This window comes from Zingiber officinale, chromosome 8A, assembly GCF_018446385.1.
Source record: "Zingiber officinale cultivar Zhangliang chromosome 8A, Zo_v1.1, whole genome shotgun sequence".
Classification (NCBI taxonomy): Eukaryota; Viridiplantae; Streptophyta; class Magnoliopsida; order Zingiberales; family Zingiberaceae; genus Zingiber; species Zingiber officinale.
The window spans coordinates 128,440,267-128,512,355 of NC_056000.1; the positions used below are offsets into that span (position 1 = coordinate 128,440,267).

The following is a 72,089-nucleotide window of genomic DNA, read 5'->3' on the forward strand; positions in this document are numbered from 1 at the left end:
GTCACACATCTACACTCGAGGATCAAAGAACTCATCATCGGACTCACGAATCTCGGAGAAAAGGTAACGCACCAAGGTTCATTAAGGTACACTTTAAATACATTTCCTAGGACACCCGAGTGGACATCTATAGTCAACTTATTTTATATATCTAAGACCTCGAAGTTAGTTCATTAGAAAATCTATTTTATACTTTTGAACTTCACGAATCAAGATGTGTACGCTTACAAAATAAAGACGAAAAGACAACCCACAACATAGCTCTAAAGGCCAACTAGGAAGGTGAACCAGATCCAGACTCCGAAGAATCAATCGACGAAGATGAAGTAACATTATTGGTAAGAAAATTTAGTAACTTCATTAGATCTAATAAATTTAATAAGTCGCAGGCGAAAAGCACTTTCAGAGCAAAAGGAAGGTTCGGTGCTACAACTGCCAAGAAGAAGGGTACATCAAGGACAACTGCCCTAAACTAAAGAAGAAGGAGAAAGGCAAGGGCAATAGACCACAATCCTTACAAAATCTTGAAAGCCACATGGGATGAAATGTCGTCCTCCGAGGCCAAGATCGAAGATTATGCCATACTAACCCTAATGGCAGACCACCAGAGGGATGCCGAAAGTTCCTCAGAGATGAGCATCGATGAAGGGTGAGGATCTTCAGAAGAAAAGCTGCAATGAAGGGGAAGCATCATAACACGAGGTAAGTGAGGTACGTGCGCTATCTCCCAAGCAATCTTTTGAATTTATCAAAATGTTATCTAATAATATAATACAATTATAAAGAGAGAATGCTAAATTAAAATTACACCTAGCAAATTCATGTCCCTTAGATATGTTTGATAATTTAAAGATAGAAAACAAAAAATTAAAAATAGAGATCGAAAAGTTGAAAAATGACCATGCATGTTCAAACGATTTTAAAAATTTAAAATTTAGAAATTATGGTAGAATCAACTGATACATTAGAAATCATAAGGGACAAATTAAGAAAATTTCTAAAAATTATGTACCTCCCAAATTTTTAGTAAATCCAATAGGGATGAACCTATATTGGGTTCCAAAATCTTTTTTAGATTAAAACTTCAATTCTTTTTATTATGATAGAAATTGTCTCAATTAGAAAAATATTTTTTTTATTTTTTTTTCATATTTTGAGTTGAAATTTTTTCTATATTATCTGATGATATAATCTACAAATAGAAATTTCTTCAAATTTTATTTACTGTTGAGTTATTTTTTATAAAAATATACTTTGAAATTTAGATTTATTTCATAGACTTAAATTTTAAAAATCTTATTTTTTTTCTTATAAAACATAATAGTCTCAATCCTTACAAATAATGTCGATTTTTTTTTTCAAATAATGTTTGATTTATTACAAATTATTTTTTGAAAAGATAATTATTTATATTAAAAATTTAGGAAAAAATAAATTTAAAAAAAATATTTTTCTGTCATTAAACAATGTGTCTCATATATCTAGGAAAAATAATAGAATTTTTAGAGTTGAAAAAATATTTTTAAAAAGATTTATTTTCAAAAATTAATTTCTGTACTTAAATAATTTATTTCTTTTCAAATACAAAGTATTTCTTCGTGTAAATTTTTCTACTAATCTAACTTATTCTGTTTAGATTCGGCAAATATTTTCAAAAATTTTCTAAATAAAATATTTGCTTAGCACTTTATTATATTTTTCCTTATTTTTTTTAATGTAATCAAAGGGGGAGAAATAGGTACAAGTTCAGGGGGAGTTAGGATTTTTTTATTTAGAATTTTTACTTATTTTTCAAGCAATTTGTTATATACTTTAGTTATGTTATTGCATTTTTAACCATAACTTAAACTTGGGTTGATGCACGCACATCAAAAAGGTGGAGATTGTAAGTACCCCGGGTAGTTTTAATATAGTCAACCAACTTCAGTTAGGTTCTGTTGTATTTGATCCTTGTGTCTAAGTATGCAGGAGCTTAGGGACACAATAAATCGAGCAAAAAGACGATGCTAGCAACAAGGCTGGCACTGGAAAAGGAGTCGACAGGCTCGGTGCATCTAAAGGAAGAGATGTTACGGAAGAGTACACCGGTGGATGAGAAGGACGTATGCGACGTTCGAGAGCTGAGAAGCTGAAGAGAAAGTCTGCTCGAGGAGAAGGACGTAGTTGGGTATGGGTGACCTCTACTCTGGTTAGTGGGAGAATTACCCACGTGAAGAGATCAGCCACTAAGGAACTGATCTGCCACTTAGAAGGCACATTCAATGGTTGGAAGGCGCCTTCAATGAATAATGCGAAGAAGCCTTCCAACTCTTGAAGGCGCCTTCTAATAGTTGTTAGCCACAATAGAGTTTTATCCTCAACAAATAAAACTTAACTAATTCAAGGCGCCTTGGACCAACTTAAAGGTGTTTTTAAGCTGCGGATAGAGTTTTCCAATAACTATAAAAATACCCTCGGAGCTAGGAAATATGCAACGACTCATTTATTCATTTCCTGACAACTTTCTGAGCGTTCAACAAGTGTAAGATACCTCTCCGCCTTTAACGAAAGTGACTTTTTAATCTGTTTATTTGCCTTGGATTAATAATCACCTAGGTTGTAACCAAGTAACTCTTTTTGCCTCTTCTTTTTAGTTGTTAATTTAATTTAGTATAATTATGCTACTAATTAGAGTTGAAAGATCAAGAAAAGTATATTTTATTTGGCAGGCAATTCACCTCCTCTTACCGGCCTACCTGCGCCAACAGAAGTTTTCATTCCCTAAATTTAGAGAATCACTATTCATCAAATTTAAATTTATGGAATATATAGAGTAGCTGATGCAAAGGTTTTTTAGCTACCCTATCCAAAATTTATGACAAAATCTTTGAATAGGGTAGTTGATATGGATACTCTAACATATGTTAAGTTAATGAACCTTCTCTCCCTCCCAACCAAGGAAAATATAAATATTTTACTTCTCCTCCCTTCTCCTTCCTTTAATGAACCTTCGCTCACCCTATCCATAAAAGTCGAATCATAACTATGACATACGATAGGTATTTTATTTTTTATCTAATGAGATGATAATTCTAAAAACGTTAGCTATTTGATTTTTTATCTAATGAGATGATAATTCTAAAAACGTTAGCTATTTGAATGGGTCTCTGTTAGCCCTTCTCTTGTATTTAGAGATGACAATTTCATCAAAATTTGATAGAGGATTTGATATCCGATCTAAATAGAGAATGATATGGAGGGACTATGGATTTGATATCTGACTTAAAAAAAAAAATCTTTTTTCAAAATTTATTAATTATTTTTGTTAAGGTTAGAAGTAGATTATAGAAATGTTTAATTATATATATATTTTTAATATGATATTAATTTTAATAGGATGATAATAATTGTATGGAAAGAAAAAAAAAATCTTAATATAAAAGAACATGAAGGATATAAAATTGATTACCATCCTTATCCGAATACTGATGAATTGGTTCTAAGATATCTGATGTCTATTAACAAAAAAAAAAAATCATTCGAGCAGTAGGAATTATGATTCGAGTTGTGATTGCAACGGTAGGAAATGCATACTTACAAAAACTAGTTTCTGTTAGAATTACGGTGCCCCAAGACTTTGACTTAACAAAACATTAAATCGAAGGAGAATTCGACTTTATTTAGTGTGGCAAAAGATGATTCATTCGTCTTTATTAATTTATTTTTAGAATAATATGAAGGAGGTAAATCATGAATAACTACTAACTATTAGTACAAATAGACAAAGTAGAAAGGAGGAAACTTCGACTCTACTTAGCCACATGATTGATGAGTTTTGTTAAAAACAAGACAAACATATGTCCTGTTCATAATTAGGTGCCACATAATATAGAATGTTAATTTCTAAGAGTATTAAAGTAAATATTTAACTTGGCTAATTAATTTAAATCGAGAAGTATTAAAGTATATATCAAATCGATAATTATAATAAAACATAACAAAGATTAATCCTAAAAGTAACTTTGATGTAAGGGTAGAAAAAGCAGAAGCTAAAGGTGCTTTCGCCTTTTACTAAAGGACACCGTGTGATCGTCACTTTATGGCAAGCAGCAAAGCTCAGGAAACAACCACGAAATAACTTTGATGTAACTGAAGTATTTCGAATGGCTTTGACCTTAGCATTTTTTTTTTATTTGTAGGTTTATGAGAGTATTTGCAAGTGTTTAACCATCTGCGTCATATTATTTTATAAAATAATTTTATCACATTATCTTTCATAAATTAACTATTAAATCATTTGGGGATTTTCCGATAAGTCTCCATTTTTAATAATAATAATATAATAATAATGACATATTTGTAGTTGATTTCTAAACAAGTTTTAATTTGATATCTTTATAATTTATTCTGAATGAAAAGTTATGATAAATTATAACTGCTATAACTATATATTAACTATGAATTTATAACTAATACAATGCGTCCCAAGTTTAATATTTAAATAGGAAATAGAGACAAGAAAGAATAATATAGTTGAGGATAATTATATATAAAAGTGGGGTGTCCTTTAAATAAAAAACGAACACAGTTTGACGATTCCAAAATAAAGATGGCCTTTTGAATTTTATTTATTTATACCTTCTAATTACCCAAATGAATTTAAACTCGTAATGATTTAATCCATATGACATTAGATCGTTTGGACTAAAAAAAAAAAATGAAATGAATACTATAACTTCATTTCTCTAATATCATTGATTATATCTAACGGCATTGCGTAAATCTGATTTAGTCATTATATGCTTACATATATTGTGTATTTTTGTTGGAGGTGCCAAATCTTATAATAGTATACGGATTTCATAATAGATCAACTATAATGCATACCTTTCAGATTTGATAAAAAGATTAGCCCTGTCAACGATTTATGATCAAAGTGCACTAAAAATTTTGGTATAGATATTGGCTCTCGAGATGGTGGCGATTTGAATTAGACCAATTCGGATGAGAATTTATTTTGTAATATACGCGTGACTTTAGGGTTATTTTAATTTTTCACTAAAAAACCTTGATTTAACAAACCATTGTCCTGTGCCTTTTAGACGTCCAAGCGATTATATCTTGTTTCATAGCTTAACCATATTTAATGTATACATTTAAAATTTTGAAATTCTCTTTAAAAAGATCCTAGATTTGAAATCAACATTCATCTTGATGAGAAGTGGGAAAAAAATAAAGCGAAACTAGTAACATTTATTAGTTTATACATTGGCAATTAAGCATACTTAATAAAATGTTCATTACAATGAAAATTCGATGGTAACTAATTGCTGAGACCTATGCATGACAAAATTTGAGGGCAGTTACCAAGAACACGCCGAGATAAATAATAAACGCTTCTTCTGAGCTAGGAATCTCATGTTATGCGATGGTCAAATATGGTGCCATTTAAAACCCAGGCAAAACCGAGAGATCTGCAATTCCGTTTGGTAGTTCTGCAATTCTTTTGAGAATTGCTAATCTGTTATTCTTTATTTTCTCATCCTCCTGTCAGGAATGAGTAGTAGTACAATGAAATTGAAGTTAAAAAGATATCAGCCGTATGCAATAGATACATATTAAGGAACCAGACACAAGTAAAGAAAAGACAATCTCAAATGAGAGATTATTCAAGCTAACACCCTCAGTAACCGAACTGGATTACTCAAGTTAAATCAGCTATGATGAAATATACGAAAAAGAATTTTTCAAAGTCAAAATCAGCTATGTATATGTGACACAAGGTGTGTACAATTAAAGGTTTACATAATTCCAACGGAATTTGAGAATTAGTTTTGCCTCCTTTGAAAGACCAATTCTTCTATCCTATTTGGTTGAATCCTCTTTTGATTTGGTGCATTCTAACAAGCTAACGAAGCAGTTGGGAGTAGTTAGCATCAACCCTTTCACTAATTGTTAATGGATTGTTTAAAGAATATAACTAAATTCCAACCTCAACTAATAAGAAATTTAAGTACATCAGGCTGAAAATGAACCCATTGATAGATGTCAAACTTTAGAGATATTTTTAACTAATATATCTTTTGTTGCTTAGTGTCCATATTTCATTTTATTATTTTCTTATTTTAGAGATAATATTTTTCCTTGGTCAACTACTTGATCCATTCTATGGGCCTCTCTTGCAGTTATTTATCAAAGAGACTCCCTCTTTTACAAATAATTGATGTGGAACAAGTCAACATCTTTCCTTTATGATCTATATTCTAGTGCATTCCGTGTCCATATGCGGGTAAGGTTTTTTTTTTTGCCTTAATTCCCCAGTGGTAGGTGGAGAGCCAACATCAATAGTTCAAACAATGGATACACGCATCAAACATACCGTCATGCATGCCAAATTAAGTAATTTAAAGGGGATGGAAATTGCTATGATAAGCATGCTAAGTAAACAAATCCCCACAACTACCACACTGAAGATTATCCTCACCGCCACACAGCAGTGACTGGCAATGCAGAATAAAATCTGGATCTTTGCTAAAAAAGCCAAACAAAGCTAAAGAATAATCCTAAATAAAATGATATTAAATAGAAAATTATTTCATGGTGATGGTGAAATACAGTGGTTATGTATATATTGTCAAATTGGGTTCTGTTTTACTTTCTGAATCTTGATTCAATAAAGACAAGGGTATAATCAAATGCCAAGGCACATACTTCACTAACTAGCTGAAAGTGTACCTTGTTTTTGACAAAGTAAATAATTACATAAGAAGATACTCACCGCCATCACGAAGACATTGTTAAAAAAATCTTCAAGTGGACGCAGCAACACCAATGATGCTTCAAAGAAACTATCCATACTAACACCTAAAGACAAATAAATGACAAAAGTACACCAACATAGCATAAAACTAAAAACAGAAGGCACAGAAGATAGATCAAAAAGATTAGTCATTTAATTTACCATGGTGAATTTTAGATGCTACTTTCATGTAAGCATTCCATAAAGCTTCTTCTTCGCTCTTTTCAAATGCAGCTTCAGTTACCTACATAACAAACCTGATGTCAGGTCACTGTCATTGAATTAAAATTGACTGTTGTGGTTATAAATTAAATTTTAACTTCACTGCGATCCTTTTGTGTGTTCAAGATCAATTCTTGTTTCATGGTATCATAGCTGGGAACAACCTAGCAAGAATATTGGAAAGCAATGGCTGATTCTTCTACGCCATCCCCATTGGCAAGCCATGTATCAAATCTTCCACCTCTATCCTTCAATAACCAGATTACTCAACAAAGACCGAACAAAAGAATGGTTTCAGTATGTTGTTTCTTATAACCAAAGGAAAAGGGAACTACGAGTCTTTGACTATCTACCTGAATTTGTTGACGCATGGGAATAGCTATTGTTATATTTGAAGGTCTAATTAAGGGTTAATAGGGATAACTAGATGCATCTTGGATGTTTCTAGGGGTGGACCAATTGTTTAAGGTTGAACCAGGATGATCATTAGTTGATCATGAAAGATGATGGAGAAAGCAACAATATTCATCTGCTCTTGGCATTTTCAATCAATTAGGGTTCTCTACTGTTGCAAATTTACATACTGAATAAACTAACAAGATGAGCAGAAATCTGCTGAGTAATGACAGGAAAGTGGTAGTGGGGCTCAAAAGACACTGGAAGAATTCTGAAACTGCAAGAACAATAGCAGAAGCACCAGAGATCTAAGATTGCAGGCTGCAAATGAAAGAAATCACAGGGAAGATCTGGAGGCACAGAAGTCTGTTGGGAATGACGATGTGACAGAATCAGAAAACAACAGTAGAATGGCGAGAGTGATGTTGGAGGAAATAGCTAATGGTGGAAGTGACAAGATCGACTATGTGTACAAGGTGGTGCTGATTGGTGATTCCCTCACACAAGGCTTGTTCAGACATAGTAGACGGTGCAGATCTCTCCGAATATGCGACGACAGGACACAATGACAGGGCTTCCTGCAATGAGATTTTTGTAGAATGATGGAATCAGTGTACTGACTATCTCAAGTACTGAAGTGTTGGTCTACCTAAACATACGGTTTATGTTGAATAATGGAAAATCGAATAATAATAACAACAACTAATTACAACAATAAACAGTATATAGAAAGTACTAAATTTCAGCAATGTCAACTAAAATGAAACAATATATTAAACCATGATTACCTGATCAAGATTTGTGCATGACAAAGTTCGCTCTTTGGTTTTACCAAACAATAACTAGGTAGGATTTGGTTTCTAAGGATACAGTTAACCTAGTAAATGGTTCACTAAAAGTTAAAAGAATTCCCAAAAAAAAAGACTCAAAATTTGGGCAAAGCAAAATAGCCCAACAAGAAACAGAGAGGCATCAACTATTAGCGGTCAACAACATGCATTTGTGGCAACTTTCTTTAAATCTTAATTGTTTCAACTTTCAAGAAAGAAATGACTAAAGACCTTCCAAAGCTAGGTCATATACATGAAAACATGGTTAAAAAAATAGAAAAAATATACCAATTACCTCAATATTAGAACCAATTTTCTTTCCACGAATAATTCTCGTGGGTCGCGAGTATGCTTGAATCACTTTAGAAAACATCTCACTTCTCGATAATGTCTCCATCTACATTTGATATAGACAGACAGTAGCCAATTGCTTAACACCCCAATTTGTAGCAATTAAATGGTTTTTTAAATAGCAATTTTAAAATGTCTATTTGAAAAAAGTGTATATATATATATATATGGACATTGGTTATCTAGAATTGTCACCGAGAAGGCTATCTCCTAATATGTGGAAGCATACACCAAGGTCATGACAATTTTTAGCATTACAAATAAAATAAATTACTTTTAATGTTAAAATAATAAAACAATGAAACTTAAACAAGTTTCAACAAATTCATGAAGTGATATGCGGAGATAAAGTGTGAATAGAACCAACAAAAAAGAAACAAAGAATAAAAATAAGTATGATGCATTGAAACAGAAGAATAAAGAAAGATAAACAAGTTAGAGCTTAAAATAGTAGTAACTATGAATGGTGAAAATTTAAGCAATCAAAAATTTATCTGAAGAAAGTTTCTTTCACCAAATACACATGACATCGTGTATTTAACAAATATAAGAGATGAAACTTGGTAAAGCAATCTAATCCAAAACTAACTCAATATATAAATCATTCTATCCATTTTCATGCGAAGCCTCTAGGGACTTGGTAAACGAAAGTTATCCAGAACTAACTATATAAGAGATGAAATCGTTTGGACTATATATAACAATTATGGCATGCAACTTTTTAACAAATACACCTAAATAAGTACCTCAAAAAGCATAAGACCTAGAATCATAACTCTAGAACATCCAAAAGAAAACAGACATAAGCATTTCTTAAGAATATGCATGACAAGAAGAAGAAAATGTAAAAACAATGTTAATAGGAAAAAAATGGTTACCAAGTATCACTTACTTCAATAGCTGACCTGGCAGCTAGACAAGGCCAGTTAGCACGCTCTGAGAGCACAGCACGCACAATTTCAGGACTTATGCCCTTATCTACCTGTAAGGAGAAGCATCAAGCATTCACTTAAAAATCAAGGAAAAATTGACCAATAAGGAATAGTCAAGGAAACTAATTTAAATATCCAGACACATCCTTTTTGCAAGAAAAACATACTACGTTGATCCATACAAGATAATACAAGCCCCAAAAATTGCTTAGAAAGTTTTTAGGGTTTTCTTGTATTGATGTTATTCTTCTGAAAGCATCATCACTGTTACTTTTATTTATTTATTTTTAAAATTTTGAAATGAATGTTTGGTGGCATATGTTTTTTTCAAAAAAAAAAAACACGAGAAGAGGGATCCAAGCAAAGCTACTCTTATAAGGGAAGTTTGTTTTTTAATAAGAGTAACAGAAGTCAGGACTCCAAACACCATGTCAGGTTAAGTCTGACCCAACTTATCTATGTTGTGTACTACTGGCCAACAAGTCAGGACTACAACCCAGCTCGAGCACAGGCTTTAGTTGGGGGAACACCTGACCTGCCCCGCCTTTATTTTTAATATTGACAAAACTAAAAAAAGGCAATTCGATGTACGAAACTCCCACTAATGTAGGTCCCAAGAAAGGGTCGGACTACATTAGGCCTATTGTAAGCAGTCTTACCTTGCATTTTGCAAGAAGCTTTTTCCGTGATTCACACCCATCACCTCAAGGTGGCATGTCAGAAACTTTACCATTGAAAAAACTAAGAATATAAAAATTACATAAAACCAAAAAAAATGGAAAACTTTTTTTAAAATATATTTTGATAGTTTAAAAGTTAAAATGTTTATTTAGATTATTTTATAATATTTTTAAAAAAATCTTAGTTAAAAAAAGGGCAGCCTAGTGCACGAAGCTCCCGCCAATGCTGGTCCGGGGAAGGGTTTATTGTACGCAACCTTATCCCACTTTGCAAAAGTTGTTTTCGAGACTTGAACACATGACCTCCAGATCACATGGTAGCAACTTTACCATTGCACCAAGTTCCTTTAAGAAAAAAAAAACTTGGTTGCAAAAAGAACACCCAAGACTTGAGCATGCAACATAAATTTGTTGTGCAATTTAAATGCCCTAAATTCTAGATTTTGTGAGCATATGGATTGCATAACCCTTATATTTTGTACACTCAACTTTTAGATCTCAGTTCCACAATTTAAATTTTAAAAATTATATAAATCTAAAATAAAATTATTTTGTATAATTAAAAAATGAAAAAAATAGATTAGAAAAGTAATTATAAATTTCTATGGATAAAAACCTTTAAACTTGAAAATAGGAAAAATTCCACTTAATTGAATACTCCACTATGATGTCCCTCGTAAATGCTCAGTGTAAATGACATCACTTCACTAAAGCATGAGTGCATGAGATTGCTCATTTCATAAATGAAAGCCTCATATATTGGATTGAGTATCTACTATGAAGATCAAGTGGAGTGTGTTGTTTGAGGGTTTAGGTCGGGATCATTAATGAAAAAATTTAAGGGCATTTTGGTAACTTTAAGACAAAAAGGCAAAAATTGATTTTCCTTAAAAGTTAGAAAATTGATCATCTAGCAACAATTTAAAAAGTTTAGGGAGATGCAGATGTACCAAGCATGATTGCTTAACTTTAAGACCAAAAGACCTAAATGTTCTTCCTAATTTAAATATTTGACCATCATAAGATTAAATTGGTTATTTGGAAACAATTTCAAAAGGGTAGGGAAATTTTGATGGGTCAGGCACTGGATTGTGTCACATGATACCACAGTCCAAATATGAGTGGCAAAAAGTGATTCGCTCATCCCCAGTACTTCGGCCAACCCATTCCTAGGCCAAACGGAAGAGGTAAACCATAGATGATTACTAGCCTGTCCAATGTCCGAACATGAGATTGTGCCATGTTGTGTTGCACTCTGTCCAACGTCATGGAAGCAACACCCAATCCAACCTCATTTATAGCTCAAGCTTAACATGAACTGTTTAGGGTTAGGCAATCTCAAGCAAGACCAATTTCATGTCGGGTCCAGAAAGTTATTCAAGTTCTCAACATTTTGCAACTACTAATTAGTGATGTCAAGGTCTTAAATCTCAATTTTTTTGCATCTCGAAACTAGCTCAGAATGATGCTTTGTATAAGCCCTAACCTGCATTGACTTGTTCTTGGCTCTAGATTTTTATCGAAAAGGGTTATAGGTGCAGTTGAGGCATACTTTGCTGCAGGATTTTGGTGCTTTACTAGCATCAAAACTTTGAAGATTTGTATCTGATTTCATTTATTTTCTGTATCTTATGTATCCTATTAGCTGATCCTTAAATTTCAATATATATTTTAAAAAACTATTTCGGTTCTTGGGTATATATGAGTTTACATGTTCTATATTCATTTATAATGATATCTATGTTGGTATCTAGCTATACTTCTCAGATTCAGGCGCATCTGTTCTTCCAATGCCCAACTATTACAGACCTATGGCGGAGAATTTGAGACTCGCTTCATATGCATCCAGATGTCCACCTATCAAAGGACAATCCGTGTCTTAAAACGGCATTACAGAGGGAGTAGGGTGGTGATAAAGCATAGTTTTTTTTTGTTGTTGTGAGGGTAAGATGTTGAGAGGAAATTTAGGAGCGTACAGGTACATAGACATGAATAGACCCTAAAACCTCATTTTGTACATTTTGGATATATAATATACCACTTTTACTTATCCAAAAAAAATGTCTGACACAACTAATTTTAGGATTTTTTTACATGTGATCAATAAAATTATTAAGTATACACTTAGAATTATTAGGTATGCCTATGTTGAGTATCCAACATAGGTATGAAGAGGCTAGATGCAAGGTTCAAGATTTTGAGTTGTACTAGAATTTGACTTTGACCGGAACAGAAATATTTTGGTATCATGTTGGTGTTTCAAGGTATGATGTTGGTGACAAATTGGAGGGGAAAGAAGATGAAAAATAATAAAAATACAATGACATTATGATGTATGAACACAAGGTACAATCAATTAATCTTTGACATATTCTGTAGTTGGTCAAGGGGTGTCGAAGGTCAATATGGCATGATGCTCATGATTGGCACAACACCATAGGATAGATTATCCAAGTTGAAAAGTATCGAGTTTCATTAATTTATCAGAATGATATATTTTAACCGTGTCGTCTGACACTCTATGAGATTTAAACCATGGGTAGATGAAAGCTAAGTTGTGCCATGCCACACGCATTCTATAACACCCTTGTCATGTAAATCAATGGCTAGCAAAGACTATGTAGATAAAATTGTTGTGATGACAAGTGGATCCCATCGCATCCATGGGAAAAGGAACCACTAGGGCATGGGAAAATAGAAAGCAATAAGTTAGTAAATAAAATTGATCTAAGAATAAGGATAGAAGATTAAAAAGCATTCAACTAAATCAGAACGAAGTTCATGTGGAACTGATTCATACCAATAGTTGTTCCAACCTTCTAGTAACAAATTTTGTTACCTGAAAAGTAGTTAAGCAAAAAAATTGGAGAAAATGAAAGAAATCTGCTGGACAAAAAGGTATTTGGTGACACCAAACTCACATCATCAATAACACTAGCACTAATTTCTATGGGTTGGACATCAGCCACTAATGTCAAAGCCTCTTTCAAGGACAAATCCTTGTTATTCTCCACTAGTATCTGCACCTGAAAATGAAGGATGCAGAGCTATGAATTTGTTTTGAAAGTAACAAATGCAACGGCATGACTTACCAGTCCATAAGACACTCTTCTCAAACCAAAGGGGTCATTTGTTGAACTTGGCTGACATCCAGAACCAAATAAGCCAACAAGACTGTCCAGTCTGAAGCAGAGAGAGGCAGAGAGCTAGCATCAGCAGTAGATGCACCAAATTAAGTCGCAACAATATTTACAAGAGGAAACAACCAAATCCATCAAAGATATTATTCATTGTAATCTCGGCAATGAGATAATTTATTTGAATAATGACACAAACATACAAGTATTAGCACCAAGATATTTCTATCCAGGAATGAAGTCATATCTCCAGCTACTGGAATTATCATAATTTTCACCTTCATGTTACAATATTCTCAAAGAAGTTAACTCTTAAAGCAAACTCTTCATTTATAACTGATCCAAAGCTGTGAGACCATAGTTTTCACATAGGAAGTGAACAAGTACTTCAAATTCAAGAGTTTGTTCAACCCAGACAACAATGAAAATATGAGGTAATAATGGCGAGCATCCCAAAAGTGATATATTACAACTCATTTTTACACAACACAATTAGTAGATGTGGAAAACCCTCAAATTTTCTAATTTACCATGGATAGCCATTTGAGAAGTTGATATATGTATAGTACTAGGTTCCTTAACAGGAAAAAAAAGGGAGGAGTGATTCATACTGAATAGTGGCCACTTTCTAATTTGAATTGTGGTATAAACAAAAGGTTACTAAACCTGCACTGATCAAGGCTTCCCTTTGAGCAAAAACATCCCATAAATGAGGAGCATTTTTTACTTTGATCAAAAGATGAATGTTGATAATCCTACCAATTTTTAGGTGCTACCTTTCATTCAGAAAGGAATGTGTTTGAAGCATGGAAAGGCGGAGTTGTTGCTAATAATCAACCATTGAATTCATATTATAGTTTTCTCTGGACAAAAGAGAAAACCATACACACCTCTGAAACTGTTGAAGGTTGTACTGGGACTGGAATGATCAAAACATCCCAAATTTGTTGGAGAGTTATCATTTGGAAGATATAATTCTGAAATTCAAGATTTTCTTCATGGAGTACATCATTATCTTCAAACTTGATAAAGGAACATAAAATCAGCATACTGAAATTCAGACTCCCACGAATGGCAAAGGGACACAAGTAAAAATGGAGGAAGATGAGGCCATTTATAAATATAAAGACCTTTCTTAACTTACAGGGTGCAGATATTGTGGAAACCAAAAAACTCACTAGGTATTCCAAGTGGAATCTGCTCAGATTACTGAATTAAAAGTTATTTATCAATTATAAATCTATAACTACATAGTATATTAATAAAGTAATATCGAAAATCAAACTCTCAAAAATGGAACTTCACAAAGGGACATTTAAAATTGGAGAAAGACAAGGCCATCCAAAAAAAATCTTTCTTGATTATCAAGATGAAGATATTATGGGAACCAAATGGCTCACTAGGTATTCCCAGTGACATCTGTTTAGATGACTGAATTAAAAGTTATTATCAAACTTATAACTAGATAATATATAAATAAAGTAATTATCAACTATATAAGTAATTAGTTATATACGTTAACTATGTATTAATCACATATATAACAACCAAAGTCTTTATCCCACTGAGTAGGGTGGCTATATGGATCCTCCTACGTCATTGGGCTCAATTCCTTACTATATTCTTGTTTATATTTAAATTAATTTTATGTAGTTTTATCGTTGTTAACCAAGTCGATCATCTACAGTGTTCTAAAATGCGCCCAAGGTAGCCACCTAGGCGCCTCCTAAGCGCTCGGCGGCTGGCAACTGCACCAGAAAGGTGTTGGGCGGCAAGCCTAGGCGGTGCTGGGCTGCCCTAGGCGTCGTGGAAATTTTGGTTTTTTTTCATTTAAAGCCCTAAATCCTATCTGATTCATCTGCTCATGCGTTCAACTGCCTCACGTCTCCTCCGCCTCTTGCCTCCTCCAGAAGACTCAACTATCGATAAGTTTTTCAATTTATGCAATAATTCATTTTCCCTCCTAACGCTTCCGAAGTCGCGAGACGCGTCCTGCGACAGCGGACGCATTCCCGGAGACGCCCCACGAGCGTTTAGCTCTCACGATGTTTTCTTTTTAATTAATTAATTATTTATTTAATTAAACAATTCCTCACTTAAATAGGATAATTCCAATAGGCTTTTATGCATCCTAATTAAATTATCCTAATAAAATATATAAAAAATATATTTTAAATTAAAATATTTTTATAAATCTTATTAATTTATTTATATTCTAATAATATTATATTTAAAATTTAAAAAATCTAATAAATATTATTAATTAATTTATATTCTGATATTTTATATTTAAAATTGAAAAATTCAAATAAATCTTATTAATTTATATAAATCATATTTATATTCTGATAATATCTTTTTAATTATTTATATTAATGTTTTTTTACTGATTTATATCCTAAATTTATTCTTAAATCACTTTTTAGGTTATCACAATTACAATGGCAAGCAATTCATCTTCGACAGCATTCGTCACTCAACCTAATCTGGAATTATTAGGAGAAAGTTAAATGACATTGGATAAACCTCGACAAAATTAAATGCAAGTTGTGTGAAAAACGATGTCAAGGGAGTGTATAGGATCAAGGAGAACATAGGAAATATACCTTGAAATGTATCTGGTTGTCGAAAAGCATTTCACGAAAATAAAAATAAATGCAAACAGACTATTTTAGAAGGGAGGAACAGAAAGAACAAAATAATAGAAAAACAAAGTTGTAGAGCAGAGGTGACTATTTCTCTAGACGAAGAGGGTCCTGAAATTGAAGGGATAGATGGAATTAAAAACTCTCTTCCACTTGGCCCTATGGATGATATGCATCGGTAATTGCTCCAAAAAAATATAGGTTCTAGTGGGAGTAAAGTGCTTTGCCAAAAAAAAAAATAAATGAAGCTCTTTTCAAAAAGAGAACTCAACAAGTTCAACAATATATTGAGAGATAGGTTTATGAAAATGAAATCTCATTCAATGCTGTTGATAATGATAGCTTCAAGCAACTAATGGAGGCAGTGGATCAATTTGGACCATGATTAAAGCCTCCAACTCAATATCAACTTAAGGAGTCATTGTTGAAAGCGGAAGTTGAAAGAACAAAGCAACTGCTGAAGAAACATGAAGAAGAATGGACAAAGAATGAGAGTTCGATCATGACAGATGCATGGAGTGTAGAGCTGTAAATTTGGGTTGGGCTCGTCGGGTTGGCCCGCCCCGTCAAATAATTTAAGCGGGTTCGGTTGGAATTTTATCAACCCAAACCCGTGGCGGGCCGACCCGCCTAGGCCCGCGACCCGCGCGGGTTGACCCGCGATGGGCTTGGGTTGGCTCGCGGGTTGAGAAACATATGTAAGTGAGGTTTTATGCCAATTTATTATCTTTCTTTGTTATAGTTTTGAAATAAAAATAATATTTTTTATCCAACAAAATTACTCATTTATGTCAATTTATATTTAAAATACATATTATGGATACATTTGATTGATGAAATCTTTCCGAAGTAAAACTTTGAAGATATGAAACATTTTTTTAATTTTTTAAAAAATTTTGATAGCCCCGCGGGTTGGCCCGCCAAACCCACAACCAGCCAAGTTGACGGGTTGGCTCGCCCCGCCAAATGGTTGGCCCGCTACGGGCTGACCCGCCCCGCCACGGGTTAGCCCGTCTGACAGCTCTAATGGAGTGATAGAAAAAGAAGAAGCATCTTAAATTTGTGTGTTAATTACATGCGGGGTATTACATTTTTAGAGTCTAAGGAGTCTTCAGACGAGGCACATACAACTGAACTTATTTTTGAACATGTTGACAAGTGTGTTGAACAAGTAGGCGCTCAGAATATTGTTCAGATTGTAACAAACAATGCCACTAACAATATGACTACAGCTAAATTGATAGGAGAAGCAACTTGAGATCTTTTGTTGTTCATGTGCAACTGTTAATCTCATGCTTGAAATTATTGGCAAGCTTCCACGTAAAAAGGTTATTGAGCAAGCCAAGTCTTTTATCATTTCCATTTATATTCACCATAAGACTTTGTCATTGATGAGAAGTTTCACAAAGAAGAAAGACATAGTCCGACCAGGAGTTACCCGATTTGCATCAAATTTCCTCACATTGCAAAGTTTGATTGAAAAAAAATCTAGTTTAAGGGCCATGTTTACAAGTGATACGTGGGAGAAATGTAAATGGTCAAAAACAAACAAAGGAAAATTGACTTACTCTACTATGATGAGCATGAGTTTTTGGAATGGTGTGACACTTTGTTTGAAAATATTTGCACATTTGGTAAGAGATCTTCGATTGGTAGATGGAGACAGAAAGTCATCCATGGGTTTCTATATGGGGAGCTTCTTCAAGCTAAAGAAGATATCAAAGTGACCTTGAACGTGGAATCAAATTATCAGTCAGAAATAAAGAATAGACTTGATACATCGTTGCATACCACTGCATTTTTGCTAAATTCCTTTTTTTATATAAAGATAGTTCTATTGCTCTTTATGAGGAGGTCGCAACGAGGATTTTTGAATGCATGGAAATTTTTCATGTCAATGAGTTAGATCTACAAGATACAATTATTAACAAGGAATTTGTAAAATATAGAGACAAGACTGGATTATTTATAATAACATTGGCAGCAAAAGCAAGTGAAAAATAATGATACATTTGATCCATGTGCATAGTGGAGTACATATGGTGCTCACACACCCAACTTGCTAAGAGTGGCATTGAGGATACTTTCATTAACTACAAGTTCATCTAGGTGTGAAAGAAATTGGAGTGCATTCGAAGGAGTAAGCTTTAAACTTTAAGTCTTTAATTAAAGTAAAGTATTAATTTCATGTTACTGTTCAAGATTCATACAAAGTAGTATTTGTCCAATTTAATGCTAGATTGTTGAACAAACAAAAAAGAGAAAAAGAAAGGAACGTTAATGCGTTTCTTGCAAAAGATGCTTCAAATGCACAAGGTTTCATTAGCTAGAGCAAATGAAAATCTACAACCCGAAAAAGCTCTAGATTGAGAGAACTTCACGAGAATGATTTTGCATCCGAAGAAGAGGAGGATCACAATGATGATATTGAGTTTGTGTCCGATGAAGAACAAGTTGTTGAAAATTACAGAGAAGTAGAATAAATATGTGATATTTGGTTGTGTAATTTTGAACTTATTTTAAATTTGATGTTATTGTGCTGGAGCATGTGATTTATATATATATATATATATATATATATATATATATATATATATATGAAGGGGAGCCTTGGCGCAACGGTAAAGTTGTTGTTTTGTGACCAAAAGGTCACGGGTTCGAATCCTGGAAACAGCCTCTTGCAAAAAGCAGGGTAAGGCTGCGTACAATGGATCCTTCCCCGGGACCCCACATAACGGGAGCTTCGTGCACCGGGCTGCCCTTGGAGAAGGGAGGTTAGAGCACAAGGTTGTAATGGCTAAGCAAAGACAGCAGATGAAAAATGCTATATCTGCACGAAACGAGAACAATTACAATTATAAACTTGATTGGTCAAAACAAGATATTTATAAAGTTGTGAACATCATATACTTTTTTTTTAATATAATTTAGATATTCGGATTTCGCTAGACTAATTTTGGAGGTAAATGACCTTCTCCTGATTTGGCTACTAGATAAATCCGGAGCACAACTTATTCATACTTAGAACCGACATCTAGAATATTCACACAACTTATGAACATTATACTTAATAGGCTGTAAATTATAACAGTATAGTACCTATATGGTTGATTAATTATAAATTATGGTTTCATTATAACTCTCTCTCTCTCTCTCTCTCTCTCTCTACAAGGGACAAACCAATTTCTTTCCTGGTTAATTATTCATGGGCAAGGTTCTCTCAGCCTCAGCAAGTGCAAGCCAAAAGATAGTTATACGAGTCTAGGCAGTAAATGTTAGTCAATGAGGGCATGTTTGGAAATTTATTGTGTCATCATTGCTCTTATTTTGATCAATGGTGAATGGACAAAATGCTAAGCTATGTCCTGTTGAACAAAACCTATTGGTGTACAAATCTTGCTCAGAACAAAAACAAAACAAAACAAAACCTTGCTCAGAACAAAAAAAAATACAAAAGTGGCCAGCTATTCCACATTCAATGTGAAGGAATTTATATGCATTTTGTGTCATTAACATAATCATACCATATCAAAGGGAATAAGACATCAACCATATTATAAAAAATTGACAATGATGAAGGATAGCTTACCTATCAGCAATGGCCAGAACAATTCCAGCATCAGATTTTGGAAGTATATCCCCAGAAAATCTTGGAAGTGTAATTTCAAAAAGAGCCTCAGCAATCTTAAGAAATATAAGTGAAGTCAGCACAAAAATAAGATCTAGTTGTAAAACAGAACCAAATTATCAAACAAATAAAATGATCTGAGTGAGCATGTGTGATGATCAAAGTGTCAAATATATATGCAATGGAAATGCAACACACACTAATAAGGAAATATAACGTGGTTTAGAGACCCACTCCTACTCCATGACCTATAATGCACCCATTTAAATGAGGCAATGGGATAATCCTTCACAAGGATGAGGGATGTTGCTAGAACTCAATGCAACAACAAACTATGAAACACTCGATTTAACCCTCAACTACAATCAACACACAACATTTAATCTAGATCGCCCCAAATCAACAAGTCATGATCTAGATTGCCCTAAATCAAAAAATACTTGGGATGATGGATACCCTCCATCCTAGAACAACACTACTGAATAGTCAATTGCCAAGAGGCAAGTGGATTAGCTAATGAATAAAAACATTTTATTCTTAGTTCAATGGCTAAATACCTTTAATCCCTCTGTGTTTTTTATCAAGTAGCATTTTGTCCCCCCCCCCCCTAATTTTAAAAAAATAACATTTAACCCCCTTGACCAAAAGTTAGATGTGAGAAAACATATAAAAGACAATTGTGCCCTTGTATTTTTTATCATTTTTCGATAATAACCTCAAGAGGGAAAAAAAACACATTGAATTGACCATTATATCCTTCGGTAAAAACCCATTTCATACATGCACCAGTATAAACAACAGAAAAATAGCAATTCTGAAAGGGATAACAAGCCAAAAACTCATTCAACCACCCTCACCAAACCAAAAAAAAAGCCAAAATTCTAAATTGATAAACCAAAATTAAATGAAAATGGAACAAAGTTCATCATTAAAAATCTTCTCCTCGTCATCAAATGTGGCATACAGTGAAGTAGGAGTGAAGTGTTGGTGCGGCAAAATTGCACCAATACGCACATCAAAGACGTTACAAAATCTAAAAAGGAAGTTTATAGGCTATTGTGACTACAAGATTAGCGTTCAAACATCTTAATATACCACATAAACCCAAAACCACTAACATTTAATGGATGTCAACTACTATTTGCATGCAGAAAAATGGTGGATGTGGGTTCTTCCGGTGGATGGATGAAATAGAAGAAAGAGCACAAGAAAGAGTTGATCTTGATTATATGTCGGTGTTAGAGTTACAAGATGTGTTAAAGCAGATGATCCATTATAATCAACACATAACACTTAATTTCTTGTGCTTCTTCTATTTCATCCATCCACCGGAAGAACCCACATCCACCATTTTCCTGCATGCAAATAATAGTTGACATCCATTAGATGTTAGTGGTTTTGGGTTTATGTGGTATATTAAGATGTTTGAGCACTAACCTTGTAGTCACAACAGCCTATAAACTTCCTTCCTGGATTTTGTAATATCTTTGATGTGTGTATTGGTGCAATTTTGTCACACCAACACTTCACTCCTACTTCATTGTATGCCACATTTGATGATGAGGAGATTTTTAATAATGAACTTTTTTCCATCTTCATTTGATTTTGGTTCATCAATTTAGAATTCTGCCTTTTTTTTGTTTGGTGAGGGTGGTGGAATGAGTTTTTGGCTGGTTATCCTTTCAGAGTTGCTGCTTTTCTGTTGTTTATGTTGGTGCATGTATGAATTTTGTGAGGATTTTTACCGAATGATATAATGGTCAATTCAATGTGATTTTTCCCTCTTGAGGTTATTCAGGGGGACAAAATACCACTTGATAGAAAACTCAGGGGGGTTAAAGGTATTTAGCCTTCAATCAATTAGATCATCATACCGAGGAAATCATCCATTATTACATTCATCGGCATCTAACATAACCCTCCAAAATTGCATCATGCAATCAAAAGTACACATATCACATGTCTTCAAGTGTCTTCCTCTAAGTTTGATGATCATCTCGAGTCTAAAGCTTCACATAACTCACTCGATCCAAGGTTTATCATCCCAAGGTTAATCTGTGATCTCCCACTTCAACACATTTAAGTAGTGCACACTTCATGCACCATATCAACTACACATGTAACTTAAGATATATCGCTCACACATCAAAACATGGTTAAGCCAAACCACAATGAAGTACTCGTTATACCAACAAATAAAGCATGGTTGGGATGAAGATAGTAGCTTCTTTTGTCATAAGCTCCCCAAAAGTTGCTGATGGCTAAAGCGTTGGCAGAGGATGTCATAGGTCAATGGCATTAAAGAAGATACTCAAAGATCATTCTTCCATTGTAGCAAGTTATATTTATAGGGCCTAGGAAAATGTATCTCCAATCTCATGAGTTTATTTGTCCCTAGTTATATATGTGGGGTTAGAGTGTTCTTTGGGCTTCCTATATGATAGTTAATTTCCCCACTATTAAGTCTATAATATAAAAATAAGATAGGCCAACCTCAATTACCACTTATCATTACACAAATATGTGTGATTGGTGTTAGTGAACTTGATCCTCTCAACAATCTCATTTCATTCCCCATGCTTCTCATTACTTCTTGCCCAATTACAGAACTTGATAGGCTAAAAACCCAAAAAACTGGAGTCTAGACAACTTCTTGAGAAGGTACAAGGCTACAAGCAAAGGTCAATGGCAATTGGTGTCCAGTTAGTTGAAATTCTTAAGCCATTCATATTGTTTTATATTGGCATCCTATTCTCTTATGCAGAAGCACCATGCAACAATAATTTAAATTAAACATGTGAGATTTAAGGCACCAAATCAATAGTGATTTGCTATGTAAAAATTCGAAAATTGATACATTATAACAATGAGAAAGAGAACATAAGTTAATATAATAAAAATAATTTAATTGATTTAAATATTACTAGTGATAGAGCATTCAATAAAAAAAAGAAAGATACTAGAAAAAACTTTTAAGTGATTAATTAAGGAGTAATTTTCTGTGTTGATGAAGATGAGGGAGAATATACAAACTTTAATGGTTAGTATAAAAGAATTGACAGAAACAAGTTTTCACCAGATAAATAAGTAAATAAAATGGCAAAAGAAGCAAGTAAAAAAAAACTTCTACGGAAGGTCATTTACCAATTGGATCATAATATAAGGCCTTAGAAGATGTCATTAAAATCAGCGGCAGTCAAATTTTAAGAATGACAACTATATTAGACAAGATTACATTTCCCCACGGCTTTCTCTAATACATGTGTTTCTAGTATTTCAAGAGTACACCAATATATTAAGGGGTAATCAATTCATATGTACTGCATTTGTGATGCAGTTCTCTGGAAGAAGATTGAAAAACTCACTTCCAGTGAGATTCGCATCTCATTTAGCTATCTAAAAAGCTGGGCATTACTGACATCTATGTTCTAGTTAAAATTAACTTTTATTATTTGAAGTTGTTGAATTACTATTGTTATATTGTTCTTGTGGTATACTCAACCTTCTTTTCTCTATATAGAAGGCAATAGTTCCATAAGATAAGATCCCAACAGTTTTTCTTAAACCATAACTATCTACAAGGAGACATCAATTGTCTGTTACAAGTCATCAGGTCAAAGGTAGTTGTCTAGAACAGTTTGGTGAAAATTTAAAGGGCAGTTTGCAGCATTCAGACCAGCATGCAACATGGAACCGTTTTAACAAATTATGCGAAACCAGTGGCAAATTCCCACTTCTACTAAAGGGTGCAGGTGCCAGCTGCCCTGCAGGTCGTCTTCTTTGAAGTAAAAGCTAATATAAGCAATAGACTTGGAGTGGGTAATTAAGGTGGTATAAGGTAAGCTGTGGATCATGGAGGACGGTTATATGATGGTCTTGCTGACCTTCAGGAATTGATAAATTTGTTGCCCGTGTATATCTTCTTTTCATGATGGACTATAAATAAGGACGTATTTAACTAGGCTGTTAAATTACTAAAAGATATAACATAAACATAAACTTAAGCATAAGAAAATCACCCTAATTGGACAAATGATACTAATGGGACAGAACAAGAAAAGAAAATCACATGCACTATGTAATTGTCTCACACCTGCTCGGGATACCCATCCCTTAGAGCATAATGGCGGGCCATTATTCCTGATAGAGAGGTGAATTCAGTGACAATAGAAGTTGCAAGATCAGACATGGCAAGAGCTGCTGCATCTTCAACAATCGTATGCACACTTTTCTCGTTTCCCAGAGAATGTGACAACTTTCCAACAATCTTTTGAATGCGAACCACCTTGTCCAACATTGTTCCAAGTTGTTCCTGTATAACTGAATTAGAGCTAAAATATCATGTAAATAAATTGCTGCCAGTAATCTTTATGACTTACATGAAAAAGAATTCCACTTAGAAGGCCTCGAAATTCAGAAAATTTCTTTTGGGTGTCCATTTTATAGAAAAAACTTGCATCCTCATAGCGGGCTCTGAAGAAATAAAAATTATATTTTCAAGAAAATATAATATTTATATTCATATATAATTTGGATAGAGCACCTGTACAAAAAAAAACGAAAGAAGTACCTAAACTTTAAGGCATCAGAACAATGTTCCCAATATGAATTATTTTACATATACCGAAGTTAGTACTTCTATGAGAATAGGTCTAGTATATCAAATTCCTAAATGTTTGGTGTAATTGTTGAAATACAGTTTATTCCTCTTAATTTGGTGTATCAAAGTGGATCCTCTCCTTAATTTTAAGGATTGCTTCACAATTTGGCGCAACCTCCCACCACCCGATGACTTCTCTACATAACTATATGATTTCTGCTTACAGCAGCATGCCAAGGCACCAAACCCTCAATCAACAATCAGATAGAACTATATTTTACACCTGTCTTCCACCCTGTGCCTCTATTCTACCTAAAACTATGATATCCCTCAAGGTAGCACGTGAAGGCACCGAAACCTCAGTCAACAACCTCATATCAAATATCCATACCTCCAGCCTTGCCAACAAATTTGTCTTCCTTCAAAGAGTCGACCACTGTCACCACTAGTAGTTTTGTTATGATTACACCACAGAATTACAATACTATAGAATTGCATTTGCTAGTAATTTGATGATTTAGTAGCATTATATCTTGTGTTTAATACAATAATATTATTTTTTTAATATGTATTAATATTATAGGGAAGTTAAGATTCAAAAGTGTTCATTTATTCTTAACTAAAATATGATAAAAGGCAGCCCAGTAAGCTCCCGCTATACGAGGTCCCGGGGAAGGATCCATTGTACGTAGTCTTACATGCTTTTTGTAAGAGGTTGTTTCTAGGATTCGAACCCGTAACCTTTTGGTCACAAAACAATAACTTTACTTATGATATCATTTAATAATAATTTTTTATTGCCCAGGGTTGTTACTTCAATATATATCCATCCAATAATGATACAATGTAATATTAATTTGATATTAAACCATTTTAATACAGTATACCATGAACGGTTTTATGAATATAACTGTTATTGATGGCCTTTGAACCATCAGACATGACAAATAATCTTCCTCATATCATAGTTTATATTTTAATTAACTAGTAAAAATCATTGGGATAAGCTACATCTTTATTGAGCTCTATGCAATGCGATATTGAAAAAAAAAATGCGATGCGATGCAAGCTACATCTTCTCTCTTTTTTATATGCAATGCGATATTACTAATAATATTCAAATTAATTCAATAAGTTTGTATTAGATTGACTAGTGTTTTATTTGGTTCCTTCCATCCCTAAAACCTTTCACTTTAGTTGGCCAACATTTAAAATTCCATTCAATGTCAATCAGCACTGGCAAAAAAAAAAAAATCATTCTGCCCATTGATAGACACATAAGAGGTTCCAAAATCCCTAGTATGTAAGGGATACATGTCAGCTCTTCAATCATCTGTGTTTATCCATTGTCCACAAGGCAATCCATCATCTATGAGTTTGTTTGCCATCTGTTAGTTCATCCACCATTTGGGAATTCATGCCTTAGTTCAACCGTCATTTGTGAGTTCATCCATGAGTTTATCCTTTGTTCACAAGTTTGTCTACAAACGAGTAGTGAGGCTATCCTTTGTCTACTCATCTGAGCCCATTGTTCGACTAAGCTAAGGACGTCCTAGCCCTAGCCCTACGGCCTCATCATTCATAAATTGTGTCCTTGTTGCAATTTGCCTAATGGCACGACACCTCCTTTAGTTAAGTGTCCCTCTTCTTCTTTCTCCTCCTCCGACTCCTCACCAAGGCGATATTAACACCATTTGTTGGCACGAGATGAAATGACATGCAACTGTTTCATTTCGACCCGGGACTAAACCCAACTCAAAATAAAATTTTAAACAAATCTATTGGTCGTTTTTAAACATGTTTGGACTATAGAATCAATTGGTCATCTGTACACATATTTATACTTTCTCAATCTATTTTATCATCCACTAGCGCTACACCTAATTGCACTCAAATAACAATATCTTTTTTCTTTTTTGTAACTTCACATATTCATCGTAACATTCTCATCTCAATTATATTAACTTTTTGTTAGTATTATTTCTTAACAACATAATAGTGCCAGCTATAGAATAAATTCAGAATAAATTATATTACACTAATATCACTTATTAACTACATTTTTCATTGTTGCTAAAATACATATGTTGATTGTCAAAGAGAAAAAGTTAATGGAAGCAGTTTCATGGCAATATCCAAAATTATTAGGTCTTTGAATTCACTTTTAGGAAAGAAATGCATTGTAAATCACAATTTTTTATTTCAGTTATTAAATAATTTTACTTTTCATTTTCATTGAAGTTTTTCTACAGTTTTGATCCCACTAATTCCACCGATATGGTGATCCTTATTTTTTTTTTTTTTTTTTTTTGCCATCCTATACAGATATCAAAATCCATTCCCATTCTGCAAACTTAGTAGGGAATCCTATTAATTATTTATTAATAGAAGTGCAATTAGATAACTGTTTCTTCAACAGAAAAAAAAAACTATGGGATGAATAAGACTGGGGCAATACTGCTCACGAGTGGTCAGTGCAAATAGGAAATGATTTTCCACATATTGACTTGCTAAAGTTTTATGCAAGCATAAACCGGCACTGGCAACAGACTGGCTTTTCTCTGAAAGATCCAAAGATGAAGTGGGAAGAAAAATAAATATGAGAGCTGCAAGACAAAGGAAAAAAACAAGGTATATTACTACAATTGCTTGATACAATGGAAAATTGTTAAGGTGTGTTTCCTGTGGGGGGAGAAAACCAAGAAGGAAATAGAATGACCATAAATTTTTCCCAGCTCCACTTTCGCTCAGTTTTCTTAGGAGATAAAACTAGAGGGAAGGAAAAGCCTAAAGAAAATTTTCTTTGGCTTTCCTTTATATTGCTTCCATCCTATTTGGGTGGAAAACTCACATATCACGCAATAGTGCTGAAATTCGAGCTTAAAGATTTTAAAAGAAAATTTTATTTTCAAATTTATTTTTATTTATGTCTTTTTTAGTTTTTAACAAATAAAGTTTTAAAAAAAAATCCACTGTTTTTCCTTCCATCAAAGGAAACAAAAAAAATCATAATCTTTTTCTGGGATTTTTTTCCTACCCTCTTTCTTTTTTTGTTGTTTCCTTTCTTTGATTGAAAAAAGTGTCAGGGATCTCACTGAAGAATTTGAGAAACAGACTAAGTCACAGACCATATCATGTAAGACTTGAGTAAATCATATTTCACTTTCTTAAGTAAGAATATAAAAAGATGAAGAAACTTCACAGAGGATCCACAAAACAAACAATGGGACGCCATTACCACAGACTTTCATTACTGAAAAAAAGTCAGCCAAGCTGCAAAGTTATCTGATTTACTTTAATGCCAGATTAATTTGGTCCAAGTTCAAGAAATGTCCACAGCCAAAGCTTACCTTAGTACAGCTTCATTTCCTTTCCGAACTACTTGTTCATCAATTAGTCCATTTGCAACCTATAAGATGAATAAATAAGTGTAAGATACAGGAGAAGCAAAACAGCAATACAGCATGCAGAACTAAATGGGGTTAGTTTGCAAAATGCTTGGAGGATCAATAAGAAAGCTTACAGCAATGAAGTATGGCATTAAAGTTCCTGTATGTTGGCAGATCAAGGGGAAATACTTCTGGTGCTTTTGCATGACCTACATGATAAAATATAGATAATTACCTGATACAAGAGTTTACATATTCTTGCTCAACATATTACTTAACTGACGAAAAACTAAAGAATACCATAATCACAAAATATCATACAGGATCAGTGTTTGAAATTCCATATTGTACCTTTAGGTATTGACTGAAACTTTAAAAGTCCATGCAGGGGCCCATAGGTGAACCAACATATTTCAGATGGTCCACTTTCACTTGTGAACAACTTATAGCAATATGTTGCCAAATGACTAGCTACATAACTGTTAGGCAAAGACTAGAAACAAAAAAATGAGGCATCCTCTTTTCTGATGTTTTAATCTCATCTGCAGCATTTTTTCTAATTTAAAAAATCATGATTCAGTTTATTTGAATTTATTATGGGAATGAGGGCATAAGTTCTAGCAATGTTTTAATGAGGTTGAGGGGTATCTATGGAAACATGAACCCTTATTTCTAAATTGAGAGGAGAAAGAGGTTCAAATGCAATGTTGGTGAAAGATTGAGGGTTGCTTCTTTAGCAACCTAAGAAGCATTTAGGAAATTCTTAGAATGTCTGAACATCTCCAAATAGGAAAACTAGCAAGAGAGCTAGGGTCAGAGACCTTTCCTTTGTTTCCAAGATAATATCCTGTTTCTATCAAGATTCATTCATTGGAGTTGTTTTTTCTTTTCTGTGAATCCTTACAAATACTTTGTTAAAGCTAGAGGCGGTGAAGAAATGAGTAGACGTGAGAGGACCTGATAAGCCTCTAGCTTGATGGACCTAGCAGTGATTTGATCACCAAGCAATCCATTGTGAGCAGTAACAGAAACAGATGGGGAAAAGGAGAAGAGAAAGTGTGTGGGTGAAATTGGTTGTGACTTGAGGTGTTGATCCAACAGGATTATATAAAACAAGTTTGGGCTAGTAAATATCCAAATCCATGAATTGATGAAGGTTAAGGCTTAAAAAGCAAAGGGTAGCCATTCAAAAACACAGTACTTTTTGTTCTTGTTGACTATTTGATTAGACACTCTTTTGATTTCAAGTAACATCTGTGAATACATTCTTTGATATGAATATCACATGAATATTTGAGATTAGAGTGTTAGTCTCATCGGCTGCTAATATTCATGTATTTGATGTATGCTTTCAAGCATGGAATTATTATTGCAGCATGATTAATTGCTGTTATATGCACAGCTCATCTCAAGAGTGTTGTTCTCAATAAGAGTGCAAAGAGAAGTTGGTTTGCACCTCCTAAATGTGACTTCTATTGCACAATTGACAGAAGAAATGAAAGATTCATTTGACCATCATCTTACAAGATGAGGAAGATTTGGTGAAGGAATGAAGGTGTTATTTGACACAGATGATCTATTGAGGAATGAGCCAAGGAAGAGTGAATAAACCAAGTGGACATTGACCATTGAGTAAGAAACACTGGTTTACCTGCTGGTTAACATGGTATGTCATTGTTGCATGCACAACAATGCTAAAACTCATGGAAGTGCAACAACTCTCAAACACTCCTTTTTGATTTAGGAAATATACAGAACTGAAAAAGAGGGAAATACAGCATATGAAGGGAAGTAGCCAACATGTCACTATCTCACAGATCATACTATGAGTCCATTTGTTTTGCAGAAAATAACTTATATGGGTAATATGTTTTCAAAGGAACATTTTTACAGGGAATATATATTTTCCTCGGCTCCAAAATTCATAATACCACTACTTCTACCCCTCTGCAGGAAGCGAAGGAACTCACCACAGATTCAACCTCAAAATGGTTGTTGCTGGCCTCAAGCATCTCTATTTCTAGGATGACGATGAACACACTTCAACCTCAAAATGGTTTTAGGTGGTCTTGAGCATCTCTATGTCTAAGAAAACGATGAAAACGTTGATTCTCCTCCTTCCTTCTCCTATATTGGCTCACCACCTGATCCGACTGCCCTCTCTGCATCCCCTGCCAGGGCATCCGGGGCTTCTGGTGCCAAGAGGCTGCAACTACTACTTTCCCCTTGAACAGCAATCAGTTGTTTAAATATGTAGGCCACCTTGGAGATCCTCAAAAACAACTCCATCAACCATGTCTAGGCCCCACTAGAAAATCCTGGGGTAGTCCATCTCCCATCTCGATTTATGCAACATATTAGTTGCGCCTCCATAGAACACTGCCTCTTAACACTACCAAGCAACGAAAATGCCAATGACCTTAGCCCCATTAAAAGTCACCCCAAGGCCCTCACCCACACTAACAATTGACTCAGCTTCCACATCAAACTAAGCTGAGGGGAAATGACTTCCGCTCGTTTTGAGCAGAAGTTATTTTTCCCAAAATGACATTTTCAATTGATTAGCATTTTTTTTTTTGTTGTTGGCCATGGTTTTCCATTGCCACAAATGTCAGGAAACTAGAAAAATATAAATGAAATACATTTTCCACAATCAAAGGGACCTTCTAATTGGTACCTCTAATTAGTCTATGACCACATTATCAACAAACTTAGCTTGTCTTCCTTTATCATCTCTGTAATGGGTAACCTATCTGCCAGAATTTTTAAAGATTATTACATATACAAGAAACTATGTAGTGATTACTTCAGTGATATTTGTTTTTCATTTCTTGAATTGTCTCAGATATTTGTCTCTGAGAAGAAATTTTAAAATCATAGATTATTAAAAAAAAACATAAAAATTTAGATTGAAGCCATTCTTTCATGCTGGATAATCAACATAACATAAACAATTACATTAGGAGAAGAATGTAAAATGCTGGAGGCAGAATAACACAGGTTACCATAATCAATATGTCCTTTGGAATCTCCAAGAAATATTCATCAAATCTACCAAGTATAGCAAGAGGAGCCTCCACAAGGTTTACAACCTGGTGGGAAGATATTTAGAATTTTAGATATTGCAAATATACTAAATTAATTCTTGAGACCAAATAAAAGTGTTGATACCTCCTCAACTAAACTGTCTTGCATTATTGCATTGCTGTTAACACTTGAAGCTAATGAGTCAGCATCACATATAATTTTTTCTTTCCGTTCCTGCAATTAAAAATCATAGAACATGATAAACATCTTAATTTAGTGTAAGACACTCCAAACAAGGATAGTTGTCCTTTATCTATTTATTAGGCGGCAGAATTTGCCTATCTAAATAGAATAGTAGGTATAGGATGAGGAAAGCACAAGCAACTATATGACCAGAAGTTTCAAATTGAACAATATTCAACTTGGGACTAACACGATACAGCTGTTGATAATCTATCAACTAATTGATTTAGAGATAGAAGCATGAGAAAATTGAGTCAAATCAAATAGCACACATATCTCAACTTAATACTATACCAGATTCTGCATTGCTGTATATTTTTGGTACGTTGGACTGTACATCCACCAACTTGTCCCAAAAATAATAAAAATACAATATGTGCAGCCCTGATAATACCTACTCAGAGGTTGCTTGTAACTATGCATGTCATGCAACTCCATCCAACAAATCTTTTCTAATAACCCTAGACACCCCAATTACTAGGCATTGCATCCAATACATTAGGGGTGGGCAAATCTAGAGCCAACCAAATCAGTAAACTGAACGTAACCTAAAAATTCAGCTTTATGGTTCGGTCAGGTTGGAAAGTAGTCAACTTTTTCAGGTTCAGTTCAGTTTCAATTTACATCCAAGAGAAACTGATAAGCCAAAACCAAACTGATTAGCGATTAGTAATTATTTACATAAAAATATCCACATTAAACCACATTAACCATAATATTTAGTATCTATTTGATCATTATCTATATTCTTTTCAGTGTTTAGGATTATTAGCAACACTAAAATGATTATTAGTTATTAAAATTAAATATTGTAAGTGGTTTAGTAGTTAGTATGTACTTGGTTTGTATATATTTTAATTAAAAATTTCAGTTTAAACAAATCAAACCTGAACCCAACCAAAATCTTTGGTTTGGTTTCATCCCAAACGGTTTTGGTTTTGGGTTAAAAATTTCAAGCCAAAAAACATTTATTTCGGGTTTGGTTATACCTATGAAACCAGTAAGCCAAACAGTGCCAGGGTGTACATGCTTCCTGGTAACTGTATTTTTTATTTAGATCTAGATTTCTCAATAATATAGCAAGCTAAATAAACAACCGAGATATACCTTCATATTAACCAAGATGCCAGCTTCCCTCATCTTATGCAGGTATGCCTCTGCAGTTTCTATCTGAGATGAGAAAAGTGTTCAAGTTAGCTCTTTGTTAAGTCGGCCAAAAAATAAGGAAGTCATTGAAGAACAATGTACAGAAAACACAACAGATGGAACCAAAATCCAATCAAGAATGACAAAAGCAATTTTAATTGGTTCAACACAACAATGAGACAAACGACACTTGATTAAGAACCACAACAAGCTTCGATCCTGCCAGCAATAACATTGTGCCAATGCTGGAAGGTGATGACAGATGCCACGGGTCATAATTGATCAAAGTGTGATGACCTAGCATACAAGAAGAAGAAGAAGAAGAAAAAGGAGGTCAGTTTCCAACCTAAAGCAGCTGTGGCAGCAACACAGGAGGAAGAAGGCCGAAGAAGGGGGAAAAGAAGAAGTTTCATCTTGTTTTGCCATAAGATGTCATTCTATTTCTATTTCAGTAACCCCTTCACAAACTGTGATCATAATCCACCCATCAGCTCGGCACCATTTGAAGCATAAAATTGTCAACTTTCCAATCGTATTCACCATTAAATCGACAACCCTAGCTCACCACTCTCGAGTGATGACTTCCTCTTCCTCACATCCTGCATCCTCCTGAACTCTTTCGCCGTCACTTCTGCACAAAAATGTCAATCTTCAACTTCTGAGATCATCTGTTTCTCCCAAAGAGAATTGGAAGAGGTCAAATATTGAGGGGTAACATTTCTGGAGAAGCATAGAAAAGACATCGGAGAAGATGCCTGAAAGGTGCCAAGTTCCTCTTCCGTGTTGTATTAAGATAAGTGGAATGCAACTACTCGTGATAATTTTACAATTAACAAGCAAGATAGCTTGAAATTTTAAATGACGCCATAATGCTATAAATGTTATATTGTGCATAGATAAGCATAAATCTTGCTACATTGTAATCAAAAATACCTAGAAACTATTTCATCAATCATTCAGAACATTCTATTATTGCAACTATCAGCATTCCAAGTAATTGATGTTGCATTTTTATGAAAGAAGAGTAGAATGGTCCGTATGTAATTATAAACACAGAACATTTTGTGATAGGAACCAAGTAAAAGGTTCTGCAATTTTTTTAGGGCATTCATGTAAAAGTTTTACATGACAACGAGCTAAACAAAGGTGGTATGAAGAGAGAAAGAAAGTGGATGAATAAGGTAGTAATACATTGCTGAAACTTGTGGACGGCTTTCTAGGGATTCAGCTGATAACACCGAGATCAGCTTAGCTTTAGATCAGAATGAGACAAAAAGAAAAGAACCACGTTATTCATTCGTTTCTCACATCCCTTCTCATCACCTTAAAGCGCAACATAAAGATGATGGTAAATGAATATCAGACCTCCAGCAAAGATATTTTTTAAAATTTTACAGATTTACCATCTAAGCTTAAATTACTATTCTAGGAAAGACAGGAAACAACAAGAACAAAATTGCCAAACAACTGCTACTAAAGCACACATAAAACTGTGTTAGAAGAGGAATAAATATTCAATAAATCACACTAGAGCAAATCATTCCTCAAAGAGTTCCCCATGGTTAGTTAAATCAAAAATACAACCTTTAGAATAAAAAGTATTTGAACTTAGATATCTTAAAGATTGACATTACCTCAAGTATGGCTGAGTGCGAACTCCGAAGCCCACATGTTTGCCTCCCACTATCAATAGGAAAATAAAAGGAAAATAAGTCACAAAGCAATGGTTCTAAGGTCTACAATAAAAACAACATCAACAAAAAAAAAACGTGAAATTATTTGGTTCAAGGTTTCTAAGATCAAAAGTGTTATATAGCCAACACAGAACAATTAGACCAAATTATAACCAATCTGCAAAGGAGATAAATTGACAAGTAATTTTATTAACACATAAAGCTTTTACAATTGCATAATACAAAGAGAGACTCTCTATTACAATGTTTATTTTCAGTCAACCTAGACACAAACATTTGTTTTCCAACACTTTTACAGTCAAAAGGAGTCAGTTGGAATGAATTTAGAAAGAATTGCAAGGGATGACAAGCAATTGACTGAACAATTTAAAATACCACAATGGTTCAATCTTAAACTAGATTGTATGAGATTTTAGTACATTGATTCACATAGTCAAATCTTAAACTTGCAAGAGTTTCTACAGTTTTGGTGGCATATCGTGTTGTGTTAATATCATTTTGATATTTATTAATTCAATTATTGATGATCACATGATTAACTTATTAATTCAATTATTGATGATAACATGATTAACTTTACTTAGTATAAGTTGTAACTTTTAATTAACTATTTTACTATGATTAACTATTTTATTATAATCTTGGCTAGGGCTGTAAACAAGCCGAGCCGAGCCGAGCTTTGGGGTGTTCAAGCTTGTTTGATAAGGTAACCAAGCCGAGCCAAGCTTAAAATGAACCAAGCTTTTGAAATGAGTGTTCAAGCTTGGCTTGGTTTATTTTTTATGAGCTTGAGCTTGTTTGAAGCTTGGCTTGAGCTTGGTTTATTTAGATGTTATCAAGCTCTCAATTCAAGCTGGCTTGAGCTTGGTTTGAACTTGGCTTGAGCTTGGTTCGAGCTTAGTTCATTTAGATGTTATCAAGCTCTCAATTCAAGCTTGGCTTGAGCTTAGTTTGAACTTGGCTTGAGCTTGGTTCGAGCTTAGTTCGTTTAGATGTTATCAAACTCTCAATTCAAGCTTGTTTAATTATTTGAAACTTTTAGTTGTTTGATTGATTATTGAGCTTGATAATTTAAATTTATTTATTTATTTTATTTTATTATTTATTTAACATATTGAAAAGAGTTTTATTAATGAATATAGTTTGTGAACATTGTTCATGAACGTTATTCATGAACATTGTTCACGAACGTTGTTCACGAACGTTAACGAGCTGAACACATATGTGTTCATGTTTGTCTGTTTAGCTTAACGAGTTGTTCAAGCTTGTTTGTTTAATTAATCTTATGTATATTGAACGAACATAAACAATCTCTTACCAAGCCGAACACCAAGCTTGTTCACGAACGCTTGACATTTACAGCCCTAATCTTGGCGGAAAACACTAGAAGGGAAAGGTTTTAGGCTTAGTAGAATGAAGACACAGTATATGAAATTTAAGTTTAACAATATTAGACATAATGAAATAATTGTTAAGATAAGAGATGACAAGTTGCCCGGAAAGGTTTAAATATTTAGGATCATTTTTGCAAAACCATGGAGAGCTTGAGAGAGATGTCTTACATAAAATACAAGCAGGATGGTTGAAATGGAGAAGAGCGTCAGGCGTTCTAAAATTTAAAGGAAAGTTCTACAAAACCGCAGTTAGACATGTTATATTGTATGGAGTTGAATGTTGGACTATAACTTGAGCACATGAGCAAAAGAAGCGAGATGAGAATGTTAAGGTGGATGTGTGGACATACGAGGATGAACAGAATAAGAAATGAGAGCATTAGAGAGAAAATCGGAGTTGCATCTATTGAGAGAAAATTCCAAGAAACACATTTAAGATGTATGGGCATGTACTTAAACGACCAATAAATGCTCCAGTTAGGCGATGAGAAACTATGACAAACACGCATATCAAACGAGGAAGAAGAAGACCAAAAAAAATTTGGTTAGCAACAATAAAATAAGATAAAATAGAGGAAGACCAAAAAACACTTGATTAGCAACAATAAAACAAGATAAAATTTATTTTAAGTATAGATAATGATATAATAGGAGATGGCATAAAAGGATCCATAAAGTCGACCCCACCTAGTGGGATAAGGCTTGATTATTGTATAATTATCTATTGATAGTTATAATTGATTATTTACTTTTTATTTGCTAACAGTCGACTTATAATTATAATTTAGTGACAGTTACAAGTAAATATTTGCTATAAAATATAATACAAGTAAAAGAAATTATACAATGACTATTTAACAGTAAATTATCTTGACCCTAATTACTAATTAGCTTAGCATACCTACAAATTACTAACCATAATTAAGTTGTTAAATAATTTATAATAAATAAATTAACATATAATTTATTACACCCAATTTACTAAGTTAAAGTTTATATATTAACAAGTTTATTAAGTAAATTATTTGCTATAAATTATAATAGTTTATTAGCACTCATGAGTTAGATACTGAGGCCCATCCACGACTTCCGCAGACTCACAACACTGAAGGCCATCAATGACTTTCACATACTCATGATGTGGACATTGGTGTTCAAATCAGTGACAATGGCCTCAAGATCTGCACAAGTAGGAGCTAAAACCATGCACATGATCACCTGATTCCATCCTCTATGTTCATCTAATTGATTCCTCTGTGGGCTAACGATGATTCCTTTGTAAGTCAATGAGACAAAAACCTTCTCCTACCAAGCTGGCCCCCTTCTACAACCAAAATAAACATGAAACTGCACCGTAAATTTGTGAAATCACTCTCAATCATAGATAGAAATCTCAAGTTGCTTAATCCCATGTTCTAGTAATCACATCGAAAAGTAAATCTCAATAGCAATGTGACTTGAGAATTCTGTTCATGGCGACCCTAGTATAAGGTCAAGGAGAAATTTGATATAACTGTTAATCAATGTCCAATGCATAGTTGTTAAAGCGACAAGTGAAATTTTCATTGATTAAACAAAATCATTAAAATTATCTAACTTGGAATAGTAAATGCTGAATATATCTAAATGAAGATAAAATAGAAGCTGAAATACAGGATAAGCATAGTAACGGAATGAGAAAAGAACAGTTAGGTTTTGTTTCTATGAAAAATTACCTACAACAGAACTCCAAAGTAAAATGGCAAAACTATTTTATTTTATCTAGATAGAAGCTAAAATACCAGATAAGGACAGCAAATGGAATGAGAAAAAAAATGGATAGGTTTTTGTCTCTACCAAAAAATTACCAACCTTGAAACTCCTCCAAAAGAAAAAGGCAAAACTGTTTCACCATGTAGTGCTAAAATCCAGCGAATTGGCCTACTAAACAAGACCTATATGTGAAAAAAGTTCAATATCTTAAAATGAATTGGAGAATAAAGTATATGGCATGAGGCATGAAAATAGAGTATAAACAAGGTTTCAGGTAGCATAACAACAATTTTAAAAGATGGAGAAGAAGTGCCTAGACAGAAATCAGAAAATCCATGATAAAAAAAAAGATTGTAAAAAATAGAATTCCAAAATTAACCATACATATGCAAGCAGATTTTATCCATAAAATATCAGACGACAAATATGTATTGAATGGCCTGAATGAATGGCTCCCTCCAACTTGACATAAATATATCTAATATGTCAAGTAAAGATTTCCAAGACATTGTAGAAATTTGAACAACAAAATACTATGCAATCTAATCAGCACATCAAGCCAATAAATCAAAGTCCAACATTTGTGTAGATTGAAGTAGTCTCTTTACAACAAGACTTTTACGAAATTTCATAACTGTGCCATATATTTCAGCCCCAACACAAGATAAATTTTGTTGATGGCTATGTTAGACCCTGACAGACAGCACAAAACAATATCAAAGATCATTGAGCATGGACCATAACTGTATTTGTTATAAGTCTTGGTCATCAACTAGCAATGATATAGACTACAGTAGCAGAACAAATTCATGTTTTCAACCTCAAATAATACCCATAGTTTGCTGTTGTATTATCACAGTATAGTTGAAATTAACTGCTCTTCAATGTAAGAAGCATTTAAATTTTTGGTTGGAAAATCTCATTGTTGGACCAGTAAAGAGCTGAAATTGGCACCATCACATATCACTCTTATGAGAAATAAAAAAATCAAAAAGTGATTAAAACAAATAAATTTTTAGTTTTAGTTTTAGTGTATAATATGCATCGATATGGAACAGTACAAATCATATTGCAGAGTGGCTGATCACATTCAGGTATCTTTTCTCTGTACGGGCCATTATAATTCGTAATTATAATTGTTGTTGGTAAGAAAACCATCCTATGTTAAGTAGTCTATAATGAGCTCAGCTTAGCAAGCTTATGCTAGTATCAAACTGTAGCACCAAGTAGAGAGGTGGATAACACTAAATATAGAGATATAAGTGGTAAAGCTGTTGTTGTGTTGACACTACTATCACAGTGTTGACCTATGACTTTTGCAAAAATATTTTTTTTTTACATTGCTCTTTATATAATATTTTGGCTCTTGATCAATTACAAACTTAACTCTCTTATGACAGTTGTATGTAAAATAGTGCAAGAAGACCTCAAACCATAACTAAGATGTACTTTTCATGGACCAAATCAAAAAAGGAAATGAAATAATCAACACAGCATAAGAGAAACCTAGCCATCAAAGCTTGTAGGCATTTGACAGTAGTATGCTAGAAATTCAGTAAAGAAAGCATATTGTGCAAAAACTTCATATTGATGTATTTGTTTCGAGATAAACAGATGTGATTATTAGTCCCAATTGCTGAACATAATGTTAAAAGGTGACATTTCTCACCTGGGAATTCCATCTCATCGATTTTGGAAAAGAAATCAAAGCCAAAATACTTGGTAGACCATCTACAAGAACCTAGTAATGCCAAAAAACGGATTAAAGCAATATTCAAATAGACTCCTGTAGGAAACAACATATCATATTGGTCAAAGACTTCCATATAATGCAATCAGAGATGGAATCATGCCACTGATTGATTCCCAATTTTGGAATATAGGGACTAATGTCATTGGATACAAAAAGCCCCCTTGAGAAGAAATGACACAACAGAAGAATTGCATAGAAAAGGAACAAAGGAAACAGTCTACATCTCAAAAGTTTGATAATAAAATGAAGTCAGAAGAAAGAAGTTCAAATGTCTCAGAAAACAATATAATTCAATCATTATAGACTAAGCTATGAACCTCAAAAGTGGATTGTTTTGATTCCTTGATCCTAGCATATACATACTCAGTCTTTCCTGCACGACAAAAAAAAAAAAAAAGAGTAACAACAAATAACATTTTTGATTCATTATTGATCTTAAGAAAGCACTACTTATAAGATCTGAATTTGAATAACAAATAAAACCTCAAAGGATTCTGTAAACAGAAACTCCATAGTTAAGCTTGCATGAGTCTCATAAAAGTCATATAAAACTTATTTGCCAGGAGACACCAAACCAAGTTCCTTCTAAGGGATTTTTAACACGTACATGTTGCAGTCACCATAACACTGGGTTTTTCCACCATCTCCTCACTCTTTGAAAAATGTAAGTTCCTTCCAAAGAATTTGTCAGAAGTTCAAAATGTAATCTCATCATTACAATGGGTTTTTTATCATCCTCTTACCTTTCATTCCCAATAGGTAGGTTATAAAACTTGCACTATTATATTAAAAAATTTAAAAGTAGTTCCACTAACAAGAAAAGAGGCAAGAGAGTATTTAAGATGGATGGGTCTGAAATCTTTATAAGAGAGATATTAGGGAGCTATTAATTAATGTAAAGAAAGAGAGATAACAACAAAGATATCATTACTAGAATGTTTAGATGGTTGAAATGGAAAGGAGAGTTTCATTGTTGACTGACATACTGTGTTGAGATACAAGTTGGTCTCGGCAAACATTGATCAACGCAAGGAAAATGATGAAGAAAGGCAGTAAAGAAGAAGATTTTTCCCATCAAGTCTGATTGCTGAATTGTCGATAGGTGTCAATGTCCATGAACACCGGGATTGTGAATGATGTTCGTCACACCTGTTGATCTGGCTTTAATCAAATCAATGGATATTGAGGTAGAATGTAACCTTACCCACTTTGATTCATGACACTCATTGCCCGGCAGGTTACTGCTTCATATCTTCATTGCGCTCCGAGGGATGTTGCACTATATCGTCTTGAGCCGACCTACCCCCCACAGTTCATATACATTGTTTACCTTTTCTAATATTGTTATGGTTTATTGATCTGGATCTGAAGCATTAGTTGAGGTAAGCTGCCTTCCTTTTACAACTCCTAGTACTAAGTTGATATTGCTTACAATGTCAGGTGCTGATCTTGTATTGTTTGATCTAGCATTGTGGTAACAGATCTGTTGTTGGAGTGTTGATTAAAGGTATGTTCAGATGGGGAGTGTAGGTTGGAGCAAACAAGTAGGTTCGAATAGGATGTTGTTATTTGGTCCAGATTCAGGAAGGGAGATTGGAAATGGTTCCTTTTTGTGGTTAAGAGGTGATCCTATAGTCAAGGATTGTTATGAACCACAAACATAAAGTTGCACCAAGTATCAATAAAGAACTTAGGAAAATAATCAGAATTGCAGAGTGTTGTTGATATCACTATATATGAAGATGTCTTTTTTCCATTGGACAAATAAATAAAAGGGACCTTGATGTGAAGGTGGAGTAGAAAGTGGACAATAGATAGATCAAATAATAATGCACACACTGTGAGTGCATTAGTGCATAGCATGCATGGGAGACTGACCTTCAAATTTCTTGTATAGATCATCCAGGGTTATGCCATTCTTGCGGCAGAATCCCTTAGCGGCCTGCAACAGAAGAAGAAACTTCAATCCGATAATAATGAATATAGACAAGCTCTGCATTGAAGAAAAGAAAGGAAAATGATAAACAAGAAAAATTATTTGAGCATTGAAAGTTGGCTGTCCATCCTCGAAAAGGTCAGGTAATTGGATGTTTGTCAACATAAACAGTTTAACAATTTTCTGTTTCCAGGTTTGAGAGGAAAAATAAGAAAATTTGAAAGAAAGAAAAAATCACCTTTTTTGACTTCTTGATACAGTGAAAATATAATTTATATGTGCAGGGTATTTTATCTTTCTAAAAAAAAGAATTGCCAATTACTATTACTATAATATATACTATTCAAGATTTCTAGGAAAGCGGAAAACAGTTTTCTTTCAAATACCCTTTCAGAAAAGATCAATACCTAAATGAAGTCTTTTCATCATACAACTCATACATACAAAACTAGCATGTATGATGTTCATTTGAATATTAATCATTAAGATATAGGTGCACAAAACAACATTTATGCACCATATTAAGTTATATTACTTGAAAAGGACATCATAATTGCAAAACAGAAATAGAAAATAGGTGGAACATCAGATGTTGCATGAATTTGAAAATTTTAGCATATTGTCCTTCTTAAGAGGCATGCTAACTAAAATATGTTAGTAGGAACTGAAGCAAAAGATAGACCTGAGTAGGAGTTCCTTCGGAATCAAATGCCCTTGCTGCTGGAGGGCCTCGAACCTCAATCTCATTCTCTGCTTGCATATGACTTAGACTCTCAGTAAAGACCTGTGAATTGATCCACATGGCTTAATAGTTGTATACTGATTGCAGCATTGTAGGCAATAATTGAGCTGAGCACAAAGCAGATTATATCAACTACCTGCTTTAATTCGGAAAATGAAATGGTAAATCTTCCTCCATTTCATTTCATATTTAAACTACTAATTAACCTAAGTAGTTTAGAATGGCTATGTTCAAGGGCTTGATCAAGAATAATTTTAAAGATCCAATGTGCTGCTAACAGGTCAGAAAATATTCCTTTGAATATCATAAAGTAGTTAGATCAAGTATTCTTTACCACTTTATTGATAATTGTAGCATGTTTGTTGGAATATCAATTGATCAGCATATTGTAATAGCACATACAACTGCAATGTGAAATGCCACATAATTTTGAAACTTTTGTTATACACATTGCATATGTTTGACTGATTGTCATTTTGTGACTGCTTGATGGTCTAGCGATATCAGAAATTATTATATCAATTGCTAAAGCAATAAACAAAACCTTGGAGGTATAGTGATTCAATACCAAGATATGAGTAGAACTATGTTTTAAACATATATGGTATAACAACTTCATTCATAGAATTGAGCAACAGCACCTGATCAGCCAGGGAAGAAACACATAATGCAGTTTAAACCTTTTGCAAGCAAAGAGGCACAAAGATGAGTATATTCCTGAGAAGTTTCACAAGTATGGTAAAATGGAACAGAAAGCTTTTGACATTCTATTAGAAGAAAGACTAGTAGTTACGAGAGAGAGAGAGAGAGAGAGAGAGAGAGGCAGAGGTAAGATGATGTTAATAATCTTCTTTAGATGAGTACAAAGATTTAAAGAAATATGTTAGGTGAATAATGTACTATTTAAATGGAAAAGAATGATGATCCTGATATCATGTGAACAAGATTTTACATAAAATATGATGTTCATTTTTTTCATTTAATATGATTTTTAAAATTGTTATCTTCTACATCTAACAAATTCAGTTTTTTCCAAATTTCATTTTACCTTTTTTAGAATCTTCTCAGCCAATATTAAGTTAATGATGATGGTGATATCATGTGATCAAGATTTTAAATAGAACACAATGTTCATTTTTTCATTTAATATGACTTTTAAGAATTATTATCTTCTACATCTAGCATATTCAATCTTTTTCCAAATTTCATTTCACTTTTTGCCAATATATTAAGTTTTTGCAGCAGCATAATGGATCATCACAAAGAAGTTCAATCCAATCCTAATAATGAATAAAGAAGATAAATTAAGGATATTAACTATGTATAATTGTCTGTATCTTAACCGTGAATAATAATATTGCATAAATGTGTCTATCATAAACACAAACAAAAAAAACAAATTGGAGTTGGCCACATAAACTATGAATATTATCCCTCCATTGACCTATATGCAAGACTATATCACCATAATTCTTGAATATTATAATTATTTTTCCTTAGCTAAACTACTAATGTTTTCTATAGGCTGATATTGATATCTTCAGTCTTAAGTTTACTATAAGAACCTATTACATCAACAGAGATAACCAGATAAAAAATTTAAGCCATCTTACAAGAGACAGTAAACGCATCAAAAGTTCCAATATCACTTTTTGAGTGACTAAACTGACACAATCAGTTATCTTTTCTCAATCAAAGAAGAAAATAAATCCAATCATCAAAACTTAAGATACCAACAGGACCAAAGTTAGAGAAAGCATCTATCATTGTTCTAATCAAAAAAAGATGCAATTACACTTCCAACAAATAGTAAAAAATATTGGAAAGGATCATTTCAAGCTTCGAGTTCTTACCACAAGTCGGCGTGGTGTACCATATGATGAAACTTCTCCACAACTCAGTCTTCTTTTTTTCAGGTACTCCACAGTGAGACTTCTAAGCTGCAAAGAGGAAAAAAATGGAAGAGAAAAAAAATGCACCGGTTCTCCAATGGAAGACCCTAAGATATAACTATCCACTGAAATAATCATTTAAATTAGTAATATCTAAAACAAAATATAATGCTTGATTCACATAGCACAAAACTGCATCCCACTTTACAGGATAAATTATGAGAAACACATTATCCAGATAAGGAAGTTACTTTTTTTTCGGTGTCAAACATACCTGGTTACTTGCTTCAACTACATCATGAGGAGGCATCTCTTCAGTGCCAATCTCAAGAACAAATGCTCCAGGACGTTCCAATACCTTGAGGTAAAGCAATAGAATGGGACAAAAAAAAACATTACACATGATGAACCTTTGTTAATTTTACACAATAAAAATTCACTCATACAAATTCACGAATAATATTGGAGCAAAAAAGACCAAACGGTGCTAAGACTTCTAAATTAATTCAAAGGAACATAAAGAGTTCCGACTCAACAGACAAACCAGTCTAGTTGTTTAAACTTTAAAGCTCTGTCTACTAGGAAGAAGGGAAAGGGGAAGGGAGGGTAGGAAAGGAGTGCAAGGTGGAAGGAAGGGGAGAGAAAAGTTCAGTTACTCAAACATGTCTACATGGAAGGAAGAGATTTTTACTAGACAGTTTATGGCATCACACCTTAGGGCCTGCAGATCTTTCAACTAATGGAAATGACCGATCATTCAACAGCTGTTGCTTTAGGTGTTATAACTTACCAACAACTAAGACCATTATAGCCCATTAAGCAACATAATAAGACTAAAATTTGAAAAGGAATGAACCTTCTGCAATTGGGAATTTGGAAGATTTTGAAACAAGAGATCATTTTCCTTGGAAAATCCTAATGGGTGCCCAAGAGCTTCCCGTGTCTTCAACCAAAGTTGAGCACATTGCCGAGCAAGACTGCAACACATTTAGAAACATATGCACTGAAAAATAGCTTAGTAGCAGCTTTATCTTTTAAGATTAATAATTCAAGAAAACTTTAGTGGATAAAAAGATTGTCATTCATCAACTCAAATTTTTAATTTAACAAAAATATTAAGAAGTATGAATGTGATACTCCATAAAAGAAAATCACTTAAATGCCAAGTTATTTTATCCATTTAAGTATTCTATCTTCATGATATTGCATCCAAAAAACCATTGTAATTGGTGTTGTCAAACGCTTCGTAACCTCGATTTAGGGGATTGGGTGGATAGACATTGCTTTTATGCTCTCTTGTCCACATCCTCTTCCCAAAGCCAAATAGAAAACTAACCATACACCATGACCTAAAACCTAGTAGAGACAAAAATCTTCTCAACTTGCTTAGATAAATTGAGATAAAAAATTAAGTACACATATCTTTAGATAATAGTCATTAGGTACAATCAATTTAATGCAATGAAATAACTTGTGAATCTAGTGGCTCCAAGTCTGCCTCCTCATTACTGAGTTTCTGCATTAAAGAATAGACCTAAAAATGATTGAAGAAGCCTGCCATAATCTGAACCCACTTAACTGCCCTAACAACCTTGGCATCAACATTTTTCTCAACAAATTGAAGGCGCATATGCACAAAGGTGTTCAAAATAGAGTATCCATTTGTATTGTAATCACCTGAAGCAAAAACATTAGACTGATTTCTCATACTGTTGACTCAGTGGAGCCTAATTTGCTATGATAAGTAGAGTTTATGATGGAACATGGCTAGGTATTGCAACTTGTTGAGCTATCACGGTGTACAACCAACCAGAACAGTTGATGATATTTTGAATTAATCATCTAAGGATGTGTCATCAGTACCAATGAGCTAGTATGCTAATCCAAATGGTAATATAGCCACTATGGAGAACAAATTTGACCCAGTCTCAGTTATAATAATTCAATAAATGTCTTTTGAGACTCGGTATCCAAGTTTGGTTGATTGTATCCAAACTCCTCGGCTTATAAGGAGAAAAACTCTAGAGGCATAATAAATTGTAGAGTTACCTAAAAAGTTGTCTTTTAGGATAGTGTCCTAAAAAGTACAACAATATAGCCAAAACTTCAGCAGTCAATAATATTATGAACAGACTACCAAGTTTGTTCTATACACATAATGCTAATAAAGTATTAACACATACAACCGAACTTATTTTCGAATATGTTGACAAGGTGTTGAACAAGTAGGCGCTCAGAATATTGTTCAGATTGTAACAAACAATGCCACTAACAATATGACTACAGCTAAATTGATAGGAGAAGCAACTTGAGATCTTTTGTTGTTCATGTGCAACTGTTAATCTCATGCTTGAAATTATTGGCAAGCTTCCACGTAAAAAGGTTATTGAGCAAGCCAAGTCTTTTATCATTTCCATTTATATTCACCATAAGACTTTGTCATTGATGAGAAGTTTCACAAAGAAGAAAGACATAGTCCGACCAGGAGTTACCCGATTTGCATCAAATTTCCTCACATTGCAAAGTTTGATTGAAAAAAAATCTAGTTTAAGGGCCATGTTTACAAGTGATACGTGGGAGAAATGTAAATGGTCAAAAACAAACAAAGGAAAATTGACTTACTCTACTATGATGAGCATGAGTTTTTGGAATGGTGTGACACTTTGTTTGAAAATATTTGCACATTTGGTAAGAGATCTTCGATTGGTAGATGGAGACAGAAAGTCATCCATGGGTTTCTATATGGGGAGCTTCTTCAAGCTAAAGAAGATATCAAAGTGACCTTGAACGTGGAATCAAATTATCAGTCAGGAAATAAAGAATAGACTTGATACATCGCTGCATACCAATATTTTTGCTAAATTCCTTTTTTTATATAAAGATAGTTCATTGCTCTTTATGAGGAGGTCGCAATGAGGATTTTGAATGCATGGAAATTTTTCATGTCAATGAGTTAGATCTACAAGATACAATTATTAACAAGGAATTTGTAAAATATAGAGACAAGACTGGATTATTTATAATAACATTGGCAGCAAAAGCAAGTGAAAAATAATGATACATTTGATCCATGTGCATAGTGGAGTACATATGGTGCTCACACACCCAACTTGCTAAGAGTGGCATTGAGGATACTTTCATTAACTACAAGTTCATCTAGGTGTGAAAGAAATTGGAGTACATTCGAAGGAGTAAGCTTTAAACTTTAAGTCTTTAATTAAAGTAAAGTATTAATTTCATGTTACTGTTCAAGATTCATACAAAGCAGTATTTGTCCAATTTAATGCTAGATTGTTGAACAAACAAAAAAGAGAAAAAGAAAGGAACGTTAATGCTTTCTTGCAAAAGATGCTTTAAATGCACAAGGTTTCATTAGCTAGAGTAAATGAAAATCTACAACCCGAAAAAGCTCTAGATTGAGAGAACTTCACGAGAATGATTTTGCATCCGAAGAAGAGGAGGATCACAATGATGATATTGAGTTTGTGTCCGATGAAGAACAAGTTGTTGAAAATTACAGAGAAGTAGAATAAATATGTGATATTTGGTTGTGTAATTTTGAACTTATTTTAAATTTGATGTTATTGTGCTGGAGCATGTGATTTATATATATATATATATATATATATATATATATATATATATATATGTAGGGGAGCCTTGGCGAACGGTAAAGTTGTTGACCAAAAGGTCACGGGTTCGAATCCTGGAAACAGCCTCTTGCAAAAAGCAGGGTAAGGCTGCGTACAATGGATCCTTCCCCGGGACCCCACATAACGGGAGCTTCGTGCACCGGGCTGCCCTTGGAGAAGGGAGGTTAGAGCACAAGGTTGTAATGGCTAAGCAAAGACAGCAGATGAAAAATGCTATATCTGCACGAAACGAGAACAATTACAATTATAAACTTGATTGGTCAAAACAAGATATTTATAAAGTTGTGAACATCATATACTTTTTTTTTAATATAATTTAGATATTCGGATTTCGCTAGACTAATTTTGGAGGTAAATGACCTTCTCCTGATTTGGCTACTAGATAAATCCGGAGCACAACTTATTCATACTTAGAACCGACATCTAGAATATTCACACAACTTATGAACATTATACTTAATAGGCTGTAAATTATAACAGTATAGTACCTATATGGTTGATTAATTATAAATTATGGTTTCATTATAACTCTCTCTCTCTCTCTCTCTCTCTCTCTACAAGGGACAAACCAATTTCTTTCCTGGTTAATTATTCATGGGCAAGGTTCTCTCAGCCTCAGCAAGTGCAAGCCAAAAGATAGTTATACGAGTCTAGGCAGTAAATGTTAGTCAATGAGGGCATGTTTGGAAATTTATTGTGTCATCATTGCTCTTATTTTGATCAATGGTGAATGGACAAAATGCTAAGCTATGTCCTGTTGAACAAAACCTATTGGGGTACAAATCTTGCTCAGAACAAAAACAAAACAAAACAAAACCTTGCTCAGAACAAAAAAAAATACAAAAGTGGCCAGCTATTCCACATTCAATGTGAAGGAATTTATATGCATTTTGTGTCATTAACATAATCATACCATATCAAAGGGAATAAGACATCAACCATATTATAAAAAATTGACAATGATGAAGGATAGCTTACCTATCAGCAATGGCCAGAACAATTCCAGCATCAGATTTTGGAAGTATATCCCCAGAAAATCTTGGAAGTGTAATTTCAAAAAGAGCCTCAGCAATCTTAAGAAATATAAGTGAAGTCAGCACAAAAATAAGATCTAGTTGTAAAACAGAACCAAATTATCAAACAAATAAAATGATCTGAGTGAGCATGTGTGATGATCAAAGTGTCAAATATATATGCAATGGAAATGCAACACACACTAATAAGGAAATATAACGTGGTTTAGAGACCCACTCCTACTCCATGACCTATAATGCACCCATTTAAATGAGGCAATGGGATAATCCTTCACAAGGATGAGGGATGTTGCTAGAACTCAATGCAACAACAAACTATGAAACACTCGATTTAACCCTCAACTACAATCAACACACAACATTTAATCTAGATCGCCCCAAATCAACAAGTCATGATCTAGATTGCCCTAAATCAAAAAATACTTGGGATGATGGATACCCTCCATCCTAGAACAACACTACTGAATAGTCAATTGCCAAGAGGCAAGTGGATTAGCTAATGAATAAAAACATTTTATTCTTAGTTCAATGGCTAAATACCTTTAATCCCTCTGTGTTTTTTATCAAGTAGCATTTTGTCCCCCCCCCCCCTAATTTTAAAAAAATAACATTTAACCCCCTTGACCAAAAGTTAGATGTGAGAAAACATATAAAAGACAATTGTGCCCTTGTATTTTTTATCATTTTTCGATAATAACCTCAAGAGGGAAAAAAAACACATTGAATTGACCATTATATCCTTCGGTAAAAACCCATTTCATACATGCACCAGTATAAACAACAGAAAAATAGCAATTCTGAAAGGGATAACAAGCCAAAAACTCATTCAACCACCCTCACCAAACCAAAAAAAAAGCCAAAATTCTAAATTGATAAACCAAAATTAAATGAAAATGGAACAAAGTTCATCATTAAAAATCTTCTCCTCGTCATCAAATGTGGCATACAGTGAAGTAGGAGTGAAGTGTTGGTGCGGCAAAATTGCACCAATACGCACATCAAAGACGTTACAAAATCTAAAAAGGAAGTTTATAGGCTATTGTGACTACAAGATTAGCGTTCAAACATCTTAATATACCACATAAACCCAAAACCACTAACATTTAATGGATGTCAACTACTATTTGCATGCAGAAAAATGGTGGATGTGGGTTCTTCCGGTGGATGGATGAAATAGAAGAAAGAGCACAAGAAAGAGTTGATCTTGATTATATGTCGGTGTTAGAGTTACAAGATGTGTTAAAGCAGATGATCCATTATAATCAACACATAACACTTAATTTCTTGTGCTTCTTCTATTTCATCCATCCACCGGAAGAACCCACATCCACCATTTTCCTGCATGCAAATAATAGTTGACATCCATTAGATGTTAGTGGTTTTGGGTTTATGTGGTATATTAAGATGTTTGAGCACTAACCTTGTAGTCACAACAACCTCATAAACTTCCTTCCTGGATTTTGTAATATCTTTGATGTGTGTATTGGTGCAATTTTGTCACACCAACACTTCACTCCTACTTCATTGTATGCCACATTTGATGATGAGGAGATTTTTAATAATGAACTTTTTTCCATCTTCATTTGATTTTGGTTCATCAATTTAGAATTCTGCCTTTTTTTTGTTTGGTGAGGGTGGTGGAATGAGTTTTTGGCTGGTTATCCTTTCAGAGTTGCTGCTTTTCTGTTGTTTATGTTGGTGCATGTATGAATTTTGTGAGGATTTTTACCGAATGATATAATGGTCAATTCAATGTGATTTTTCCCTCTTGAGGTTATTCAGGGGGACAAAATACCACTTGATAGAAAACTCAGGGGGGTTAAAGGTATTTAGCCTTCAATCAATTAGATCATCATACCGAGGAAATCATCCATTATTACATTCATCGGCATCTAACATAACCCTCCAAAATTGCATCATGCAATCAAAAGTACACATATCACATGTCTTCAAGTGTCTTCCTCTAAGTTTGATGATCATCTCGAGTCTAAAGCTTCACATAACTCACTCGATCCAAGGTTTATCATCCCAAGGTTAATCTGTGATCTCCCACTTCAACACATTTAAGTAGTGCACACTTCATGCACCATATCAACTACACATGTAACTTAAGATATATCGCTCACACATCAAAACATGGTTAAGCCAAACCACAATGAAGTACTCGTTATACCAACAAATAAAGCATGGTTGGGATGAAGATAGTAGCTTCTTTTGTCATAAGCTCCCCAAAAGTTGCTGATGGCTAAAGCGTTGGCAGAGGATGTCATAGGTCAATGGCATTAAAGAAGATACTCAAAGATCATTCTTCCATTGTAGCAAGTTATATTTATAGGGCCTAGGAAAATGTATCTCCAATCTCATGAGTTTATTTGTCCCTAGTTATATATGTGGGGTTAGAGTGTTCTTTGGGCTTCCTATATGATAGTTAATTTCCCCACTATTAAGTCTATAATATAAAAATAAGATAGGCCAACCTCAATTACCACTTATCATTACACAAATATGTGTGATTGGTGTTAGTGAACTTGATCCTCTCAACAATCTCATTTCATTCCCCATGCTTCTCATTACTTCTTGCCCAATTACAGAACTTGATAGGCTAAAAACCCAAAAAACTGGAGTCTAGACAACTTCTTGAGAAGGTACAAGGCTACAAGCAAAGGTCAATGGCAATTGGTGTCCAGTTAGTTGAAATTCTTAAGCCATTCATATTGTTTTATATTGGCATCCTATTCTCTTATGCAGAAGCACCATGCAACAATAATTTAAATTAAACATGTGAGATTTAAGGCACCAAATCAATAGTGATTTGCTATGTAAAAATTCGAAAATTGATACATTATAACAATGAGAAAGAGAACATAAGTTAATATAATAAAAATAATTTAATTGATTTAAATATTACTAGTGATAGAGCATTCAATAAAAAAAAGAAAGATACTAGAAAAAACTTTTAAGTGATTAATTAAGGAGTAATTTTCTGTGTTGATGAAGATGAGGGAGAATATACAAACTTTAATGGTTAGTATAAAAGAATTGACAGAAACAAGTTTTCACCAGATAAATAAGTAAATAAAATGGCAAAAGAAGCAAGTAAAAAAAAACTTCTACGGAAGGTCATTTACCAATTGGATCATAATATAAGGCCTTAGAAGATGTCATTAAAATCAGCGGCAGTCAAATTTTAAGAATGACAACTATATTAGACAAGATTACATTTCCCCACGGCTTTCTCTAATACATGTGTTTCTAGTATTTCAAGAGTACACCAATATATTAAGGGGTAATCAATTCATATGTACTGCATTTGTGATGCAGTTCTCTGGAAGAAGATTGAAAAACTCACTTCCAGTGAGATTCGCATCTCATTTAGCTATCTAAAAAGCTGGGCATTACTGACATCTATGTTCTAGTTAAAATTAACTTTTATTATTTGAAGTTGTTGAATTACTATTGTTATATTGTTCTTGTGGTATACTCAACCTTCTTTTCTCTATATAGAAGGCAATAGTTCCATAAGATAAGATCCCAACAGTTTTCTTAAACCATAACTATCTACAAGGAGACATCAATTGTCTGTTACAAGTCATCAGGTCAAAGGTAGTTGTCTAGAACAGTTTGGTGAAAATTTAAAGGGCAGTTTGCAGCATTCAGACCAGCATGCAACATGGAACCGTTTAACAAATTATGCTAAACCAGTGGCAAATTCCCACTTCTACTAAAGGGTGCAGGTGCCAGCTGCCCTGCAGGTCGTCTTCTTTGAAGTAAAAGCTAATATAAGCAATAGACTTGGAGTGGGTAATTAAGGTGGTATAAGGTAAGCTGTGGATCATGGAGGACGGTTATATGATGGTCTTGCTGACCTTCAGGAATTGATAAATTTGTTGCCCGTGTATATCTTCTTTTCATGATGGACTATAAATAAGGACGTATTTAACTAGGCTGTTAAATTACTAAAAGATATAACATAAACATAAACTTAAGCATAAGAAAATCACCCTAATTGGACAAATGATACTAATGGGACAGAACAAGAAAAGAAAATCACATGCACTATGTAATTGTCTCACACCTGCTCGGGATACCCATCCCTTAGAGCATAATGGCGGGCCATTATTCCTGATAGAGAGGTGAATTCAGTGACAATAGAAGTTGCAAGATCAGACATGGCAAGAGCTGCTGCATCTTCAACAATCGTATGCACACTTTTCTCGTTTCCCAGAGAATGTGACAACTTTCCAACAATCTTTTGAATGCGAACCACCTTGTCCAACATTGTTCCAAGTTGTTCCTGTATAACTGAATTAGAGCTAAAATATCATGTAAATAAATTGCTGCCAGTAATCTTTATGACTTACATGAAAAAGAATTCCACTTAGAAGGCCTCGAAATTCAGAAAATTTCTTTTGGGTGTCCATTTTATAGAAAAAACTTGCATCCTCATAGCGGGCTCTGAAGAAATAAAAATTATATTTTCAAGAAAATATAATATTTATATTCATATATAATTTGGATAGAGCACCTGTACAAAAAAAAACGAAAGAAGTACCTAAACTTTAAGGCATCAGAACAATGTTCCCAATATGAATTATTTTACATATACCGAAGTTAGTACTTCTATGAGAATAGGTCTAGTATATCAAATTCCTAAATGTTTGGTGTAATTGTTGAAATACAGTTTATTCCTCTTAATTTGGTGTATCAAAGTGGATCCTCTCCTTAATTTTAAGGATTGCTTCACAATTTGGCGCAACCTCCCACCACCCGATGACTTCTCTACATAACTATATGATTTCTGCTTACAGCAGCATGCCAAGGCACCAAACCCTCAATCAACAATCAGATAGAACTATATTTTACACCTGTCTTCCACCCTGTGCCTCTATTCTACCTAAAACTATGATATCCCTCAAGGTAGCACGTGAAGGCACCGAAACCTCAGTCAACAACCTCATATCAAATATCCATACCTCCAGCCTTGCCAACAAATTTGTCTTCCTTCAAAGAGTCGACCACTGTCACCACTAGTAGTTTTGTTATGATTACACCACAGAATTACAATACTATAGAATTGCATTTGCTAGTAATTTGATGATTTAGTAGCATTATATCTTGTGTTTAATACAATAATATTATTTTTTTAATATGTATTAATATTATAGGGAAGTTAAGATTCAAAAGTGTTCATTTATTCTTAACTAAAATATGATAAAAGGCAGCCCAAGAAGCTCCGCTATACGAGGTCCCGAAGGATCCATTGTACGTAGTCTTACATGCTTTTTGTAAGAGGTTGTTTCTAGGATTCGAACCCGTAACCTTTTGGTCACAAAACAATAACTTTACTTATGATATCATTTAATAATAATTTTTTATTGCCCAGGGTTGTTACTTCAATATATATCCATCCAATAATGATACAATGTAATATTAATTTGATATTAAACCATTTTAATACAGTATACCATGAACGGTTTTATGAATATAACTGTTATTGATGGCCTTTGAACCATCAGACATGACAAATAATCTTCCTCATATCATAGTTTATATTTTAATTAACTAGTAAAAATCATTGGGATAAGCTACATCTTTATTGAGCTCTATGCAATGCGATATTGAAAAAAAAAATGCGATGCGATGCAAGCTACATCTTCTCTCTTTTTTATATGCAATGCGATATTACTAATAATATTCAAATTAATTCAATAAGTTTGTATTAGATTGACTAGTGTTTTATTTGGTTCCTTCCATCCCTAAAACCTTTCACTTTAGTTGGCCAACATTTAAAATTCCATTCAATGTCAATCAGCACTGGCAAAAAAAAAAATCATTCTGCCCATTGATAGACACATAAGAGGTTCCAAAATCCCTAGTATGTAAGGGATACATGTCAGCTCTTCAATCATCTGTGTTTATCCATTGTCCACAAGGCAATCCATCATCTATGAGTTTGTTTGCCATCTGTTAGTTCATCCACCATTTGGGAATTCATGCCTTAGTTCAATCGTCATTTGTGAGTTCATCCGCGAGTTTATCCTTTGTTCACAAGTTTGTCTACAAACGAGTAGTGAGGCTATCCTTTGTCTACTCATCTGAGCCCATTGTTCGACTAAGCTAAGGACGTCCTAGCCCTAGCCCTACGGCCTCATCATTCATAAATTGTGTCCTTGTTGCAATTTGCCTAATGGCACGACACCTCCTTTAGTTAAGTGTCCCTCTTCTTCTTTCTCCTCCTCCGACTCCTCACCAAGGCGATATTAACACCATTTGTTGGCACGAGATGAAATGACATGCAACTGTTTCATTTCGACCCGGGACTAAACCCAACTCAAAATAAAATTTTAAACAAATCTATTGGTCGTTTTTAAACATGTTTGGACTATAGAATCAATTGGTCATCTGTACACATATTTATACTTTCTCAATCTATTTTATCATCCACTAGCGCTACACCTAATTGCACTCAAATAACAATATCTTTTTTCTTTTTTGTAACTTCACATATTCATCGTAACATTCTCATCTCAATTATATTAACTTTTTGTTAGTATTATTTCTTAACAACATAATAGTGCCAGCTATAGAATAAATTCAGAATAAATTATATTACACTAATATCACTTATTAACTACATTTTTCATTGTTGCTAAAATACATATGTTGATTGTCAAAGAGAAAAAGTTAATGGAAGCAGTTTCATGGCAATATCCAAAATTATTAGGTCTTTGAATTCACTTTTAGGAAAGAAATGCATTGTAAATCACAATTTTTTATTTCAGTTATTAAATAATTTTACTTTTCATTTTCATTGAAGTTTTTCTACAGTTTTGATCCCACTAATTCCACCGATATGGTGATCCTTATTTTTTTTTTTTTTTTTTTTTGCCATCCTATACAGATATCAAAATCCATTCCCATTCTGCAAACTTAGTAGGGAATCCTATTAATTATTTATTAATAGAAGTGCAATTAGATAACTGTTTCTTCAACAGAAAAAAAAAACTATGGGATGAATAAGACTGGGGCAATACTGCTCACGAGTGGTCAGTGCAAATAGGAAATGATTTTCCACATATTGACTTGCTAAAGTTTTATGCAAGCATAAACCGGCACTGGCAACAGACTGGCTTTTCTCTGAAAGATCCAAAGATGAAGTGGGAAGAAAAATAAATATGAGAGCTGCAAGACAAAGGAAAAAAACAAGGTATATTACTACAATTGCTTGATACAATGGAAAATTGTTAAGGTGTGTTTCCTGTGGGGGGAGAAAACCAAGAAGGAAATAGAATGACCATAAATTTTTCCCAGCTCCACTTTCGCTCAGTTTTCTTAGGAGATAAAACTAGAGGGAAGGAAAAGCCTAAAGAAAATTTTCTTTGGCTTTCCTTTATATTGCTTCCATCCTATTTGGGTGGAAAACTCACATATCACGCAATAGTGCTGAAATTCGAGCTTAAAGATTTTAAAAGAAAATTTTATTTTCAAATTTATTTTTATTTATGTCTTTTTTAGTTTTTAACAAATAAAGTTTTAAAAAAAAATCCACTGTTTTTCCTTCCATCAAAGGAAACAAAAAAAATCATAATCTTTTTCTGGGATTTTTTTCCTACCCTCTTTCTTTTTTTGTTGTTTCCTTTCTTTGATTGAAAAAAGTGTCAGGGATCTCACTGAAGAATTTGAGAAACAGACTAAGTCACAGACCATATCATGTAAGACTTGAGTAAATCATATTTCACTTTCTTAAGTAAGAATATAAAAAGATGAAGAAACTTCACAGAGGATCCACAAAACAAACAATGGGACGCCATTACCACAGACTTTCATTACTGAAAAAAAGTCAGCCAAGCTGCAAAGTTATCTGATTTACTTTAATGCCAGATTAATTTGGTCCAAGTTCAAGAAATGTCCACAGCCAAAGCTTACCTTAGTACAGCTTCATTTCCTTTCCGAACTACTTGTTCATCAATTAGTCCATTTGCAACCTATAAGATGAATAAATAAGTGTAAGATACAGGAGAAGCAAAACAGCAATACAGCATGCAGAACTAAATGGGGTTAGTTTGCAAAATGCTTGGAGGATCAATAAGAAAGCTTACAGCAATGAAGTATGGCATTAAAGTTCCTGTATGTTGGCAGATCAAGGGGAAATACTTCTGGTGCTTTTGCATGACCTACATGATAAAATATAGATAATTACCTGATACAAGAGTTTACATATTCTTGCTCAACATATTACTTAACTGACGAAAAACTAAAGAATACCATAATCACAAAATATCATACAGGATCAGTGTTTGAAATTCCATATTGTACCTTTAGGTATTGACTGAAACTTTAAAAGTCCATGCAGGGGCCCATAGGTGAACCAACATATTTCAGATGGTCCACTTTCACTTGTGAACAACTTATAGCAATATGTTGCCAAATGACTAGCTACATAACTGTTAGGCAAAGACTAGAAACAAAAAAATGAGGCATCCTCTTTTCTGATGTTTTAATCTCATCTGCAGCATTTTTTCTAATTTAAAAAATCATGATTCAGTTTATTTGAATTTATTATGGGAATGAGGGCATAAGTTCTAGCAATGTTTTAATGAGGTTGAGGGGTATCTATGGAAACATGAACCCTTATTTCTAAATTGAGAGGAGAAAGAGGTTCAAATGCAATGTTGGTGAAAGATTGAGGGTTGCTTCTTTAGCAACCTAAGAAGCATTTAGGAAATTCTTAGAATGTCTGAACATCTCCAAATAGGAAAACTAGCAAGAGAGCTAGGGTCAGAGACCTTTCCTTTGTTTCCAAGGTAATATCCTGTTTCTATCAAGATTCATTCATTGGAGTTGTTTTTTCTTTTCTGTGAATCCTTACAAATACTTTGTTAAAGCTAGAGGCGGTGAAGAAATGAGTAGACGTGAGAGGACCTGATAAGCCTCTAGCTTGATGGACCTAGCAGTGATTTGATCACCAAGCAATCCATTGTGAGCAGTAACAGAAACAGATGGGGAAAAGGAGAAGAGAAAGTGTGTGGGTGAAATTGGTTATGACTTGAGGTGTTGATCCAACAGGATTATATAAAACAAGTTTGGGCTAGTAAATATCCAAATCCATGAATTGATGAAGGTTAAGGCTTAAAAAGCAAAGGGTAGCCATTCAAAAACACAGTACTTTTTGTTCTTGTTGACTATTTGATTAGACACTCTTTTGATTTCAAGTAACATCTGTGAATACATTCTTTGATATGAATATCACATGAATATTTGAGATTAGAGTGTTAGTCTCATCGGCTGCTAATATTCATGTATTTGATGTATGCTTTCAAGCATGGAATTATTATTGCAGCATGATTAATTGCTGTTATATGCACAGCTCATCTCAAGAGTGTTGTTCTCAATAAGAGTGCAAAGAGAAGTTGGTTTGCACCTCCTAAATGTGACTTCTATTGCACAATTGACAGAAGAAATGAAAGATTCATTTGACCATCATCTTACAAGATGAGGAAGATTTGGTGAAGGAATGAAGGTGTTATTTGACACAGATGATCTATTGAGGAATGAGCCAAGGAAGAGTGAATAAACCAAGTGGACATTGACCATTGAGTAAGAAACACTGGTTTACCTGCTGGTTAACATGGTATGTCATTGTTGCATGCACAACAATGCTAAAACTCATGGAAGTGCAACAACTCTCAAACACTCCTTTTTGATTTAGGAAATATACAGAACTGAAAAAGAGGGAAATACAGCATATGAAGGGAAGTAGCCAACATGTCACTATCTCACAGATCATACTATGAGTCCATTTGTTTTGCAGAAAATAACTTATATGGGTAATATGTTTTCAAAGGAACATTTTTACAGGGAATATATATTTTCCTCGGCTCCAAAATTCATAATACCACTACTTCTACCCCTCTGCAGGAAGCGAAGGAACTCACCACAGATTCAACCTCAAAATGGTTGTTGCTGGCCTCAAGCATCTCTATTTCTAGGATGACGATGAACACACTTCAACCTCAAAATGGTTTTAGGTGGTCTTGAGCATCTCTATGTCTAAGAAAACGATGAAAACGTTGATTCTCCTCCTTCCTTCTCCTATCTGGTGCCAAGAGGCTGCAACTACTACTTTCCCCTTGAACAGCAATCAGTTGTTTAAATATGTAGGCCACCTTGGAGATCCTCAAAAACAACTCCATCAACCATGTCTAGGCCCCACTAGAAAATCCTGGGGTAGTCCATCTCCCATCTCGATTTATGCAACATATTAGTTGCGCCTCCATAGAACACTGCCTCTTAACACTACCAAGCAACGAAAATGCCAATGACCTTAGCCCCATTAAAAGTCACCCCAAGGCCCTCACCCACACTAACAATTGACTCAGCTTCCACATCAAACTAAGCTGAGGGGAAATGACTTCCGCTCGTTTTGAGCAGAAGTTATTTTTCCCAAAATGACATTTTCAATTGATTAGCATTTTTTTTTTTGTTGTTGGCCATGGTTTTCCATTGCCACAAATGTCAGGAAACTAGAAAAATATAAATGAAATACATTTTCCACAATCAAAGGGACCTTCTAATTGGTACCTCTAATTAGTCTATGACCACATTATCAACAAACTTAGCTTGTCTTCCTTTATCATCTCTGTAATGGGTAACCTATCTGCCAGAATTTTTAAAGATTATTACATATACAAGAAACTATGTAGTGATTACTTCAGTGATATTTGTTTTTCATTTCTTGAATTGTCTCAGATATTTGTCTCTGAGAAGAAATTTTAAAATCATAGATTATTAAAAAAAAACATAAAAATTTAGATTGAAGCCATTCTTTCATGCTGGATAATCAACATAACATAAACAATTACATTAGGAGAAGAATGTAAAATGCTGGAGGCAGAATAACACAGGTTACCATAATCAATATGTCCTTTGGAATCTCCAAGAAATATTCATCAAATCTACCAAGTATAGCAAGAGGAGCCTCCACAAGGTTTACAACCTGGTGGGAAGATATTTAGAATTTTAGATATTGCAAATATACTAAATTAATTCTTGAGACCAAATAAAAGTGTTGATACCTCCTCAACTAAACTGTCTTGCATTATTGCATTGCTGTTAACACTTGAAGCTAATGAGTCAGCATCACATATAATTTTTTCTTTCCGTTCCTGCAATTAAAAATCATAGAACATGATAAACATCTTAATTTAGTGTAAGACACTCCAAACAAGGATAGTTGTCCTTTATCTATTTATTAGGCGGCAGAATTTGCCTATCTAAATAGAATAGTAGGTATAGGATGAGGAAAGCACAAGCAACTATATGACCAGAAGTTTCAAATTGAACAATATTCAACTTGGGACTAACACGATACAGCTGTTGATAATCTATCAACTAATTGATTTAGAGATAGAAGCATGAGAAAATTGAGTCAAATCAAATAGCACACATATCTCAACTTAATACTATACCAGATTCTGCATTGCTGTATATTTTTGGTACGTTGGACTGTACATCCACCAACTTGTCCCAAAAATAATAAAAATACAATATGTGCAGCCCTGATAATACCTACTCAGAGGTTGCTTGTAACTATGCATGTCATGCAACTCCATCCAACAAATCTTTTCTAATAACCCTAGACACCCCAATTACTAGGCATTGCATCCAATACATTAGGGGTGGGCAAATCTAGAGCCAACCAAATCAGTAAACTGAACGTAACCTAAAAATTCAGCTTTATGGTTCGGTCAGGTTGGAAAGTAGTCAACTTTTTCAGGTTCAGTTCAGTTTCAATTTACATCCAAGAGAAACTGATAAGCCAAAACCAAACTGATTAGCGATTAGTAATTATTTACATAAAAATATCCACATTAAACCACATTAACCATAATATTTAGTATCTATTTGATCATTATCTATATTCTTTTCAGTGTTTAGGATTATTAGCAACACTAAAATGATTATTAGTTATTAAAATTAAATATTGTAAGTGGTCTAGTAGTAAGTATGTACTTGGTTTGTATATATTTTAATTAAAAATTTCAGTTTAAACAAATCAAACCTGAACCCAACCAAAATCTTTGGTTTGGTTTCATCCCAAACGGTTTTGGTTTTGGGTTAAAAATTTCAAGCCAAAAAACATTTATTTCGGGTTTGGTTATACCTATGAAACCAGTAAGCCAAACAGTGCCAGGGTGTACATGCTTCCTGGTAACTGTATTTTTTATTTAGATCTAGATTTCTCAATAATATAGCAAGCTAAATAAACAACCGAGATATACCTTCATATTAACCAAGATGCCAGCTTCCCTCATCTTATGCAGGTATGCCTCTGCAGTTTCTATCTGAGATGAGAAAAGTGTTCAAGTTAGCTCTTTGTTAAGTCGGCCAAAAAATAAGGAAGTCATTGAAGAACAATGTACAGAAAACACAACAGATGGAACCAAAATCCAATCAAGAATGACAAAAGCAATTTTAATTGGTTCAACACAACAATGAGACAAACGACACTTGATTAAGAACCACAACAAGCTTCGATCCTGCCAGCAATAACATTGTGCCAATGCTGGAAGGTGATGACAGATGCCACGGGTCATAATTGATCAAAGTGTGATGACCTAGCATACAAGAAGAAGAAGAAGAAGAAAAAGGAGGTCAGTTTCCAACCTAAAGCAGCTGTGGCAGCAACACAGGAGGAAGAAGGCCGAAGAAGGGGGAAAAGAAGAAGTTTCATCTTGTTTTGCCATAAGATGTCATTCTATTTCTATTTCAGTAACCCCTTCACAAACTGTGATCATAATCCACCCATCAGCTCGGCACCATTTGAAGCATAAAATTGTCAACTTTCCAATCGTATTCACCATTAAATCGACAACCCTAGCTCACCACTCTCGAGTGATGACTTCCTCTTCCTCACATCCTGCATCCTCCTGAACTCTTTCGCCGTCACTTCTGCACAAAAATGTCAATCTTCAACTTCTGAGATCATCTGTTTCTCCCAAAGAGAATTGGAAGAGGTCAAATATTGAGGGGTAACATTTCTGGAGAAGCATAGAAAAGACATCGGAGAAGATGCCTGAAAGGTGCCAAGTTCCTCTTCCGTGTTGTATTAAGATAAGTGGAATGCAACTACTCGTGATAATTTTACAATTAACAAGCAAGATAGCTTGAAATTTTAAATGACGCCATAATGCTATAAATGTTATATTGTGCATAGATAAGCATAAATCTTGCTACATTGTAATCAAAAATACCTAGAAACTATTTCATCAATCATTCAGAACATTCTATTATTGCAACTATCAGCATTCCAAGTAATTGATGTTGCATTTTTATGAAAGAAGAGTAGAATGGTCCGTATGTAATTATAAACACAGAACATTTTGTGATAGGAACCAAGTAAAAGGTTCTGCAATTTTTTTAGGGCATTCATGTAAAAGTTTTACATGACAACGAGCTAAACAAAGGTGGTATGAAGAGAGAAAGAAAGTGGATGAATAAGGTAGTAATACATTGCTGAAACTTGTGGACGGCTTTCTAGGGATTCAGCTGATAACACCGAGATCAGCTTAGCTTTAGATCAGAATGAGACAAAAAGAAAAGAACCACGTTATTCATTCGTTTCTCACATCCCTTCTCATCACCTTAAAGCGCAACATAAAGATGATGGTAAATGAATATCAGACCTCCAGCAAAGATATTTTTTAAAATTTTACAGATTTACCATCTAAGCTTAAATTACTATTCTAGGAAAGACAGGAAACAACAAGAACAAAATTGCCAAACAACTGCTACTAAAGCACACATAAAACTGTGTTAGAAGAGGAATAAATATTCAATAAATCACACTAGAGCAAATCATTCCTCAAAGAGTTCCCCATGGTTAGTTAAATCAAAAATACAACCTTTAGAATAAAAAGTATTTGAACTTAGATATCTTAAAGATTGACATTACCTCAAGTATGGCTGAGTGCGAACTCCGAAGCCCACATGTTTGCCTCCCACTATCAATAGGAAAATAAAAGGAAAATAAGTCACAAAGCAATGGTTCTAAGGTCTACAATAAAAACAACATCAACAAAAAAAAAACGTGAAATTATTTGGTTCAAGGTTTCTAAGATCAAAAGTGTTATATAGCCAACACAGAACAATTAGACCAAATTATAACCAATCTGCAAAGGAGATAAATTGACAAGTAATTTTATTAACACATAAAGCTTTTACAATTGCATAATACAAAGAGAGACTCTCTATTACAATGTTTATTTTCAGTCAACCTAGACACAAACATTTGTTTTCCAACACTTTTACAGTCAAAAGGAGTCAGTTGGAATGAATTTAGAAAGAATTGCAAGGGATGACAAGCAATTGACTGAACAATTTAAAATACCACAATGGTTCAATCTTAAACTAGATTGTATGAGATTTTAGTACATTGATTCACATAGTCAAATCTTAAACTTGCAAGAGTTTCTACAGTTTTGGTGGCATATCGTGTTGTGTTAATATCATTTTGATATTTATTAATTCAATTATTGATGATCACATGATTAACTTATTAATTCAATTATTGATGATAACATGATTAACTTTACTTAGTATAAGTTGTAACTTTTTATCACCTAATTTACAATGATTAACTATTTTATTATAATCTTGGCTAGGGTTGTAAAAAAGCCGAGCCGAGCCGAGCTTTGGGGTGTTCAAGCTTGTTTGATAAGGTAGCCAAGCCGAGCCGAGCTGAGCTTAAAATAAACCAAGCTTTTGAAATGAGTGTTCAAGCTTGGCTTGGTTTATTTTTTATGAGCTTGAGCTTGTTTGAAGCTTGGCTTGAGCTTGGTTCGTTTAGATGTTATTAAGCTCTCAATTCAAGCTTGCCTTGAGCTTGGTTCGAGCTTAGTTGAGCTTGGTTCGAGTTTGGTTCGTTTAGATGCTATCAAACTCTCAATTCAAGCTTGCCTTGAGCTTGGTTCGAGCTTAGTTGAGCTTGGTTCGAGTTTGGTTCGTTTAGATGCTATCAAACTCTCAATTCAAGCTTGTTTGATTGTTTGAAACTTATAGTTGTTTGATTGGTTATTGAGTTTGATAATTTAAATTTATTTATTTATTTTATTTTATTATTTATTTAACATATTGAAAAGAATTTTATTAATGAATATGGTTCGTGAACATTGTTCACGAACGTTATTTATAAACATTAACGAGTTGAACACATATGTATTTAAGCTTGCTTATTTAGCTTAACGAGCTGTTCAATATTATTTGTTTAATTAATTTTATGTATATTGAACGAACATAAATAAACTTTTATCAAGTCGAATATCAAGTTTGTTCATGAACGCTTGACATTTACAGCCCTAATCTTGGCGGAAAACACTAGAAGGGAAAGGTTTTAGGCTTAGTAGAATGAAGACACAGTATATGAAATTTAAGTTTAACAATATTAGACATAATGAAATAATTGTTAAGATAAGAGATGACAAGTTGCCGGAAAGGTTTAAATATTTAGGATCATTTTTGCAAAACCATGGAGAGCTTGAGAGAGATGTCTTACATAAAATACACTCTAAAATTTAAAGGAAAGTTCTACAAAACCATAGTTAGATTGTTATATTGTATGGAGTTGAATGTCGGACTATAACTCGAGCACATGAGCAAAAGAAGAGAGAATGAGATGTTAAGGTGGATGTGTGGACATACGAGGATGAGCAGAATAAGAAATGAGAGCATTAGAGAAAATCGGAGTTGCATCTATTGAGAGAAAATTCCAAGAAACACATTTAAGATGTATGGGCATGTACTTAAACGACCAATAAATGCTCCAGTTAGGCGATGAGAAACTATGACAAACACGCATATCAAACGAGGAAGAAGAAGACCAAAAAAAATTTGGTTAGCAACAATAAAATAAGATAAAATAGAGGAAGACCAAAAAACACTTGATTAGCAACAATAAAACAAGATAAAATTTATTTTAAGTATAGATAATGATATAATAGGAGATGGCATAAAAGGATCCATAAAGTCGACCCCACCTAGTGGGATAAGGCTTGATTATTGTATAATTATCTATTGATAGTTATAATTGATTATTTACTTTTTATTTGCTAACAGTCGACTTATAATTATAATTTAGTGACAGTTACAAGTAAATATTTGCTATAAAATATAATACAAGTAAAAGAAATTATACAATGACTATTTAACAGTAAATTATCTTGACCCTAATTACTAATTAGCTTAGCATACCTACAAATTACTAACCATAATTAAGTTGTTAAATAATTTATAATAAATAAATTAACATATAATTTATTACACCCAATTTACTAAGTTAAAGTTTATATATTAACAAGTTTATTAAGTAAATTATTTGCTATAAATTATAATAGTTTATTAGCACTCATGAGTTAGATACTGAGGCCCATCCACGACTTCTGCAGACTCACAACACTGAAGGCCATCAATGACTTTCACATACTCATGATGTGGACATTGGTGTTCAAATCAGTGACAATGGCCTCAAGATCTGCACAAGTAGGAGCTAAAACCATGCACATGATCACCTGATTCCATCCTCCATGTTCATCTAATTGATTCCTCTGTGGGCTAACGATGATTCCTTTGTAAGTCAATGAGACAAAAACCTTCTCCTACCAAGATGGCCCTCTTCTACAACCAAAATAAACATGAAACTGCACCGTAAATTTGTGAAATCACTCTCAATCATAGATAGAAATCTCAAGTTGCTTAATCCCATGTTCTAGTAATCACATCGAAAAGTAAATCTCAATAGCAATGTGACTTGAGAATTCTGTTCATGGCGACCCTAGTATAAGGTCAAGGAGAAATTTGATATAACTGTTAATCAATGTCCAATGCATAGTTGTTAAAGCGACAAGTGAAATTTTCATTGATTAAACAAAATCATTAAAATTATCTAACTTGGAATAGTAAATGCTGAATATATCTAAATGAAGATAAAATAGAAGCTGAAATACAGGATAAGCATAGTAACGGAATGAGAAAAGAACAGTTAGGTTTTGTTTCTATGAAAAATTACCTACAACAGAACTCCAAAGTAAAATGGCAAAACTATTTTATTTTATCTAGATAGAAGCTAAAATACCAGATAAGGACAGCAAATGGAATGAGAAAAAAAAATGGATAGGTTTTTGTCTCTACCAAAAAATTACCAACCTTGAAACTCCTCCAAAAGAAAAAGGCAAAACTGTTTCACCATGTAGTGCTAAAATCCAGCGAATTGGCCTACTAAACAAGACCTATATGTGAAAAAAGTTCAATATCTTAAAATGAATTGGAGAATAAAGTATATGGCATGAGGCATGAAAATAGAGTATAAACAAGGTTTCAGGTAGCATAATAACAATTTTAAAAGATGGAGAAGAAGTGCCTAGACAGAAATCAGAAAATCCATGATAAAAAAAAAGATTGTAAAAAATAGAATTCCAAAATTAACCATACATATGCAAGCAGATTTTATCCATAAAATATCAGACGACAAATATGTATTGAATGGCCTGAATGAATGGCTCCCTCCAACTTGACATAAATATATCTAATATGTCAAGTAAAGATTTCCAAGACATTGTAGAAATTTGAACAACAAAATACTATGCAATCTAATCAGCACATCAAGCCAATAAATCAAAGTCCAACATTTGTGTAGATTGAAGTAGTCTCTTTACAACAAGACTTTTACGAAATTTCATAACTGTGCCATATATTTCAGCCCCAACACAAGATAAATTTTGTTGATGGCTATGTTAGACCCTGACAGACAGCACAAAACAATATCAAAGATCATTGAGCATGGACCATAACTGTATTTGTTATAAGTCTTGGTCATCAACTAGCAATGATATAGACTACAGTAGCAGAACAAATTCATGTTTTCAACCTCAAATAATACCCATAGTTTGCTGTTGTATTATCACAGTATAGTTGAAATTAACTGCTCTTCAATGTAAGAAGCATTTAAATTTTTGGTTGGAAAATCTCATTGTTGGACCAGTAAAGAGCTGAAATTGGCACCATCACATATCACTCTTATGAGAAATAAAAAAATCAAAAAGTGATTAAAACAAATAAATTTTTAGTTTTAGTTTTAGTGTATAATATGCATCGATATGGAACAGTACAAATCATATTGCAGAGTGGCTGATCACATTCAGGTATCTTTTCTCTGTACGGGCCATTATAATTCGTAATTATAATTGTTGTTGGTAAGAAAACCATCCTATGTTAAGTAGTCTATAATGAGCTCAGCTTAGCAAGCTTATGCTAGTATCAAACTGTAGCACCAAGTAGAGAGGTGGATAACACTAAATATAGAGATATAAGTGGTAAAGCTGTTGTTGTGTTGACACTACTATCACAGTGTTGACCTATGACTTTTGCAAAAATATTTTTTTTTTACATTGCTCTTTATATAATATTTTGGCTCTTGATCAATTACAAACTTAACTCTCTTATGACAGTTGTATGTAAAATAGTGCAAGAAGACCTCAAACCATAACTAAGATGTACTTTTCATGGACCAAATCAAAAAAGGAAATGAAATAATCAACACAGCATAAGAGAAACCTAGCCATCAAAGCTTGTAGGCATTTGACAGTAGTATGCTAGAAATTCAGTAAAGAAAGCATATTGTGCAAAAACTTCATATTGATGTATTTGTTTCGAGATAAACAGATGTGATTATTAGTCCCAATTGCTGAACATAATGTTAAAAGGTGACATTTCTCACCTGGGAATTCCATCTCATCGATTTTGGAAAAGAAATCAAAGCCAAAATACTTGGTAGACCATCTACAAGAACCTAGTAATGCCAAAAAACGGATTAAAGCAATATTCAAATAGACTCCTGTAGGAAACAACATATCATATTGGTCAAAGACTTCCATATAATGCAATCAGAGATGGAATCATGCCACTGATTGATTCCCAATTTTGGAATATAGGGACTAATGTCATTGGATACAAAAAGCCCCCTTGAGAAGAAATGACACAACAGAAGAATTGCATAGAAAAGGAACAAAGGAAACAGTCTACATCTCAAAAGTTTGATAATAAAATGAAGTCAGAAGAAAGAAGTTCAAATGTCTCAGAAAACAATATAATTCAATCATTATAGACTAAGCTATGAACCTCAAAAGTGGATTGTTTTGATTCCTTGATCCTAGCATATACATACTCAGTCTTTCCTGCACGACAAAAAAAAAAAGAGTAACAACAAATAACATTTTTGATTCATTATTGATCTTAAGAAAGCACTACTTATAAGATCTGAATTTGAATAACAAATAAAACCTCAAAGGATTCTGTAAACAGAAACTCCATAGTTAAGCTTGCATGAGTCTCATAAAAGTCATATAAAACTTATTTGCCAGGAGACACCAAACCAAGTTCCTTCTAAGGGATTTTTAACACGTACATGTTGCAGTCACCATAACACTGGGTTTTTCCACCATCTCCTCACTCTTTGAAAAATGTAAGTTCCTTCCAAAGAATTTGTCAGAAGTTCAAAATGTAATCTCATCATTACAATGGGTTTTTTATCATCCTCTTACCTTTCATTCCCAATAGGTAGGTTATAAAACTTGCACTATTATATTAAAAAATTTAAAAGTAGTTCCACTAACAAGAAAAGAGGCAAGAGAGTATTTAAGATGGATGGGTCTGAAATCTTTATAAGAGAGATATTAGGGAGCTATTAATTAATGTAAAGAAAGAGAGATAACAACAAAGATATCATTACTAGAATGTTTAGATGGTTGAAATGGAAAGGAGAGTTTCATTGTTGACTGACATACTGTGTTGAGATACAAGTTGGTCTCGGCAAACATTGATCAACGCAAGGAAAATGATGAAGAAAGGCAGTAAAGAAGAAGATTTTTCCCATCAAGTCTGATTGCTGAATTGTCGATAGGTGTCAATGTCCATGAACACCGGGATTGTGAATGATGTTCGTCACACCTGTTGATCTGGCTTTAATCAAATCAATGGATATTGAGGTAGAATGTAACCTTACCCACTTTGATTCATGACACTCATTGCCCGGCAGGTTACTGCTTCATATCTTCATTGCGCTCCGAGGGATGTTGCACTATATCGTCTTGAGCCGACCTACCCCCCACAGTTCATATACATTGTTTACCTTTTCTAATATTGTTATGGTTTATTGATCTGGATCTGAAGCATTAGTTGAGGTAAGCTGCCTTCCTTTTACAACTCCTAGTACTAAGTTGATATTGCTTACAATGTCAGGTGCTGATCTTGTATTGTTTGATCTAGCATTGTGGTAACAGATCTGTTGTTGGAGTGTTGATTAAAGGTATGTTCAGATGGGGAGTGTAGGTTGGAGCAAACAAGTAGGTTCTTTCGAATAGGATGTTGTTATTTGGTCCAGATTCAGGAAGGGAGATTGGAAATGGTTCCTTTTTGTGGTTAAGAGGTGATCCTATAGTCAAGGATTGTTATGAACCACAAACATAAAGTTGCACCAAGTATCAATAAAGAACTTAGGAAAATAATCAGAATTGCAGAGTGTTGTTGATATCACTATATATGAAGATGTCTTTTTTCCATTGGACAAATAAATAAAAGGGACCTTGATGTGAAGGTGGAGTAGAAAGTGGACAATAGATAGATCAAATAATAATGCACACACTGTGAGTGCATTAGTGCATAGCATGCATGGGAGACTGACCTTCAAATTTCTTGTATAGATCATCCAGGGTTATGCCATTCTTGCGGCAGAATCCCTTAGCGGCCTGCAACAGAAGAAGAAACTTCAATCCGATAATAATGAATATAGACAAGCTCTGCATTGAAGAAAAGAAAGGAAAATGATAAACAAGAAAAATTATTTGAGCATTGAAAGTTGGCTGTCCATCCTCGAAAAGGTCAGGTAATTGGATGTTTGTCAACATAAACAGTTTAACAATTTTCTGTTTCCAGGTTTGAGAGGAAAAATAAGAAAATTTGAAAGAAAGAAAAAATCACCTTTTTTGACTTCTTGATACAGTGAAAATATAATTTATATGTGCAGGGTATTTTATCTTTCTAAAAAAAAGAATTGCCAATTACTATTACTATAATATATACTATTCAAGATTTCTAGGAAAGCGGAAAACAGTTTTCTTTCAAATACCCTTTCAGAAAAGATCAATACCTAAATGAAGTCTTTTCATCATACAACTCATACATACAAAACTAGCATGTATGATGTTCATTTGAATATTAATCATTAAGATATAGGTGCACAAAACAACATTTATGCACCATATTAAGTTATATTACTTGAAAAGGACATCATAATTGCAAAACAGAAATAGAAAATAGGTGGAACATCAGATGTTGCATGAATTTGAAAATTTTAGCATATTGTCCTTCTTAAGAGGCATGCTAACTAAAATATGTTAGTAGGAACTGAAGCAAAAGATAGACCTGAGTAGGAGTTCCTTCGGAATCAAATGCCCTTGCTGCTGGAGGGCCTCGAACCTCAATCTCATTCTCTGCTTGCATATGACTTAGACTCTCAGTAAAGACCTGTGAATTGATCCACATGGCTTAATAGTTGTATACTGATTGCAGCATTGTAGGCAATAATTGAGCTGAGCACAAAGCAGATTATATCAACTACCTGCTTTAATTCGGAAAATGAAATGGTAAATCTTCCTCCATTTCATTTCATATTTAAACTACTAATTAACCTAAGTAGTTTAGAATGGCTATGTTCAAGGGCTTGATCAAGAATAATTTTAAAGATCCAATGTGCTGCTAACAGGTCAGAAAATATTCCTTTGAATATCATAAAGTAGTTAGATCAAGTATTCTTTACCACTTTATTGATAATTGTAGCATGTTTGTTGGAATATCAATTGATCAGCATATTGTAATAGCACATACAACTGCAATGTGAAATGCCACATAATTTTGAAACTTTTGTTATACACATTGCATATGTTTGACTGATTGTCATTTTGTGACTGCTTGATGGTCTAGCGATATCAGAAATTATTATATCAATTGCTAAAGCAATAAACAAAACCTTGGAGGTATAGTGATTCAATACCAAGATATGAGTAGAACTATGTTTTAAACATATATGGTATAACAACTTCATTCATAGAATTGAGCAACAGCACCTGATCAGCCAGGGAAGAAACACATAATGCAGTTTAAACCTTTTGCAAGCAAAGAGGCACAAAGATGAGTATATTCCTGAGAAGTTTCACAAGTATGGTAAAATGGAACAGAAAGCTTTTGACATTCTATTAGAAGAAAGACTAGTAGTTACGAGAGAGAGAGAGAGAGAGAGAGAGAGAGGCAGAGGTAAGATGATGTTAATAATCTTCTTTAGATGAGTACAAAGATTTAAAGAAATATGTTAGGTGAATAATGTACTATTTAAATGGAAAAGAATGATGATCCTGATATCATGTGAACAAGATTTTACATAAAATATGATGTTCATTTTTTTCATTTAATATGATTTTTAAAATTGTTATCTTCTACATCTAACAAATTCAGTTTTTTCCAAATTTCATTTTACCTTTTTTAGAATCTTCTCAGCCAATATTAAGTTAATGATGATGGTGATATCATGTGATCAAGATTTTAAATAGAACACAATGTTCATTTTTTTCATTTAATATGACTTTTAAGAATTATTATCTTCTACATCTAGCATATTCAATCTTTTTCCAAATTTCATTTCACTTTTTGCCAATATATTAAGTTTTTGCAGCAGCATAATGGATCATCACAAAGAAGTTCAATCCAATCCTAATAATGAATAAAGAAGATAAATTAAGGATATTAACTATGTATAATTGTCTGTATCTTAACCGTGAATAATAATATTGCATAAATGTGTCTATCATAAACACAAACAAAAAAAACAAATTGGAGTTGGCCACATAAACTATGAATATTATCCCTCCATTGACCTATATGCAAGACTATATCACCATAATTCTTGAATATTATAATTATTTTTCCTTAGCTAAACTACTAATGTTTTCTATAGGCTGATATTGATATCTTCAGTCTTAAGTTTACTATAAGAACCTATTACATCAACAGAGATAACCAGATAAAAAATTTAAGCCATCTTACAAGAGACAGTAAACGCATCAAAAGTTCCAATATCACTTTTTGAGTGACTAAACTGACACAATCAGTTATCTTTTCTCAATCAAAGAAGAAAATAAATCCAATCATCAAAACTTAAGATACCAACAGGACCAAAGTTAGAGAAAGCATCTATCATTGTTCTAATCAAAAAAAGATGCAATTACACTTCCAACAAATAGTAAAAAATATTGGAAAGGATCATTTCAAGCTTCGAGTTCTTACCACAAGTCGGCGTGGTGTACCATATGATGAAACTTCTCCACAACTCAGTCTTCTTTTTTTCAGGTACTCCACAGTGAGACTTCTAAGCTGCAAAGAGGAAAAAAATGGAAGAGAAAAAAAATGCACCGGTTCTCCAATGGAAGACCCTAAGATATAACTATCCACTGAAATAATCATTTAAATTAGTAATATCTAAAACAAAATATAATGCTTGATTCACATAGCACAAAACTGCATCCCACTTTACAGGATAAATTATGAGAAACACATTATCCAGATAAGGAAGTTACTTTTTTTTCGGTGTAAAACATACCTGGTTACTTGCTTCAACTACATCATGAGGAGGCATCTCTTCAGTGCCAATCTCAAGAACAAATGCTCCAGGACGTTCCAATACCTTGAGGTAAAGCAATAGAATGGGACAAAAAAAAAACATTACACATGATGAACCTTTGTTAATTTTACACAATAAAAATTCACTAATACAAATTCACGAATAATATTGGAGCAAAAAAGACCAAACAGTGTAAAACTTCTAAATTAATTCAAAGGAACATAAAGAGTTCCGACTCAACAGACAAACCAGTCTAGTTGTTTAAACTTTAAAGCTCTGTCTACTAGGAAGAAGGGAAAGGGGAAGGGAGGGTAGGAAAGGAGTGCAAGGTGGAAGGAAGGGGAGAGAAAAATTCAGTTACTAAAACATGTCTATATTGAAGGAAGAGATTTTTACTAGACAGTTTATGGCATCACACCTTAGGGCCTGCAGAGCTTTCAACTAATGGAAATGACCGATCATTCAACAGTTGTTGCTTTAGGTGTTATAACTTACCAACAACTAAGACCATTATAG

General features: G+C 33.6%; 2 protein-coding genes across 8 annotated transcripts in view; both read right to left on the minus strand.

Moving 5' to 3' along the window:
* Positions 1-5,194: 5,194 nt before the first annotated feature.
* LOC122010206 (glycine--tRNA ligase, chloroplastic/mitochondrial 2-like) lies at positions 5,195-44,532 on the minus strand. Of its 4 annotated transcripts, XM_042566666.1 has the most exons (26): positions 44,419-44,522; positions 44,024-44,144; positions 43,442-43,525; positions 43,129-43,215; positions 41,216-41,317; positions 40,476-40,539; positions 38,915-38,970; positions 38,514-38,585; positions 36,944-37,026; positions 33,639-33,687; positions 31,966-32,028; positions 30,760-30,849; positions 30,594-30,680; positions 27,723-27,797; positions 27,550-27,608; positions 23,979-24,072; positions 23,693-23,911; positions 19,561-19,655; positions 13,282-13,372; positions 13,111-13,215; positions 12,990-13,028; positions 9,470-9,559; positions 8,522-8,623; positions 6,941-7,022; positions 6,758-6,843; positions 5,195-5,526 (listed from the first exon to the last, which is right to left on the minus strand). In XM_042566666.1, exons 3-26 carry the CDS (start codon positions 43,475-43,477, stop codon positions 5,428-5,430), a joined length of 2,025 nt encoding a protein of 674 aa, XP_042422600.1. In that variant the 5' UTR covers positions 43,478-43,525; positions 44,024-44,144; positions 44,419-44,522; the 3' UTR covers positions 5,195-5,427. The 4 variants fall into 4 exon arrangements, 3 of the variants coding, with proteins under 3 accessions (XP_042422600.1, XP_042422597.1, XP_042422599.1); XM_042566663.1 differs by having other exon boundaries at positions 44,024-44,529; XM_042566665.1 differs by lacking the exon at positions 8,522-8,623 and having other exon boundaries at positions 44,024-44,530.
* A 3,253-nt stretch (positions 44,533-47,785) lies between these two features.
* The window catches only part of LOC122010205 (glycine--tRNA ligase, chloroplastic/mitochondrial 2-like), a 38,587-nt gene continuing 14,283 nt past the window's right edge, over positions 47,786-72,089 (minus strand). For 2 of the 4 annotated variants that reach the window (XM_042566660.1, XM_042566662.1), the window contains exons 13-28: positions 71,553-71,636; positions 71,240-71,326; positions 69,326-69,427; positions 68,586-68,649; positions 67,025-67,080; positions 66,624-66,695; positions 65,054-65,136; positions 61,809-61,857; positions 60,136-60,198; positions 58,930-59,019; positions 58,764-58,850; positions 55,954-56,028; positions 55,781-55,839; positions 52,216-52,309; positions 51,930-52,148; positions 47,786-47,893 (exon numbers count right to left, since the gene is read on the minus strand). In XM_042566660.1, coding sequence (XP_042422594.1) covers positions 47,795-47,893; positions 51,930-52,148; positions 52,216-52,309; positions 55,781-55,839; positions 55,954-56,028; positions 58,764-58,850; positions 58,930-59,019; positions 60,136-60,198; positions 61,809-61,857; positions 65,054-65,136; positions 66,624-66,695; positions 67,025-67,080; positions 68,586-68,649; positions 69,326-69,427; positions 71,240-71,326; positions 71,553-71,636 — 1,383 coding nt within the window. In that variant the 3' untranslated portion in view covers positions 47,786-47,794. Of the gene's footprint in view, positions 47,894-51,929; positions 52,157-52,215; positions 52,310-55,780; positions 55,840-55,953; positions 56,029-58,763; positions 58,851-58,929; positions 59,020-60,135; positions 60,199-61,808; positions 61,858-65,053; positions 65,137-66,623; positions 66,696-67,024; positions 67,081-68,585; positions 68,650-69,325; positions 69,428-71,239; positions 71,327-71,552; positions 71,637-72,089 lie in introns of all 4 variants that reach the window. The other 2 variants (XM_042566661.1, XR_006119809.1) reach the window with 2 other exon arrangements.

Coding starts and splice junctions, on each gene's coding strand:
- LOC122010206 (XM_042566663.1), bottom strand. CDS start 44,155: ATGTGTTGCAGTCTTGCTCGGCAATGTGCTCAACTTTGGTTGAAGACA. Junction 23,912..23,978: donor TAAGTGGAATTCTTTTTCAT/GTAAGTCATAAA, acceptor TCAGTTATACAG/GAACAACTTGGAACAATGTT. Junction 7,023..8,521: donor AAATTGGTTCTAATATTGAG/GTAATTGGTATA, acceptor TTTGTTATGTAG/GTAACTGAAGCTGCATTTGA.